The sequence below is a fragment of the Tachypleus tridentatus genome, chromosome 7 (assembly GCF_004210375.1).
Source record: "Tachypleus tridentatus isolate NWPU-2018 chromosome 7, ASM421037v1, whole genome shotgun sequence".
NCBI lineage: Eukaryota > Metazoa > Arthropoda > Merostomata > Xiphosura > Limulidae > Tachypleus > Tachypleus tridentatus.
In genome coordinates this window covers 146,736,600-146,791,674 of record NC_134831.1, presented here as the reverse complement: position 1 = coordinate 146,791,674, position 55,075 = coordinate 146,736,600, and the positions used below count along the sequence as shown (strand labels likewise).

General features: G+C 32.8%; 1 protein-coding gene across 4 annotated transcripts; it reads right to left on the bottom strand.

Moving 5' to 3' along the window:
• Window positions 1-5,326: 5,326 nt before the first annotated feature.
• LOC143256851 (spliceosome associated factor 3, U4/U6 recycling protein-like) lies at window positions 5,327-23,575 on the bottom strand. Of its 4 annotated transcripts, XM_076514610.1 has the most exons (6): window positions 23,291-23,575; window positions 22,843-23,017; window positions 20,918-20,981; window positions 16,086-17,933; window positions 12,393-12,626; window positions 5,327-11,236 (listed from the first exon to the last, which is right to left on the bottom strand). In XM_076514610.1, exons 1-3 carry the CDS (start codon window positions 23,341-23,343, stop codon window positions 20,973-20,975), a joined length of 237 nt encoding a protein of 78 aa, XP_076370725.1. In that variant the 5' UTR covers window positions 23,344-23,575; the 3' UTR covers window positions 5,327-11,236; window positions 12,393-12,626; window positions 16,086-17,933; window positions 20,918-20,972. The 4 variants fall into 4 exon arrangements, with proteins under 4 accessions (XP_076370725.1, XP_076370723.1, XP_076370726.1 ...); XM_076514608.1 differs by lacking the exon at window positions 16,086-17,933 and having other exon boundaries at window positions 23,291-23,573; XM_076514611.1 differs by lacking the exons at window positions 5,327-11,236; window positions 12,393-12,626; window positions 16,086-17,933 and adding an exon at window positions 15,580-15,882 and having other exon boundaries at window positions 23,291-23,574.
• Between the last annotated feature and the right edge of the window lie 31,500 nt (window positions 23,576-55,075).

The following is a 55,075-nucleotide window of genomic DNA, read 5'->3' as shown; positions in this document are numbered from 1 at the left end:
TGTTTGCAAGAATCGATCCTAAAGATAATCTCACTACCATTACGATGCTTCCGGATAATTGCTTTGTCTTCAACTACCGACTAAATAGCCAAATAAATAGCGTGGCAAAGCGTCACCTTTATGTTAGATCTCCATATTTATGTGCCGCTACAAGTGTTCCCCGTTAATCATTTGTACTGGAATTTTAGTAATAAATGTGAAATGGTATTTTAAGAATGATTTATTTGCTGTGTGTCAATGAGTTCATGAAATTGATTATGTCAAAAGATAAAAAGTATTTTCTTTCAGTTATTATGGATCTTTCATAAAGGAAGGCATTAAAAATGTCTGAGTTTTTATACTTACAATAATATTATTAGTAAAATCTAGTGTTTGTCTCTGTGCACAATAAATGATTAACAAGTGTAAGTAAGTTGTTTTCCATAAATTTGCATACTCTATGTATTGACATTTATCATACAACCTCTTTAAAATATAAGCAGCAGTTAAATACAGTATGAAATTTTAACATCAAAATACTTTAATTTTGTGATTTTTTGCAGATTAAAAGAGTTTTCATTAAGCCATAACCATTTTCTTTTTTTAGATTAAACATTACAAAATTGTTTGGAATGCTTAAATATCCTGTTTCAGTCTTCAATTGTGTTAAAATTTGCTAACCTTGTGCTTTATACTTTAATAGCTATGACATAACTTTACTATTCATTAATACGATGAGTGTATAATAATACCAAGATCTTGCTTAAAGAAACAATGTCCTCTGTTTCAATGTATAAATTGTGGTAAATTCCCTATTAGAAAATTAGAATAATGATTATAACTGTTTAGCAATTAATAAAATTGATAAGTATTACATCATTTCCAATGAAAAATGTATTTCTCATTTGAACGCCAGGAGGTTTTGAGAACAACCAGTTAACTGGTACCCATCTGCGCAGTACACCATCAAAGTGTAATCAGTCTTATTAGTTTACTCGCGAGTCAGAAACCCAATTATTTACTTGATAAAAAATGAAGTATTATCTATTGAAGTATACGTTTTCACCACACACAAAAACCAACACAACTTCAGAAAGAGTTAACCAGTTTGTCCAAATCATGTTATTTATTGTTCAGTCAACACATCAGCGACAGACCCAGCAAAGCCAGATGGTGAGAACGCTCGACTCGCAACCTGAAATTCGAATCCGCGTCACACCAACCATGCTTGCCCTTTCAGCCGTGGAATGTTATAATGTGACGGTCAATCCAACTATTCGTACGTAAAAAAGTAACTCAAGTGTTGGCGGTGGGTAGTGATGATTAGCTGCCTTCCCTTCAGTCTTACACTGCTAAATTAGGGACGGCTAGCACAAATCTTTCTCTGGGAAGTGTATGTGATACAATACCTGCGCTAACTCTTAAAATCTTCATATTATCGCATTTATGAAATTCACTTCCTCGCAAACATGATAATATATAGCACTCTCTGGTGATCTACAGTGTTTTAACATAAAAAGCCAAAAGTATATTCTACTTCAAAGCTCTGGAGACCACTAGCTGGTTCACACGTTAGCTAATGCATCTTAATGGTTCGTTGTAATAGAACGACACACCATCCTGCACTCGTATCTAACGATACAAGTGTCAGATATTGTGTGCCCATCATGGATTTGTAACAGTGGCGCTCTACCATGTTATATGAAAAATAACACACAAGCCATGTATATATATATATATATATATATATAATATATAATTATTTATTTATATGCCTAGATCCTTCATTTGCTAACACGGCCTGGTGGTTAAGACGCTCAACTGGCAATCTGAAGGTCTCAGGTTTTAATCTCATTCCCGAATGTGTTTGTCATATAAGTCATGTGAGCGAAATCACGTGACATTCAATTTTGCTTTGGCTAAATTAAAAAAAAGCATATCTGTTTTTTTTTTTCCTCAAAGGCCTAGCATTTGCTTCGTAATCTAGGTCTTCGAGTCGATGCTCGCCAATAATGTGACGGTCAATCCACTTCGTTGCATTGGCGGTGGTGTGGTGATGACTGCTAAATTAGGGACGGCTAGCACAGATTCGAGTAGTTTGTTTCTTCTTTCCAAAGTTTCTGATTCGTCATGTGTAGCGTTCATTCACAAGTAGAAATGTCACTCCTCAGGTAGTTCAAACTATTGTAAGACTACCTATCTACGTTTTTGTGATGCTGACCCAGAAGATGATGTACAGAAAAGTTGTATTCATGCAGTAATTTTGTTCAACAAACAGTAATTCCTTCTATACTCTGAAATTCGTTAAACATTTCAATAATGCATAGTTCACTCAAATTGTCAATTTTTTTGTCTGTTGTTAAGCACAAAGCTACATAATAGGTTGTTTATTTTGTACCCACCACGAGTATTGAAAACCGATTTTTGCTTTCAAATTAACTCTTAAGTCACTGGGAGGCTATGAACTTTTTATCATACAATAACGTTTTACAAATGTTAAAACACTGGTGACATTCAATAAACGTTAAAGCAAAACTCACAGTCGTAATTATATATAGCATGTCATCCTATACCTGTGTTAAAATTACTAAATTTACTATCTTTGTTAGAAGTATCTAGAATGAAGGGAAAAGTTTAAAAGGGTAAGCTGACATTAGTGCTTTGACCGTAGCATGTTTTACCATGTAGAATGCTTGCTTGCACCGAAAGTACATATCCACCTTAGTCAATGCAATCAGTGCAATGGTATCTTGACGAAACTGATTACAACTATATGGTGCAAAATATATAAGTTGTAGTCCTTTAATTTATTCTTAAGCTTCGACCAGTTCTTGAACATCGTCATCTTTGCAGGAGGAAAGCAACTAGTCATCGCCACCCACCACCAACTCTTGAACTACTATTTTACCAATGAACAGTGGGATTGAGTGTCACATTATAACACTCCTATAACTGAAAAGTAGAGCGTATTTGGTGTGACAGTGATTCGAACTCACGACCCTCAGATTACGAGTGGAGCGCCCGAATTACCTGGCCAGTGCCACTGTACGTTTGTTTGAATGCCTCTCTTTAATTTATCAACGAGTACTTTATTATGATCAGTAGATGACGTATTTAAGAATTTTTTTCACATGCAATCATTTTACATTGTCATGTAAGCAGTCACGTTTTTGTGGTATCCACATTTTCTAGTCTCGAACTCTGTATTGTGGATTTTCTATTTCTCTTACAGGGTCAAGTCTGTGACACAGTTTAGTGATGACATGTCCTAGTAAATGAGATGCTTCTCACTAAAGAATATTTAGCATCAAATCACTGTCTGTTTCCAAGCTTAACACTCACAAAAACCTACTTAAAACATTTTAAAAAATGGCCCAGCCTTTTCTTCACCATCCATTTAAATACTGCTGATTGCACATGCTTCTCTTCACTGCTGCTATGAAATAGTAGTACAGACAGGTACTTGCTGGCAGTATCTCTAACATTGTGGTTCTCAAGATAGATCTTACTATCTTTTTAGTCTGGAGACAGGTATTTCTTGATATACACAGTGTCCTCCTGGAGAATAAGCAGTATAATGCTAAGATAAATATGAATATTCATCATCACTGTATTCCACATCAGCTTCAACCACAATCTAAGAGCACCATCAACATTACTTCCTGACCTCGAAGGCACATGACTCTCCTAGTGGTCTGTGAGATTATACTGAGATTCCTGCTACTTTACCTAGCAGTGTTAAGACTTCTGCTGTCAGGTGTTGTTCACAAAACTATCCTTATTTCTCTACCTAGTAACTTTTTCCCCTGCCCAACACATGTATTGGTTAAAAAAAGTATAAAAGACCCAAAGAAATTGTTACACTTAGTCTTAAGACATCCAGAATTTTCATTGCCACTATGACCCATAGCTCACATTCTGTGGTTTCTGTAAAATAAAGGTAACCAGTAGAGTTTGAGTCATAGAAGTTAGAGTTTCTCTAGTTTATCTTCAGTTACTCGATTTCAATGTCATATCAAGAACACGGGTATATTTCTATGGTTTGGTTTGTTTAGAATTTCACTCATAGTTACGCATGAAATTGAAAACAGCAGATAAATAGTAATATATATGTAAAACGACTGGTTTGGGTTGAGAAAATGTTTTATGTAGAGGAGCGTGAACCTGGCGATGACCGAAGAAGGTCAAAACGTTGTTTGCTCCTCTACATAAAACAATTTCTCAACCCAAACCAACCATTTTTACAAATATATTTTTCTCTACAAGTGGGTTTTCTGGTCATCACTGATTAGATAAATATTAAGTTCTACAAAACAGATTTAAAAGAAACGTACTGCAAAGAATAAAACACCATAGTAGAGGAAATACTCAAACATCAAACGCACAAGTTAAATTATTCAATGAATATACTGAATGTTCTGAACTTTCGCTGTGCTGGCTGACTGGTTCATCGTAATTATCAAGAACCAGTCGTCAGAGCAGTTATAAATTACACTTCTGCATTAAAAAATATCGTATGATTGCCCCATACTCTTATATCAAACATACTACCTCCTATAGTATTCCACAATCCTAAAATATCAACATTTGTGATAATTTCTATTATTCGCATTCAAGGGAGAATTAACCATTTCCAGCTTATACTAACTTCACAAAATGCAAATATCATCTCTTCACTTGTTTATGCAAATTATTCCCGCTTAGCAATGACCCATAAAAATGGCCATACAAGAATAAAATCCATGAAATGAATGTGTAGTATTGTTAGACTGAAGCTAATAAAAACGCAAATTTACTATTTATCACCTCATATTTATAAAACTATTACGAATAAGCACAGTCAGCCTTAGTCATTCTGGAACCACAGATATAATTCAATAAAGAGGCTCCATAATGATAAGATAACTAAGCCAGCTCGAATATGTGTAAGTGGCTTTAGGAACAAAAGAAGTGAATCCCAAAAAACAAACTAAAAGATACGTTAATCGTATACATATTGGAAGAAATCATAAATAAAACACAAAAGTAGATTTAAAAGCATAGCAATGGGAGCCCTTCCGTGTGTGGAGCAAATTACCTTTGCATAATAGATAAGACCGCCTATGAGAATAAGTAGAGCAAAAATATGTTTTCTTTCACTACTTGAATACATTTGAACAAACATTTTCAATTTTTGTCGTTATGAAAATGTCAGATATCATTTTTGTATTTATTACATTTGTTTCTTCCTTGATAATTAATTGTTGGCATAGTGTCGGTAAGCTGAAATCATCCATTGTTATAAAATTATTATTGTATTTATATATATATATTAATCACACTTACAATTTAATAACACAAAGTCATGTAATTATAAATGACTATTTATTAATTTCTTATTGTCTGCTCTACATAACTCTTTTTTAAAGATACTAAATTATATATTTACATGTTTTAAACTTATTTTCCGTATAACATTCTGACAAAGGTAAATCATATCATATATACCATCAGGAAGGGAAGGACCGGCATGGCCAGGTGGGTTAAAGCATGCAACTCGTAATCTGAGGGTCGTGGGTTCGCATCCCCGTTGCACCAAACATGCTTGCTCTTTCAGCCATGAGGGCATTATAATGTGATGGTCAATCACACTGTTCATTGGTAAAAGAGTAGCCCAAGAGTTGGCAGTGGGTGATGATGACAAACTGCCTTCAATCTGGTATTACACTGCTAAATTAGGGGTGGGTAGCACGGATAGCTCTGGTGTAGCTTTGCACAAAATTCAAATCAAACCAACTTTCCCACACAATATGTCCTCTCATAAATACAGATACGAGAAAGCATTTTAATGTTCAGCCTTCTAATAATTTTCAAGTGTCCATTAAGTGCCCAAAATAATTCTAACATTTTACTTAACATTCTTATCAAGTTTTTCCAGTTTATTTTAACAATGTTAGATATCAATTTCTCTTAAATACTATTGGATTTCCAAGTTTTTTTGTTTTTTTTTACTAAATTCATTTTATTCCTATAATTATGTAACATATCTAACCTATTTGTTAATTTCAACCTCTTATTTTGCATGTGGTATTTACCTCTGATTTTCTCTTTTATGTCTTTAGTAAGCTAAATGGCTTGGTCTTACTCTGTTAGCAATTTCTTATTATGCATATCTTGAACTAAAAGCAATATATTAAAACAAAATTTCCATGTCTGTATCACATCACCTTTCAACTCACTGTTTGCTTATGATAAATCTCATCTAAAGTCCTCAAAAGTGATTTTCTGAAATTTCATTTCTATCAACATGAAGCAGAACACTCTCCTCTTAGGGATCCCCTTAAACTTTTGCAATTATATTTTCATTATAACTTAACAGTAGGTCTAAAATGGCATCTTTCTTGGTTGGCTTTTTAAATATTTGGTGTGGAAAACCACTTGGCATAAAATAAATTTCCCAAAATTACTTCATCTGACACTCGTTTTTATTAATAGCAACTCTGACCTTATACAATGTCTCATTTACCTTTTCTGTTTTATGAGATGGCTTATATAACAATTTCTAATAACTTCCTATCCTTGTGAACCCTAATTTTAACCCATGATTTAACCTCTTAAATCAGTGGTTCTTAAACCTTAGTATCTCAGAAGACTCCTATTAATTAACTTGTGTTTGACCCCCAAATGTAATGATGATGTTATTTTTTTTGTTTTTAGTTTTGACAAAAAGATTGTGTATAAGTAAAAAGCTGTATTCCAAAATTAAATGTTTTAACACATATGGATTTCATTTGACAAGTAGTTTTTACTCTAATAATCCATATATTTAAAAGTATTTTTTATAACACTTCAAACATAACTCTTGAGTTCCAGTTTGAGCAAAGTTAAAAGCAGGTTATCATTTTTTTGTATTGTCTATCCTAACAGAGTTCATGCTTTATATAAGAAATCACTTCAACCACTCAAAACATGTCTAACATAATAATATAGCTAGTAATTCGGAATTTCAAAATATTTTATAAAATCAAATTTGTCAAATCTAACCAAGTTTCGTTTCTTCTCCATTGTATCATACATTCCCATTTATGCTAAAGCCTGTATTCTTAATAGTAGGTCAGAAGCAACTAAGTATATTCTTGACCCTACTATATTTATCTTTAAACCTGTTGTTTAACTTGTGCTGTGAACTTCATACTTTTGTTTCTCTAGTTATCCTATTAATTTGTTTATTTCCAATTTCCTTCGTCACTAAGCATGTTTAAACAGTTTTAATGAACTAATTTAAATTTTCTTTACATAATGCTATCTAATGTAACACATCTCTAGCAAATAATTCACTCTTACTATGAAGAATATCCCACAGCTCCATTCAACCTCTTGTAGCTATAAACAAGTCCTCAATAATCTTTCATTTAACCTCTAAATCCTGTCAAGTAATTTATAATTTATGTTTGTTTTTAAAATATGTAGTAATTCAGTACTAAACTTCTGTAAATTTAATAACTTTGTAACTAAATAATGAAGTCATGTTTACTATCACCAATAAAATTAATGTTTAAAATGTCATGTTTGCAGTACAAAAGGATTAATTAGTTAGTAAACCAAATTATTTAAAAATATTATATGTATAAAACAAAATCCTAGTTGATGACATTGTTAGAGGCCTTAAATATTATGTTAGTAACTACAGTTACTCAAAAGCTTTGTAAGCAATTAAGAAAAATTATTACTCATTTTGTTTATTTGGCAAATGAGTACTTAGCAAAAGGAAACATCTAGTATTCTTTGCTATTTTTCAAGTAGACTAAAATTAAAATTAGATGACAAAAATTAGAATAACATCAATTTATTCTGTGGAATGAAACTTTGACAGTTATTATAATTATCTTAAAAAGTATTATTTTGTTTTGCTGATACTAATTATCTTGTTAAATGAGATATCTCTAATGCACTGCTACATGGTGCACACACTCAAGCCTTGAACTAACCTCCCACACCAACATATGTAAATATAAACTGTGCTAGTACAGTAAATCCTGTTAGCATAACATTTTAACAAAGACTTATTTTCTCAGCACTGCTGGTGCTCACACATTTTTCTAGTGCCTTCCTTTTTTGCTTTTAATAGGATGCATATAACATTTTCATATTTTCCTTTGAGTTGTTCTTTGCTCCTTTTATTTATTTTCAACCAAAATATTTTTTTTTTTTTTTTCAGGAATAGCAAGTTTTTTGTTGTTGTTGTTTTTACCAGGAACCCTCAGATACATTATCCTGATTTGACAATTGTCCCATTGTTTCCTTCAGTTTGTCTACAACAATCAGTTTTTCTATTGTGATCCCTTGCCTCTGTGTAAGGCACAGCCCCATCTACTTTCAATAGGGTTATGCAAGAATTTGTTAGAATAATGTTGTAGTTGAGTGACTGGTTCTTTCTGGCTCTGTCTGAAAGAGCTCTTACAGAAGCAACTTCAATATTCACTTCAGAAGACATTTTCTCTAGTTACATGCTCAGTCTGTCTTGAAGCTCCACTCATTATCTGGTCAACCTGGGTGTGTTTCCAGACTACTGGATCTATGCTTGTGTTTATACTTGCTGTCTTTAGTCACAGTAACCCATTGCTGGACTTAATTCCAGATATTTTTCAAGCATCTCTCAGAAGTTCTTCCTCATTCAAATTTATTCCCACCCCTCTCTTCTTATGGAGTACAGGAGAACTCTTGTTTCCCCAATATCAAGTCACTGAGGAAATTGAGTTGGAGAGTTCCCCATTGTGTTGTGTAATCTCACCAATGAGACAAAATGAGCAAACCCCTTCTCTGGGAAGTATGGGTGGGGTGTTTATATTATTGTAGTACTGGGTATCCTGCTATATTATTGAACCAACCTATTTCCAATGGTTTGGTCCAGCCAGATAGGTTTTGGGTTCACCTTGGGCCATAAGTCTGGAGTGATAACTATCTGCACTTGATTGTAATGGTTGTCTCACATTAGTATTCCTCCAGTACTGAAGGCCTGATTTCTAATCACAGCCACTGTATATTCATATGACACTTTCTTAATTAAACTGCTTGAAATGGATGTGGTTTCACAGAAATTGCTCCTAAATCCTCCTAAACCTTGTGAGTACCACACTGCATGGTCTTCCCTTTGAGATACAATTTTCAGAAATTACCTTATCTTTGTGACTTCTTATTGTGCATCAGCCTCTCCAGTGTAAGGTTCTAGCTTTTTATATTGTAGAGAGCTAACATTTATGAAGTTAACATTTTAAGGTAAGGAAAGTATTTCTGAGAGAGACTGGCCATTCTGCACCATTTCTCACTTCTGGTGAATTTTGTTTACTTTGCCAAGAATGATTTTTTGGGCAAATGCTAGTGCTTAAGAATTATTGCAAGTGAAGATATGTTGAAGGGCATAGTCTAATGATGATTACAATCACAGACTAGCATATGTTTACACATGTGGGGTTGGAAACTTTGTTTATTTCTTGTAGAGTGCACAGGAAATTATATGGCAATGTCAGAGATAATAGCTCTGTAAATATTATAGTACTGTCTATTGTTTGTCCATGTAACTGTGTTGCAGGGTATGGATGGATCTTCACCAAAATTGTTATGGAGATTTATTAGGTCCATGCAGGGGTACATATCCATAAAAGAAATTTATATCTTTGTTTTGTTACTACTACTTCAAACCCTGCAGATGGATCTTAATCAACTTTGGCATGAAGGTTTGTTAGATCCATGCAGATACCTGCAAATTTTTAGTTTCACATTTTATGTTTTGTAATTTCTCTGGGCATTTTTATATTTTTTCACAATTACATATAGGATAGCAATTTTTCATGTCCTGAGGTAACCTTTCATTAAGAGTAAGGGTAAATTAGCTAGTCTGAAATAAATGTACAGTTGAGAAAAATATTAAACTGTATTGATGATATGTTCATGGAATGTGAGGTTATAACAGATTTATAGCATACTTGTTTGATATAAAACACTTGATTGTTCCATCCTTTGTTCATTTTATTAGAGTACATAATGCAATATTCCCAACTCTGAACAGTCAACAGAATTAAAACTTTTGATGTTATAACAAACTAGTTGTTTATCAGAATTAGTTTAAATAACTTGAAGGTTACATAATGTATAACTGAGTTTCTCCATTATCTTTTGTAAAGTTTATAAGGAAAAACTGATTTGTTTGTATTATTTCCAGAGAGCACTAACCCTCAGTGAGTGGAATATGACAACACCTGGAAGTACAGTTATTTGATTACAGTGTTTGTTATTTACCTTTAATATGTCTTGTGCAATAGCATACACAAGCCTGAATGGCTTTTAAGCCTGGTTGACCATAGTTAAGGGCCTACAAGGTTCTTTTCTATCATCAGCCAGGCTTAAAAGTCCTCTGGGCCTGTGAATCTGTGTATGTAAGAAATTAAGGAGAAGAATAAATAAAAAAATGATTTTTAACTAAAAAAAGATGTGTTCAATACAGTTAGTTCATTTTACATATTTTCTTTCAAGCTTCCTATTGCATTACTAGAAGAACTACCTGAAATCAACAAGTTATCAGTTTATGAAATGTACACTATAAAATAAAAAATACACAACTGGATAAATGCTTTGTATAGCACAAACATTAAATACTTAAACCACAGTTGTAAAGTGTATGATAACTTCTATGATATTGATAATTTGAACTGTCATTAAAGTTTCTCAGCCAGAGTATTCTGTGAATGTAACTTCACAAAACCACAACCATGGAGTACAATATATAACAACTGTGCTCACATCTTTTAAATATTGGTACATTACTTATAAGTAAAGACTTGATCTTAGTAATTCAGGTACAAGTATCTAACACATTTCATCTGAAATTTTTAATTATAGGTTACTGATAATGTTAGGGTATAGATTTCAAAAATTGTTACTATACAATTAAAGGAACATAAAATGTCTTACAAAGTGCAGTTTATAATACCTTATGTTTTAAACATGACTGACTTTTAACATTGGTAAAGAGAGAGAAGGGATTAAAGCTGCCCTAGTATATTTGATAAATAGAGGATATAAATTTGTGTTACTACATGAAGTTTAATGGATATTTTGAAAATTAAACACTGTTAAGGGGGTCAGGACATGTACACTTTAACTTTCCATACAGAAAAGGTGAAACATGGGTGTACATGATAGTGTTGATAGTAAATAAAACTATATTGCCACTTACCAAATATATGGTTCACAAAACAATTAAAGATGCTCCACTTGCTCACTAAAAAGATAAAATAGTGTGTACACATACAATATCTAAATTTTGAAAAATTACACAAGTCCAACTTACCTGAACAGAAACATCTTCTTGATCCGCATAGTTAATAAATTAACATTTTGTGTAACAATACACATTGTATTATTTTCACACATGCTTTTGATGTAGATGAACTTATGATAATTTAGTACATTGAGACTATTTACTGCCCCTATACATTAATGGTTTGATATGTTTCTTCAAGTGTCTATTTATACCTTCAAATAATTAAGTAATCTGAGTTTAAATTGTCTTTTATGTATAATTCCAATTTATTACACAGAATCAGACATGCTGACAGAACAGATAAATCATTCCTATACATTTATGATAGTCATACTCACAGAAGCTACAATAACTGTTGTAGACACAACTGCTACTGTAGTGTCAAGTTCTTTTATTCTTGCCTAATTTTACTTGATACATTAAATAAAAATTGCCACAAGTAAAAATCTTATTTTATGGCTCTCACATTTAAATATTATGAAAAATACTAACCTGTCAACCATTATAACATTACACAATAGTTAACATCTTGAGAAAACTGAAGTGTGAAAGCACATAGTTTCAAAACTGTCAAGCTGGTCATTCAGATCTTTACCTACAATCTCTATTCCACCTTGTCTGTTGCTTTACAAACACCACAAGTTCTTAATATATTGCTGAAATATTTATTACCTCCTGCATACAGGATAATGCCATTACTTAATCCTTTGTGATGTAGTTTGAAGCTAATGTACAAATCTAATGCATTAAAGTATTGACCATTAAGTAAACAAAATATATTCACCAGCACAAGTTCAACTGTGTCTACAAATAGCACCATATTATTTTCTACTGACAATGAAAATTTCTTTTTAAGTAATTCTACTGATCTGAAGCAAACTGTGGATAGCAATGTATGTTTTCCTTACCTGTTAATGATGGTTTTGTACCAGTATCTTGAAGATATCATTTATCAATGACCCCTATCAAAGCTGTACTTGTACATTATGACTAATAATATATATTTTGTTTTATAACAAACTAATTACTAATGTGTTATTTTATAATAATGTATTCTAGTAATTTTTAATGATTAACTAAATAAATATAATTACAGATATCAAATAAAACTCACCAAAACTGCATAGAATTGTCTAACTTCTAACTACTAGGTTCTCCCAAAGTAATCAAACTCTTCGATTTTGTCTTGACATCTTTTACTTAAATATGCTCAGGATGCTATGCATGAGTTGCATCATCAACACTGGAGCACACTTCTATGTCACCCAAGATGTCATCCAAATCAGGCAACAAAGCAAAAAATACAAATGCACATGCATAACAGCATTGTAGAACTGCCATAATTTGCCTGAAAAACACAGTATTACATTTTTATTTTATTCAAAACTTAACTAAAACTGAATACAGTAATAATAAAGAATTACTTAGCACATTATTTTTACTGTAAGTATACTGTTTAGTTATTTATCTGTGTTTGTTATTTTCTACACTTCCATGTTTAGGAAAGAATAAACCAAACATTTCTGATATTTGTATTTAGAGGATATGTTTAATTTACCTGCTCAAAGTCAGTGAAGAGACACTGAGTTACATAAGTTTTGTTTACCTGTATCAGTTCATATACTGTAGAATGTAGAACACTACATTAGGACATCATTCGTTCTTTTTACACATATCTTAAGTCAGGTTATACTCAATTTTTCTCTTCAAGAAAACAAATAATAATTTTCAATAAATATTTCTATACTGATTCAATACAGATTTCCAGCAAGAAGACTATAACAGTATCCTTATTACATACTTTGTAACATGCAAATCTAAATTAATAATATAAATCAACAGTCAAGACCTTCACAGCAATTTTTCATTTATCTGAGATACCACCAAAAGCCATCATGTCACAAAGACTTCTTTCTGGTCAGGCTAATATGTTTTGTAGGAACTACCATTGAGGCAGATTGGGTGGTGTGTGTATATGAAGACATCCTGATACCAAGAATACCATACTGTATTTAAATCAATTTACATTAAAAGACAATATGTGACCTAAAGAAAAAGAAATGAAGGACTCGACTTTCTATTAACTTTAGACTATCTCTTAAGGTCACTCTCCATAAGTAATATATGAATAAAACACTAATGTTGAAAATATGTATAATTCAACTGAAATGTACCAGAGTAGAAAGGATAGCTTTTGTGTGTGCGAGAACCTTTTATTAAGAGAAGGGTTTGTGTAAGACTTCAAAAAATTTTATGCTTTCAGTTATGTTCATTTGGAGTGAGAATGGCTAATATGGTTTTGGTAGGATTTTTCAGTATAAATATTTCATTTAAGAGTATTATAATCTTATATAAGACTGAAGTGTGACTCTGAAGAACCATGGATAAATTGAACCCACAGTAGTAGAAAAATACCAACACCTTGAAAATACTAAAAAGATAGCCTATTGCAAATATGTTTTAAGTTATTTAAACTGTGATGAGAGAATTAATTTTAAAATAGTTTTCTTTATAGTATGCATGTAGAATGGTTAGAGGCACAATTTAGAATTTCAGAATTGTTAAGGGCTTTTGATAGTTCACTCAAGAGTGGTCAGGTTTGATAGTGGAATGATAAGTTTAGAAATATTAATTCTTAGAACATTGGTAAAATTATTGTGTTTTGGAAGTCTACATGCAGATTTTTTCTTCAGAGATTTAGTTTCCTTAATGTTTGCTTAATGATTTATTTAAAACAAGTCCTTGGCAGTCTTAAACAGTTTCTTGTTCTTAAATTTAAAATATCTCTAAACAAAATCTGGATCTTTCATTACAGTTGAATACTCAGCAGACAAGTTTTTAGTTAAGTAGTCTGTCAAGTAACACCATGTGACTGGCTTGTAATTAACTTGTAGATCAGGTACTTAGCCTTTATATAAGTACTATATCATTATGTAACGTGTGTTTAATATTAAATTGAGTAATATATCATCATGTGACATGTGCTTAGGTTTAATTTAGTACAACATCAAATAATGTGCCATGTCTGGAGCTAAATACAAGTCTCTCTCTGGGCTGAAAGTAATTGCTATTTTAGCAGTGAAAGTTCTCCGGAACCAAAAAAATGTTTTCTTGTTAGATTTTCTCCAAGTTCAAAATCTTGACATAGTTCAACTTACACCAAGGACAGAACACTTCCTCAACTCTGATGTAAGGTAAGTTGATGTTTCTCTCAGTTAACTAATGTAGTTAAGGAATTAGAATGAACTGTATGAAAGAAACTAGCAATTATAATATGTCTGAGTTTTACTTATATGGTATGTTGATTGAGAATTTACTGAGAATAATAGGTAATTTAATGAGTATTATGGAAGAATTCTTGAAGGTAATAATAAAACATATGAGATGTTATATTTGTTTAAGTAAAGAATAAACAAAATTGACATGTTTTTCTGGAATCTCAGTCTTGGAGTCATTATTTAGCATAACCGTAAATTTCTTGGAGTTAGTGACTCGTGTTCCATTCGCAAATCGATATTACCATCTGATATAAAGTTGGTGATGCTTCTGTATTGTTAGCCAGGCATGACTGAAAGGTTTATACAATAAAAATAACTATATGTAATTATATAATGTTATGAGATTTAAGCTACTTACTATAAACATGTTTGTTTTCACATTATAACCAGCAGTCATTGTAGAATAAAAATTAAGTATAATTTATATTTATTTCCTAATTTTTTGTGGTGGTTATGAAGTTGATTAAATTGATAGAACACAAGAAATTAGAGTAGAGAAAATAACAGACAAAATATATAAATTTATTTAAAACCAGTGTTTGGAATGTATTTTGGTGGTTTTAAGGATCACACAAATATGTCAGATTTTTAATCAAAGAATAGTTTTTAATCATGACAAGAAAATAGCTTTGCACTCGGACTATTAACAAAACAGACTTGACATTTTTATAAACAAATCTTTAGTAATATTACTTCATTAAAAATCTGAATTTTTGTGTACTAAACGTTGGAATCATTAGTAAATATCTACTAATGTTTGTTAAGATACACATGTGGCAATAAAAGCTCTAGTATAAATATGTAATGTTTGCAACGTGTATCCAAACTTGTGTATTTTATAGTTAGCCCATCATGAAAGGGTTAATAAACTCCTAATTATAGTGTTCAGAAATATGAAGTGTTTGTTAAACTTAAAATGCTAAACTGACTGTAGTTGCTAGTGTTTTTATTGTATTTTATAAGTTATTAATTATTCAAATAACATCACAATTTATAGTGAGTATAAATACACACTGGCAATACTTGTTTACAAAAGTTATGATTTAATAACTTTACAGATCCATGTATAGTACAGAGATGTTCGGATGTTTCAATACTTTACAGATCCATGTATAGTACAGAGATGTTCAGATGTTTCAATACTTTACAGATCTATGTATAGTACAGAGATGTTCAGATGTTTCAATACTTTACAGATCCATGTATAGTACAGAGATGTTCGGATGTTTCAATACTTTACAGATCCATGTATAGTACAGAGATGTTCAGATGTTTCAATACTTTACAGATCCATGTATAGTACAGAGATGTTCAGATGTTTCAATACTTTACAGATCCATGTATAGTACAGAGATGTTCGGATGTTTCAATACTTTACAGATCCATGTATAGTACAGAGATGTTCAGATATTTCAATACTAGTTTAAAAAATTGTTAATGTTACATCATATAATAAATCACTTTTCATTCTGTAATCTTAATGAAGACTATACACACATATTGGCTCACTGCATAAAAATATAGCTTACCTAATAATAACAATCATAATGAATAGCTTGAAATACGAAGGAGAATAAAAATGATGAAACATAATGTGAATGTATATGAACATTTATCAAAACATACTTATAACTACAGAAATTAACACTATCAGAAGTCATCATATATTATTAAATTGTGTAAAGACTCCAGAAGCAATTATTACACATCTCTACAGACAACACACTATATCAATGTTAACTCGATGTGATCATGTTTTTTTACCATCTTGGAGAATTTTTCTGGCATTTAAATAAGAAACAATGGATCTATAATCTCTCTGTAATACTATATCTCTCAAGAACTATATTTTGCCCACTTAGTTTATACACTTGAACAGTACCAAGAAGGTTATTATCAAACTGTGACAGGTCTCAAGAAGCAGGATAAAATAAAGTACATAATGAACAAAACAGAATCCAAAGGACTTTGTTAACTACTAGAAGTTATATTAAGATATATTTTAATGCTCGTGTTTAAAGTTCAGTTTAATAATAAGTAGACAGTACTGACTAACTACTTTCCTGTGAAATGGAAATTTTGAATGTCTCAAAGTGAACAAAAGGAAGTGATTGGGTTTAAGATATACAAGTATTTTTTTGTAAATATAGCAAGGAAGTGGTTGCAATTTATATGGATATGAAGAAATTTTCCATGAATTTAGTACATTTTTAACCACACTGATTCTCCCATGTTTTCTTTCCCTACACATTTGTTAGGATAAAGGTAAATGATTTTCTGAAATTAGATGGTAATGTTCAACTTCATGAATGGATATATTGTTTCTTCAGTTTTACCACTAATCTATATTTGGATATAAACATTAAAATACTTTGATTTTACATTGTTTATTATTTACAAACAACTCATTGTCATATGATCTTGATCATAATAAATCTTTTTCATGCCATTGGTACTTTAAGGTCTGAGAATTCTCAGTGACAAAATAAAAGTTTTTATATTCATAAAACAACAAACTGATGGTGTTGTATTTAGAAGTTAAATTGGACAGTGACCCTCAAATGAATGTTAAAGATTGTTTTAAATTTCCTTAAAAATTCTGGGCATGTTAATAAAGCTAAAAAAAACTCCAAAACATGGCATTTGTTTCATTTAAAATTAGTTATAGAATTCAAATAAATATTACAACCAGTAAAATTATGTGTGATTAACTTATTATATAAACTTTACCAGGTTTTATACCTTTCCCTGGTATTTTAAGATATCATTCATTTGCAGATAACTTCTCAGTTTATAACACTTATCTAAATCTCAAATACACTACATGGCCAAAAGTATGTGAACACCCCTTCTAATTAGTGAGTGTGGCTATTTCAGCCACACACATTGCTAACAGGTGCATAAAATCAAGCATACAGCCATGCAATCTCCACAGACAAACACTGGTAGTGGAATGGGTCATACTGAAGAGCTCACTGACTTTCAACATGGCACTGTCATAGGATGCCACATTTACAACAAGTCAGTTCATCAAATTTCTGCCCTGCAAGAGCTGCTCCTATCAGCTCTAACTGCTGTTATTGTGAAGTGGAAACATCTATGAGGTGGTAGGCTACACAAGCTCACATAACAGGACTGCCGAGTGCTGAAGCTCATAAAAATCATCTGTCCACAGTTGCATCACTCACTATCAAGTTCCACACTGTCTCAGGAAGCAACATAAGCACAAGAACTGTTCATCAGGAGCTTCATGAAATGGGTTTCCATGGCCGAGCAGCCACACACAAGCCTAAGATCACTATGCACAATGCCAAGTATTGGCTGGATTGATGTAATGTATACTGCCATTGGACTCTGGTGCAGTGGAAATGCATTCTCTGAAATGATGAATCATACTTCACTATTTGGCAGTCTGATGGACAACTCTGGGTTTGATGAATGCCAAGAGAACACTAAGTGCCTGAATGCAGTGCCAACAAAAAGTTTTGTGGAGGAGGAATAATGGTCTGGAGCTGTTTCTCATGATTTTGGGCTAGGGTCTTTAGTTTCAGTAAAGGGAAATCTTAATGCTACAGCATACAATGACATTTTAGAACATCGTGTGCCTCCAACTTTGTGGCAAACATTTGGGAAAGGCCCTGTTTTGTTTCAGCATGAAAATGCCTCCATGCACAAAGAGAGGTCCATAAAGACATCATTTGCTGAGATTGGTGTGGAAGAACTTGACTGACTTGCACAGAACCCTAACCTCAACCCCATCAAACATCTTTGGGAGGAATTGGAACATTGTCTGCGAGCCAGGTCTTCTTGTCTGACCTCACTGTTGTTCCACACTCTAGTGAAAAGCCTTCCCAGAAGAATGGAGGCTGTTATAGTGACAAAGGGGTACCAACTCTATATTAATGTCCATGTTTTTGGAATGAGATATTCAAGAAGCACACATGGTTGTGATGGTCAGGTGTCCACATATTTATTTTATCAGTTCTGTAATGATTTATTTGCTTTTTGTTTTTCTTTTGACATTTTGTACTTCAAATGACTATTCTTTGAAAAATTAATTTTAAACTTTACTCAGACTATTTTCTTCAGTATTCATCTGCTTTTAATGTTTTTGCCATTTAAGAGTAAAACTTGTACAGCTAAACAGAATGATACATTAGTTTCTCTTTTACTCCCACCATCACTTTTACAATAAAGTACAGATTCTGTACTGAGTTAGGATCACAAATTATCACAAATGAGTCACTCTATATTGACAACACAAATATCCCTTCATACATAGGAAGGGTGGTATCCTTATATCAGATAGATATGCCACTTGCTACTATTACTATACTGTGGAACAAGAATTAAAGTTTATGACAAATTTATGTTGAGTCATTGTGTTATCACATTACCAATAATTCATAACTTGTATGTATCACTGAATGACAATGTGTAAGTTGGTATAAATATCTCTTTCATGTAGATCCATATCATTTTGCTTGTTCAGTGTTACAGTTTGTTTAGTACCTGGGTCTGTGGTGATCTTACAGGACCTGAAGTGTTATATATAAACAAATCCAATAACTGTATATGTATTATTACATAGTTTATGTATTATGTTTTAGTATGTTATCCACTGCATTATTACAGTACTCCAGTTAATGTAGTGGTTAGTATAGTTAGGGATATTCTCCTGTACATCATATTGTTAGAGGATATTACTAGTTTTGAAGTGTATCTAGGTCTGTTCTAAAACACAACTATTACATTTAGTTCCTTTTTTTTTACTACATACAGCATCCCACAATTTATTTAGGACAAGTATTATGTCCAGCATGGCAAAGGTCCTCTAAAGGCTAATATTTCCTTTCCTAGCTAAAGAAGAATGCTCTTTCTTCATTTATTTAATATGGGAATCTTAGCTATCTGTTAATCTAGAGGTAACATACTAAACTCAAATTAATATTTCTAATATAAAAGATGGAACTAAAATCAGTACTCATCTCCAGATGAACACATTTATATTCTTCCTCTCATTGTATAGATAGCTCAGTCTCTATAAACACTTATTTATATAAAAGAGGTTGACAGTAGTGTTAACTGATGGAGGAAGTCTTTTGTGATGTATGACATAAATAGTAAACTAGTAACATCACTAGATTCTTCAGCTCTGTTATATTGTCATTACCATATGGTTTGTTTATTGCATTTCTGTCTGTTACATTCTGTTCTTATGTACTTCAGAATATCCTACAGTAGTTTATCATTAACCAACAACTTGAAACAACAGCTTGAAACTGACATGACTATCATGAAACCTAGATCAGTCTAGACATGTGGTATCTGAAGATGTAATTTCAACACTTTATTGTTTTAAACTCCTTTCTAACTACTGTTTTATCAAACAATATTTAAATCAACACAAGTCATTGACATTTACAAAACAAATTATATGTCAATGTGACAAACCTCATTACCCAATTATTGCAAGGATATACAGTCTAAATAAAACAAGGACAAACCAAGAATGAACAATAAAAAGCAATCAGCCTTTTTACAAAAAATATAAAAACAATATGTATACTAAATAATTGCTTTTTTAAATTATTAATTGATAGTTGACTCTCAAGTTAATTTATAACCATATGTTTGTTTATATACATTTTGAAAAATGTTCCAGAGCTTGTTCATTCTAGCAGGCAATGTTGTAGTCATTTATTTGTTCAAACAAGTTTCTGTATACCTCACAACACTAAAAATATTTATACCAAAGGATATCATATCACCTCAAACAAACTGGAAAGTATAAACAGAAGTAGCAAATATAAAAAATTTTTATTCCTTATACACTTACCATTATTCTAGTCTATTCTTCTCCATAAATAATCCAGAGTAAGACACAGCTATCTGAATTACTCATCTTAAATGAAACAAGTCTGAAGGGCTCAATTACTTTCTGACATATTTTGTGTTATGAATCTTTTACATTAACAAATGATGTATCATATAAGTGTTTCATAAATAAAGTTGAAAGTTTACTATTTGAAGCACTATAGCAACTCAGTTTATTTTAATTAATACCAGCAATATTTAACTCTGTCATACAATTAAAGGTAAACAACAATAAATAAAGATCACCAGAACATTAAGTAGTCAGATATGAAGACAAAATATGAGTGATGTGTTTCCAGGGTGAATGATAAATGAAAAACATCCCAAGATACACTGTATTCTAACACACATAAAACATATGATGTTATTATCTATACAAAATTATATAAGGCACATTTTTTTTCTTTTTTGTTGCATTTTACAACATTTATCCTACTGTTTATATAAAAGTTATTAGCTTATAACTTTTATATATATTACTGACCTTTGACCTTACGATAAGGTTGTTTCCACTGTTCTAAGGCTTGAATATAGTTGATCTACAAGATCTGGGTGTCATACAGACAAACAAGAAAGAAATGGAGATGTCAATATGGTTAAGTACTATCCTTTTACAAAAAGCTATAGTAAACTTAATCATCCATGGATAGATTATCCAGTTTATCTTTTAAAAGAATCCTGAGAATCCCACAAGCTGTTTACAAAACTTCAGAACTAGTTTTACATTTTTTGTTCTACAATTCAAAAACTCATATAAAACAAAAGTAGAATTTAAATGAATATTGTGAAATCTGTCAGGTTGAATATTAGGTCAAATTACATTTCTAATATTTTCATCTTTCTAAGAAGTACACAGAAATACAAGTTTTCTTTGTTTTGCATTATCCAGGCTCTATTTTCCCCTCCATTACCACAGATAAGATATATATATGTATACATATATTTTTTTTTGTAAACAGAGAATTTTAATTACAAAATTTTAAATTTTTATCATTAACTGTTATTTTTTATATAAATCACCTTACTAGTAATAAGGACAGTCTTTGAAATCACTTGATCATAACTCATATGAACTACTCAAAATAATTCTATAGCCTATTTAATTTATTTTTTTATTAAAGTTACTAGCAGTGTAGTTACAGGTAAATTAAACAATGAAAGTAATATAATACAAAGTGTTGAGTAGTTTAACTGATTATAATTGTAAGTTTCCAACTAAGTTAAACATCCAAAGTGTTGACAATGTTACAGTACAACAATTTTTAATACACAAATCAGTGAGTATTGTACAACCACAACTGATATAAAATAGTATACAACTGATCTTTAATAAGTGCAACTGTTTTTTCTCTGTTCTAGAGGACCAGTATTTTGTATAATACAATCACATTCAATTCTAATACATTACACATGTATACATATTATTACTATTTACAAATAAATCTTTACATTTTAGATACTTTTCTTAAAACACAGAACAGTTACAGTGATTGATGATAATATTATGTTATAGTTTTACTGTAATTACTTATACCATCTATTTTTTTTATTTTTCCTTTATACAAAATTATGTAATCAGTGTTAGCTGAAGATAAATAATAAGTGTGTTGAATTGATAAATATAAAATGTATTGTTGAATGAATTTAATAAAGTTATTTTAAATATATTTTTATGATGTATTCAGTGTATTTTACACAAGTTTCTGATAACAAGCATATTAGACTGCAACAATGGAATAAAACCTACTCAACTTAAAACCTCTGATTGCAGTTATCATAAAGTATTAGTTAAACCTAAATGGTAAAATGACTCTGGTTCTGAGTCGTGTTTTTGGATCTTATTGATTGTTCATATCATATTACAATTAGTAGTGAGTATAAATATCCACTGACAATACTGTTCACAAAAAGTTAACATCTGACAACCCTACAGATACAACTATAGTATAGAGATGTTGTGATGTTTTAATACTAGTTTAAATAATTGTTAATGTTACAGAATAAATTACTTTTATTTTCTAATGTAAATAAAGACTATACAAACACGTGGGCTCATTGCAAAACTATAAAGCTTACTCAAAAATAAAAATTAGAATGAATAATTTCAAATATGAAAGAAACCAAAGAATGATACAACTGTAATTATACAAACATAAAACTGTTTATAAGAACGTTTACAACTCAGAAATTAACACTGTCAGAAGTCAACATATACTGCAAAGTTGTGTATAGAATTCATAATTAATTATTACACATCTCTACTGGCAAGAAGTCATGGCAATGTTAACCCAATGTGAACTTGTTTTTCTTACCATCATGGACAGCTTTATAGCATTTAAGCAAGCAAAAATGGATGTAATAAACTCTTTATAATACTAGATCTTTTGTGTACAAAGTTTATACACTTACTTGTAGAATATCAAGAAAGATATCATCAAACTCCCTGTACACTTCCCAGATGATATCACCTTGTGTAACATGGAGTCCTACAGCACTGACTGCCCATTGAAAAGCATGCCAAACATTCTCTATGCCATCTTTCACTTCCACGACTTCAAAAGAACACATTCTAACCAGCTGATGCCTAAAAAATAAAAAAAAAACATTAACGTATACAGTCACAAATACAACAACTTATTTTGAAGACTCCCTCATTAATATTTAATCTACTTAAAATGTATCCTCCATTATGGCTAACATAATAACCATATCTGCGTCTAAATCTTGAATGAAATAAAATATGACGTCATATGAGTGTGTGACGTCACATAGCTTATTGGTACCAAGTTTATCTTATTAAACTACAACAAATCTATCCTAACCTAACAATTACCAATTGTTACGAATATAATTATACTTCATATAAACATGCATTGAAATTGAAACAATTGATACTGCATCTAATTGCATCACAAAGTTTCAAATTTGGACCATTTTCAGCTATGACATCAAGCTTCATTTTGTTTCATTTTCTTCGAGATTTAGCCGCTTTTAAGAGACAGTTGGCATCACTACCCAAGGTTGTCCGATGGTTCATACGAAAATTACTAGACTATCTTGCATCTCCAATGACGCATACGATCTTAAGAAGGTACCATATCTTCAAGCAACAAGTGACGCCGCTGTTGATGTTAATTGAGATTGTATTAACACTTTCACCGCGAGAACTTCCCCTGAGCTAAACAAAATAGTCTGTCGTTAGGCCCAATACGCGATAAACATATTACATTAAAGATATATTTCAATTTTTGTACAGCTTAACCTGATTCAATTTTATAGTTTTAGGAAAAAAATATCAACACTGTAACAATTCCTCGCGGAACCACTGGTCTAGAGTATCACACGCTTTTAATGTGTTTTTATCACTGTGTTAGTTAACTGTGTATGCCTTTCAACTTTAAATGTTTGTTTCTTAGAAGCATCTATTTGTGTATTTTAATCGAATCATAAAACATTTGTGATTCTTTCTATTTTTATATTTCATATAACACATACATACAGCATACATGTAAAAGGTTAAAGTTGTATGTATAGAATAAATCTACAGACGACAAATAAGTTGTCACATCAAAACACTTGTTGGTCTGAGATCTACACTAACAAATTGTCATTCCTGTGATCGCGAGTAACAAACCTTTATTTATATTCTATATACAATTTGTTAACTAGATTTAAAGGATAAATTTTCGTTTTTATACCTCAACTACGAATATCTTCTGCCTTTTCGCGCTGTTATCCCTCACTTATCAGTTTTATTTTTCTGTCACTTTCCTTCTCTTTTTTTACGTCATTTAATTACAACAATTTACTCAAGAGTACTGTCACACTTCCAACCAATGTGAAGAAAGACAACAATACAATGGAACCACAATATTATTGAATATTTGTACATAGTAACCACAGAGACGAGACATTAAATTAAGCGGTCGAACTTGAGAAACAAAAGTCAGACAACTAGAAAGAAATATTCACTTTACTCTGCAACCTGTGAGAGGCAAAGCAGTTACAGTTAGCTAACACTGTGCTGTTTTAAAAAGCGAGGGCCTGTCATGGCCTAGCGCGTTAAGGCGTGCGCTTCGTAATCTGAGGGTCGCGGGTTCGCGCCAAACATGCTCGCCCTCTCAGCCGTGGGGGCGTTATAATGTGCGGTCAATCCCACTTTTCGTTGGTAAAAGAGTAGCCCAAGAGTTGGCGGTGGGTGGTGATGACTAGCTGCCTTCCCTCTAGTCTTACGCTGCTAAATTAGGGACGGCTAGCACAGATAGCCCTCGAGTAGCTTTGTGCGAAATTCTAAAACAAACAAATTTAAAAAGCGTCGTACTAAAAAAAAAAAGGAAAATGGACTATTTTCTAAGAGAAAAATATTCTTTTTTACGATAGTTAATACAGGGGAAAAACTGTTCTGATTGTGATAACACATATATTATTTTTGATCTATTGAGTACGATACCGTTTATTTAAAAATCAACAATTTTTAACTGCATTCCTTAAAAGTATATTTATAAATTACATCAATAAAGATACAATCAAACCTTCAGACTTAGACCTAGTAGAAGTCGGGTTCTTGTTACGAGGACAATACTTTAAAATTCTGTTCTTTGATAAACAAAGGCTTGTCGTACGTGTCGTAGTTATTTTTATAATTGAATTTAGAATACAAAAGTGGAAATTTCTTTCATAGATTTTTGTTTGTGGTGCCACAAAATAGGTAGTGACAAAATGCATTTATTATTTCGGACACATATATACAGATATGCACTCCATGTCTTTAAAATAATTGTAAAATTAGAAAATATCTCCAAATTAATACTTAATATTGAATTTACCAGAAATATATATCTTCAACATTATACTGCTGGCCAAAATCTTAAGGTCAATGAACATAAAAACAAAATATGCATTTTGCGTCGTAAGACTCAACCACTTATTTGAGTACAGATTCGAAAGATGAAAATAAGAAAAGGGAAAATAAAATTAAAAACTTTTTAGCATTTAATAGAGAAAATGTGAACACTATGAAATTATCCTAAATACTAGCTGGTCAAAAGTTTAAGACCATACCAAAAATAAGTCCTAAATTGGGTAGGAAATGCTTAACAAGAAGTCTCAGTAGTGAGTTGTACGGCCGTCATTGCGAATAACTTCAAACATTCGCTATGGCATGGTCGATACAAGCGTTTGAAGAAGGCTGGCTGGGATGTTATTTCAAGTGCTGAAGATGGCTTCACGAAGATCATGCACTGTTTAGACTTGACGTCCATTTCTATAGACCTCCCCTACCATCCACCCCCAAACATTTTCAATGGGGTTCAGTTCGGGCGAACACGCTGGATGGTCAAAAAGAATCATGTTATTTGCCATGAAAAAGTCCTTTGTCTTGAAGCCATTGTGGATTGCAGAGTTGTCCTGCTGAAAGATACAGTCATTTCCACACAAGCGAGGGCAATCAGTCAAAAAAGATACTCTCTCCAACATGCCAATGTAGCCAGCTGCTCTTTGACGTCCCTCTATAACCTGAAGCTCTATTGTTCCATGGAAGGAGAAAGCACCCCAGATCATGATGGAACCTTCTCCACTGTGTCGTGTAGAAATGTCTTTGGTGGGATATCCTTATCGTGCCAGTAAAGTTGGAAGCCATCTGGACCATCCAGGCTATAGTTTTTCTCATCAGAGAACAAAATGTTCATCCACTTTTCTACGTCCCATATTTGGTGCTTCTCAGCAAAGTTAAACTGAGCTGTTTCGTGGTGTGGAAGGAGGCGTGGCCTTTGAAGATGTTTACGGATTTTAAAGCCTTTCTCTCGTAGATGCCGTATTATTGTTTTTGAGCTGCATACTGCGTTCGTAAGGGTCTTATTCTCGTTCGATGATCGACTGGTGTCTTACCAGACAACCCGTCGAATCCTCCTACTTAACTCAGCGAAATTTTCTTAAACCGACCATTTGAAATTCTCGTTCCGTGTCCCTCAGGGTCTTTTAAGAAATTTGCAACACCAGTTTTACTATCATTAATCTCACCAGCGATGCGATGGCAGTTTGAGAGACATTGTTTTTGCAGCTCGATTATTCTGCCACGTTCAAATTATGTCAACTTTTCAGCTATTGCCATATTTTTACCCAATGTAACACAGGATATGTCAGTGGGAGATGTTGACAACGCTAATGCTTGACACAAATGATTAAACTTCGTTATGTGTTTACCGAATAACGCTTAGTTTCAGTATGGTCTTAAAATATTGACCAGCTAGTGCTCAGACTAATTTCAAGGTGCTCACATTTTACTATTAAATGCTAAAAATGTTTTTTTTTTTTTTTTTCATCTTTCAAAGCTGTACTCAAGTAAGTGGTTGAGTCTAACAACGCAAAATGCATATTTTTTTTTCTTTATGTTCATTGGCTTTAAGATTTTGGCCAGCAGTGTATATAATGCTGCAATTGGTAATACATCGCTTATACTATGTTTCTTTCCCTATTTTGAATTTCGCGCATAGCTACTCTAGAGCTATCTGCGCTAGCTGTCACTAATTTAGCAGTGTAAGACCATAGGAGAAGCAGGTAGTTATAACCACCTTCCGACAAATCTTGGGCTACTCTTTTACCAACGAAAAGTGGGATTGAACGTCACATTATATTGCCCCCACTGGGCTTTGCATATAACATTTGTTATCACAGAAATGAAGACAACAGGTACTAGAGAATGCTCATCTTCCTTTGTTGAATTTAACTGTCAGCAGAAATACCTATAATATGTACTGAGAGTTTGCAAAATGTCACAGACACACACAAGGCCTATCGATACCGTCCATTCGATCACTTCATGGTAAGTACTCTAATGTCAATTTTTTATCGACACTCTTTTAATATGTGGTGGTTGAATTAATCAAATACACAAATAGTCACTAAAAGTTATTCAATGATTGGTAAAATGAAAGATCATTATTTTACAATATAAACAAGGGAAAACTGGTGTCTCTAGTACCGTGTATGGAAGCGTCAAAATTCACGAGAAGGTCTTACTCCCAATTTTAGCTGGCCTATACCAAATAGAAAGACCGAACTTACACCCTGAACTGCCCTCGAGGCAGAATGTAATTTTGACTTTTGGCACTTAATTGTACGATTAGGCATCTGGAATGTTTTGCTTGTGTTTTCTAGACAATGCTGGACAAGTCATAGCTGAAAGGAGCTTGATCGATGTTCACAGGTGTTCTAGACGCACGTTTCCAAAACCATAGCCGTAATACATTTGTCTATCTATTTTATCATTGTTCATTTGTTTTGTTCCTCAATTGCATTAGATGCAAAAGAAAAGTTGCCTTGCATGTAACATTTGTTACAACAGAAATGAAGACAACAGGTTCTGGAGAATGCTAATTTTCCTTTGTTGAATTAAACTGTCAGCAGAAATACTTATAATATGTACTGAGAGTCTGCAAAATATATACATACACAAGGCCTATCGATACAGTCCTTTCGATGACTTCATGGTAAGTATTCTTATGTCAAAATCTTATTGACACTCTTTTAATATGTAGTGGTTAAATTAATTAAATACAGAAATAGTCACGAAAGGTTATTTAATGATTGATAAAATGAAAGATCATTATTTTACAATATAAACAAGGGAAAACTGGTGTCTGCAGTACCGTGTATTGAAGCGTCAAAAATCACGAGAAAGTATTCCTCCCAATTTTAGTTAACCTATACCAAATAGAAAGGCCGAACTTACTCCCTGAACTGCCCTCGAAGCACAATGTAATTTTGACTTTGGGCACTTAATGTACGATTAGGCATCTGAAATGTTTTGCTTGTGTTTTCTAGACAATTCTGGACAGGTCATAGCTGAAAGGAGCTTCATCGATGTTCACAGGTGTTCTAGACGCAGGCTTCCAAAACCATAGCCGTAATAACTTTGTCTATTTATTTTATCATTGTTAATTTGTTTTCTTACTCAATTGCATTACATGCAAAAGAAAATTTGCTTTGCATGTAACATTTGTTATCACAGAAATGAAGACAACAGGTTCTGGAGAATGCTCATCTTCCTTCTGCAATAGAAGTAAAGAAATGTTTACTTTGCATGTAACATTTTGTATCACATATATGAATACAACAGGTACTTCACAATGCTTGTCTTTTTTTGTTAAATTTAATTGTCGTCAGAAATACTTATAATGTGTACTGAGAGTTTGCAAAATGTCACAGACATACACAAGACATATCGACACAGTCCTCTCGATGAATTCATGGTAAGTACTCTTATGTCAATCTTTTGTCAACTCTCTATTAATATGTCGTGCTTGAATTAATTAAATACAGAAATAGTCACGAAAAGTTATTTAATGATTGATAAAATAAAAAATGATTATTTTACTGTATAAACAAGGGAAAACTGCTGTCTGCAGTTTCGTGTATGGAAGCGTGAAAAATCATGAGAAGGTCTTCCTTCCAATTTTAGCTAAACTATACAAAATAGAATGGCCGAACTTATATCATGAACTGCCCTCGAAGCAGACTGTCATTTTGACTTTGGGAACTTATCTATGAGATTATGTATCGGAAATGCATTTCTTGTATTTTCTAGACAATGCTGGACAGGTTATAGTTGAAAGGAGCTTGATCGATGTTCACAGGTGTTCTGGATGCACGCTTCCAAAGCCATAGCCGTAATATATTCTTCTATCTATTTTATCATTGTTTACGTGCAAAGTAAACGTTGCTTTGCATGTAACATTTTCTATCACATATGTGAAAACAACAGGTACTATACAATGCTCATCTTTTTTTGTTGAATTTAACTGTCAGTAGAAATACTTATGACGTATACTGAGAGATTGCAAAATGTCATAAACATACACAAGACCTATCGATACAGTCCTCTCAACGACTTCATGGTAGACATTCTCAGGAACCAATTAGCAACCTTCATAGAATTTTTCACGATGAAGGCAAACTTCGTGTTCAACAAACACAACTATATAGAAACAAATGGCCTAAGCGTGGCAATCCAGTGTCACCAGTTCTAGCCAAAGTTTTTATGACACAATTTGAAACACAAGCAATTAACACAGTGTTATATCAACCACTATACTGGTACAGATATGTAGACGACACGGTTGCGGGATTCACATCTACAGAACACACACTTAATTTTTTTCAATGACATTAATGCTATACATCCCAACATCAACTTCACATGTGAACAAGAATAAAGCAATCAAATATCATTTCTTAACCTCAAAATTACAAGAACCGATACACAATTTAAAACAGAAATCCACCGAAAAATCACCCATACTGGACTATACATTCCTTGGGACTCAGCATATGAAACAAAACAAAAACTCAACATACTAAGAAACCAAATAAACACAGCCATAAAACTATGCTCACCAGATAAAATTAACGATGAATTAGACAAAATAAAACAACACTTCATCAACATCAATAAGTTTCCTCCATAAACCGTAGAAAACATTATACACACACATCTAGACAGAAAGCAAAATCAACCAACAAAAGTAAATATATTTCATGAATCAAAAAATCACGAAACCATAAACTGCTGCATACCATATATTCCTGACATCAGCAGAAAAATAACCAACATTTGACAAAAACTATTCACAAAATATGACATTCCAGTTAATACCAAATTTATTTAAAAATCAGGCACAAAACTGAGGTCTATACTATGTAAAAACTACACTGACAAACACCACACCAACATTATTTATAAAATACAATGTGATAACTGCCACGACTTCTATATTGGAGAAACAAGTAGAGAAATGGAAACCAGTATCAAAGAACACAAAAAAGTCACCTTCAGACGTTTTCGAACACTGCAAATCAAATAAACTCAGCATAACCATAGAAAACACCCAAATACTAAATAAAGAAACAAATATAAACAAACGCAAAATTAAAAAAAGCCTTACTTATACAACAACTCATGCCCAAAATAAACCAACAGAAAGAAACACCTTTTTATCTATATTATTAAATATATCCAACACCTAAGCACGCCCTTAACATTCCTATACTCAATTACACATCCGCCTTCAAACATGTGGTCAGCTACCGGTCAGTAGCCATTTTTGTTCTTTGTAAACCTGACGATGACCGAAGAAGGTCGAAACATTGTTCGCTCCTCTATTCATGCCTTCTCTAACCATTCCAGCCATTTTTAAATATATAATTTTCTTTACAAGTGGGTTTTCTCGTCAGCACGGATTATTATTTCTACCATGAATACATCATGTGTTATTAACAAGTTGTTTGTTTACTGAATTTCTTACAAAGCTGTCTCCTGTAATCTATTTATGAAGAGATAGACTAAAGGGAAGGCAATCAGTCAACATTCGCTAACCGCCAATTCTTGGATTGCTCTTATCCTACGATAAAAAGGATTGGCCGTCACCTTATATAGTGCACAGTAGAAATGGTAAACATGTATGACGATGGGTGTCGATCCAGTGACATGCCAACTTCGAGAAAAGCACCATAATCACTGGGTCATGTCAAGCGTCAGTAACAAATAAACATTTCCAGTAGAAAACGTAGAAGACTTTCGATTAGAAGAAAAACGTTTGGCTGAGCATTTGATGTCTTAAGATTTGTTTGATAAAAAAACGGACACAAATAGAGACTTGTATAAATAAAATAAATATTATAATCAAATCATACAATTAAACTAATTAGTCCTAACAAAGAAAATCAAAAATATTTTATTATATTTTATGATTTTTTTGTGTTTTACTGGATGTAGAATCTGTAGCAAATAACTACAGTAAAATATGTCTCTACAAAACATGTTAAATCACTCAAAGTAAGAGATGTCCGATTGCTTAGATGATATACAATTTAAACAGGTACAATCTGACTATCAAATTGATTTATCTTGTCAGTGGATGAGAGTTTGAAGCATGATGCAACATGAAACACATGAATAACATTAAATGTTGAAAATTTTTTGATGAGTGAGTAAAAGTTAGTTGTCAACTTTAAGAAATTAATATACATAAAAATAGCTGTTATACAGGGTGTTCGGAAAGTCACTGTGCAGTTTTGTCTGTTAATAAATATATAAGTGCATAGTGACTTTCCGAACACCCTGTAGAAGATAGAGATTCTTAATAAATTTTCTTATGAATACAGTGGATGATAAAACCAGTCAAACTACTGATCAAAACTGGGTTAAAAATTTCCATGTCAGCTGATATAAACAATTTACTGGATAAGCACGCTAGATAGGGTTATGCATGTTTTATTTTCACTGAGGCATAAGAATGCCATGGATGATTGGTTACTTCTAAAATACTTGTGACAAAAATATTTAACTCTATTTATTTATTTGTCAAGTATTTTAATTATGTTTCAAATATGATTTTTAGAAGTGGCATCATAATCAAATCCTTAAAGAATTTTCTAAGCCAAATCCGTTAGTTTCTACGTGATAGTACTGAGCAACTTTCACATGGATTATTGTAAATATTAGAACAGTTTATAATACTTTCCAAGGAAATCATCACCAGTTCAGTACATGTTACAATGTTCATCAAACCAGCCCGTATCAACATTCATGTGAAAATCTATAATATTTTGGGAATAATAAATACAAGCTTTATCACATGAACTGAATAACGTTTTTAGAACTAAATTTGAGTTTATCATCTACCATGTTCCTAATTACTTTTTAGTTGTTTTCAGATCTCATAATATTTTATACTTTATGTCTTAACTTTCACTCAATCTTATGCTTCTCTTCTTTAATATCAAATATCATTACATATAAAAATAGTTTTATTATATAGAACATTGCTTGAGATTATACTTAACCTTGAAGTGAGGTTTTGGACGGTATTTCTTCAGATAAGTCAGTTGTTTGGGATTAATCGTCTGTTTGTATAAAGAAAAAAATTAATGAACGATAATTAAATTTTGTTGAGAAGATCCTTTTGTTTAAAATGTGGTTCCTCCACTGACACAAATAATTTACAGATCTTAATCAAATGTCCAACCTCACTTAAACCAACCCACTTTTTCTGTCGTTAACTATAAACACATTTTCCTTCCATTGCATATCACCTATTAAACATATCAATAACTCATATATTACTTGACAGCTTTTATTTTATAGAAAATACAATCATGTCAGTCAATTTTATTATAAACCCATTAAGCATACAAGTCACTTATATATTACATGACAACTTTCACATTGTGAAAAGGACAATAATATAATTCACGTTTCATACTAAACCCCTTAAACATATCTATCACTCATATATTACTTAACAGTAAAATATCGTTATACTTCTTAAATCTAAGGTCAAAGATAGATCTAAACATTTCTTTAAAATGATGGACTTTTACACAAACTTTTATAAACAAGGAGAAAGTGGAAACATGAATATACATAATTCATTTTTCCTTCGATAACGCTTGAGTACCTTGATAATGGAATATTAGCTACTCCTTTGTGCAACAACATTTGCAAACAGATAACTAAAGATTAAGTGTGAATTTTAAAAATCTCAACAAAAAAAGACTGTTTTTTTGTTACGAAAGGTGTGACTGTTTGTTCTAGAAGTATACATACAATTATGGAAAATTTTACTCCAAACTATTCAATTATTGATTATCAAAATATGTAAGAAAGTTTAAAAAGAAATTTTCCATTGAAGAAACTCCAAATTACGAAACAGAAGGTTAACGTTTTAGGTATAGAATAGAAGTGTGTAACGAAATACAGAATTTTGATAGCAAAAATGAAGTAAAATATAACAAAATACTAACTTTGATTGAAAAAAGATATATGAAGGTAACAACAGACATACTTTTAATTGACAAAACACTTAATACAGTCCAAATATGATCAATAAAGATGCAACCATACTATAACTAAAAAGTTACTTTCCCAAATGCCCTCTCCCCAATCATCCCAATAGATTTTGGTTTGTTTGGAATTGCGCATATAGCTACTCGAGGGTTATCTGCGCTAGCCATCTCTAATTTTACAGTGTAAGACTAGAGGGAAGGCAACTAGTCATTACCACCCACCGCCAACTCTTGGGTTACTCTTTTACCAATGAATAGGAGAGTGACCATCACATTATAACGCCTCCACGGCTGAAAGGGCGAGCACGTTTTGTGTGACAGAGATTCGAACCCGCGACCCTCAGATTACGACTGGAGTGCTTTATTCACCTGGCCATGCCGGCCCCTCCCAAATAGAAAACAGGATAATAATAATTTCACCAAATATCCAATAAAATAAATCGCCACATAAAAATTCTGCGGTATCAATTTTACCAATTTAAATAAATTCCAGTCATAACCCACGTTTTAAAATAGAATTTAAAAGTAAAAATCAAGGTTGAGAAACTCAACACAAATAATACCAAACAATCATTTTCACTCTCCAAAACTCAGGATCTAAAGAATTTACACGTTTTGATTTAAAAAAGTCTGAAAAAATAATTTCGCACGAAAGTGATATGGTCAAGATCAATATAGTTCTAAACTCCTTGATACTTTCACTATCAATATGTATTATAGATTTTTGAAACAATCTTGAAAATTCTAGAAATAATTTTATAAATGAAGTACCAAAATATTGTACAAAAAAACGTTATTAAATTTCATGCAGATGGTTGTAATTCCAATTAATTTTTTATTAAAATTACTAATATTTTGTACAAAAATGTTTCAAAATAGTTTTGTCGAGTCTTTATTAAACTTACGTTTTTAATGAACCACTGGAAGTTTTCTCAAACCAAGGGGAATTTCTTCTCTTTGTCTCCACTCACAAATAACTCTCTTTTTGAGATGTCATCTGTTTTTAATAGGACAAATAGCTAAGTTCTTAGCATGTAGCTTAAGTTTATAGCCTTTAAATTCATCTGATTGTCATGAATGCTGGTTGGTTTCGAATCTGTCATCACAATATTAATAATTGGAAATGTAGTTTACTGTCTTCTATACGTCAACATGTACATCTGCCACTATTACACTTCATTAAAGAGTTGGATAGCTTGCAGATCATCATGGTATTGTAACTCGAACAGCAATAATATTTATTATCTGAATCTACATGATTCACATTGGAACCGAAGTAAGTTTCAGGCACAAGAAACCTAGAATCACGGGTTTAATTCCCCTTAGTGTACACACGAAAAACCTAGTGTGGCTTTCTATGCAACAACACACTCACTCACGTTTAAAATACACTTGGTATCTCTGGTGATACTATTTAGGTATCATCAAACTCAACTGGTGTTTAGTTAGAGGTTCACCAAATAAGTAATATCTGATAAAAAATTAAATAAGCCTATACCATTGAGTTACGAGTTAGTTTGCCAACACAGAGAGAATGCTACATTCCATTGTCAACACTTGGTTTGGCATCTTTATTAATTATAAACTATATTATTTATTAAACTTTATTATAACTACACCTCATTAGTTTCTTTTTCAGATCACTTGTCTAGTCACTTTAGACAAACTTTACTGACATGCTCTACACAGTTTACACATATCATATTCACTGTATCTCATATATTAGAAGATCAACTTGTCGGGTCCGTGCTTATATGCTCCTGGCAAATGCCACAACCACACTACTCACCATGTTGGAATATTCACTGTTTTACTATTTAGCCATTCTATATCTTTTTGTTGTGCGTTTTTACATGAAAACTGTTAAAAAACTCATGTACATTTGACAGTATAGACCTCAGACATTTTATATAGTTTGAAGGTAAATTCTCCTTTTGTAGCATATCATAAATGATGTCCATGGAAAGTGATCTTTCCAATTAATATAAGAAGTAACTGTAAACAATCTACTTTTTGTTGTTTCTGCTGTTATTGATTACAGTAAAGGTTTTATTTCATTTTTAAAATAAGTTTTAACATATTCTTGATAGTATTACGTGTGCTGCCTAACTATCAAAACGTGAATGATAAGATGTAGTATGAATTCGCTGTCGACCAAGAGGATTTCTCTTTTATCATTCAAGTAATAGCAAAATGCTTCATAAATACCATCAAAACAACTGAGCCTTTATTTCGCGCGGTAACTACATTCAGGAGTTGTTATGCAAAGCACTCGAACTTGCTACTCTGACAATAAAACTCGATTTATAGTATCAACGGCATTAGAAGAATGTAAGTGAACATTGTAGCTTCTTCTAAAGCTAATTTTTGGGACTGGGAAGTTTTGTCACACTCTTTGCTTGTATTAAAGTGCTCTTCCTATTTTTTGAGCGAAGACAGAGGTGCTGTTATCATTGATAATTTCTCCTTATGTTGTCGATATTGAAATAAAATCTCATGATAAGCTTAATAAGAAAAGTATATCCTAATATTATTGTTAGTCTATCTACTGAAACTATAAAATGTATAGACAAAAATCTGGAAAATTATTTATTAATTTAGAGTTTCCGTTGATTAAAAAAGTTTATTTTGTATCGAACATGGTGATATAACAGAAAATTAGTTAACTGAGAAATTGTTAATTTTTTTAGTTTGACGATACCTTTATAATAAACTTCATATTTTGGCTTCTCTTACTCTTCTCAGTTGGGAAAATGAAGCGTAATATGACGTCACACACCGGCCTTTCTATAGATAGCTCCAGTTAACGAGAATTTTATTTGGCTATCATGTTAACAAAATTAAACGCAAAGAAAAATTATACCAGCATCTGGTTTTACCAAGGTATTGTAACTTACAAGATTCTACTAATTTCTACATTTTTACAAATTTATATGGCGATAGATTTGAGTAACATGAAACAATAAGATGCGTAATTATTCAAGACTGTATATTAATAATCATTTCGTGTGGGTCAAGTTTCTAATAATTCTATCAATATGAATCCATAAGATGCTAAACGCTTCTAGAATGTATGGTAAAATCATCTCATACAAAAAGATATTCGACGATCGTTCTATGAAAATAATTTCCTTACATTTAAAGTATTTTTCTCTTGTTTTTGTAAAATTTTAAAACGATCTCTATCACTTCTGTAAACAGCATTCATGGTAACTTTGAAAACGTTGTGCACATTACGAGATCTGGTAGCAGAGAAGGCAAGGCTTTGAGCTTATTTTATCAAGACTTGCAACACGAATAAGGTTTCAAGGCCCCCTTGCATCCCGTAACTAAAATATTATTGGGCAGATAATAATAAACCTGTTCTATCTAGTTAAATGCATTTTGATTCTTTTCACTCTTCCTTATTTGAAACAGCAATTGTGAAGTGATATATATTCGATTTTATATAGATTAGATCACTTCAAACGTTTCTTGGTTATTATATTTAGTATTGATATATCTAATATAATTGCTGAAACCGACCATATAAGAATATAAAGTTTACTTTTAAAGATATTTTCTTTCTTTATTTGAAATTAAAAAAGATAGCTCTATATTACAATAGAATATATATATAAATATCGATCGCTCATCCTGACTATTAAAAAGACTTAAAACATTAAAATAATTATAAAATACACAACTTTTCAACAAATATAAACAGCTCTAAATATATAGTTCATGTTTCGATTTATTTATTCTGCTATCTTAACGAATAAAACCTGAAGTTTGATCAATATTTGTATAGAGGTTGGACCAACTGGTAAGCTTTGGGTACTTACATGTAGATGGCGCGAAATATTTTTGTTTCCAATTTCGTGCAAAGCTACACGAGGGTTATCTGCGCTAGCCGTCACTAATTTAGCAGTGTAAGACCAGATAGAAGGCATCTAGTCATCACCACCCACCGCCAACTGTTGGGTTACTCTTTTGTCAACCAATGGTAGGGATTGACCATCAGTTTACAGGCCCGGCATGGCCAGGTGGATTAAGGCGTTCGACTCGTAATCTGAAGGTTGAAGGTTTGAGTACCCATCACACCAAACATGATCACCCTTTCAGCCGTTGGGGCGTTATAATGTTACTGTCAATCCCACTATTGACAGGGACGGCTAGCACAGATAGCCCTCGAGCAGCTTTGCGCAAAATTCAAAACATCAGTTTATAACGCTCCAACGTCTGGAAAGGTAATTCTGGTTTGTGCAACTGGGATTTGAACCCGCCACTCTGCACAGTAACCATCTGGCCATGCGGGGTCGTAAAAATAAAGATATTATGTTGTATTCTTGATCAAACTTTAAATGTTACTAACAAAGAAAATGGCATAAGATCAATGTGATATTTTTATGGTGCGTCCCGTTTTGAATAAAAGATTTGTTGTGCAATTATTTTAACATTTTTCTTTTGTCACCGTGTGTGACAGTCTATGTGTACTCATAGACAAGAAACTACATAGGTTTTCTATTTATCTAACGATTAGAGTTCTTACTTATTCATGCCATTTTAATTCTAAACCAGTGGAGGGATTCAGCGGTTTCTTGATAATATGTTCTTAAAATTTTATGAGTTCGCCATACCGGTTCTTGCGGACTCTTAGCCGTCTAATGTTAGATGTACAAAGTATCGACTGTCAATACGGGAATTCATGCTGTGCATCATTGCTACGTAAAGTCACGCGCAATAACACAATTGTAAATTAGTACGATAACTTGTGAAACCGGATTTCCACGTGCCTCTAGAAGTGACAACTCAGCCACCTTAGACAAAGGAAGAAGAGCATTGCCGTAGACAAATGTAGGTCTACATTTTCCCGAGTGAACATTTTTGTATCAGTCATATTTAGTAAATAATTCTATAATTTTAGCCCTTGTGGTGAAAGGTTATAAGAAGTTATATTAATACTTTTTTTTTGAACAAAGGAATTTTGACATTTCAGTCTTCAACCCATAAAGTAAAGCGGCAACATGATATACTGTAGTTTGTTGAAAAAAAACCAAGAACTGAAACTTCAAAATAAGATCCAATTGAGCATCTAACACCAGGAACTTCAAGAAGCAATGAAACTTTCGCTTCTAATACTACGCAACTTAAAGTTGATGAAGATCCAGCAACTGCTCTTCCAGATTGCTGGAATATGAAGTAGGCCGAGGAGTTGAAGAAAAAAATATGGTGGTTTGGTTGTTCGTAGCAAGAAATTTGGTTCTGATCACTGCGTCAAATTTGATTCCATAAACATAAAGGTAATTCACGTATAGATGGAACGGAGAAGCATCAAGAAGGAATAAAACCGTCTCAAAAAAAAATGAATGAACATTTTTCATCGAAGACAAACAATATATGTGCAACACAACTGAAATATCGTACAGATGATGCAGTTACCAAATACCTAGATAAAATAAACCAAAAATACATCAGCTCTACATGTAAAGTTTTTAATGCAATCTACAGTGTATCAAAACGAAGCGGGCCATTTTCTGACGTTGAAGATGAGACTGAGTTAGAAATAAAAATTGGGTTGGACAAGAGACTGGGACTCCATTCTCGGAAAGCTGGTGTTAAAATAGTTGATCACATTACAAAGGAAATTAGAAATGAAATATTTACTAAAACAATTGAACAAAATTTAAAACTTTATGTTATCATTGATAAAACTCCAACCATATCGAGTGAACCAGTGATCATAATTTTTGTAAAGGTTGAAGATTGTGATCTGTCACCAAGAATTGTTTTTATTTGGTTGAGTTGAAAGGAGAGAATGCTGAAATTATATAGACATTTCAATTAAAATGTTCGCATGATGCAGGATTTCATAGTGGATATTTGAAACATAATTTCGTCACATTCTGCTCAGATGGTACAAGAGTAATGCTTGGCCGTAAGTCAGGAGTGAGCACTAAACTTAAAAATTATTTTCCTGACATCATATTTTGGCATTGCTTAAATCACCGCTTACAACTGGTATTAAATGATTCTATAACTGATATAAACAAGTGAATCACTTTAAGGTGTTCATAAATAAAATCTACACGATTTTTCACAAATCAAACGAAAACCAAGTGGAACTTTTTAACATTTCAGAAGAAATTGGACAAGAAATTCTAAAGATTAGTAGACTTTTGGAACCAAGATAGACTGCTTGCAGACTAATATCAACACTTGCTGTACGGCGTGCTTTTCCAGCATTATACAAGTATTTTTTCAATTATAAAATTATTAAGGAATGGCTAGCCGTCTTTGCAACAAATTCTTCTGGAGGATTTAGCTATAATGATAAATATACTACAAGAAATGTCTTTACTTTTTACTTCCCTTCATGCCAGAAATTTAAATTTAGCAAGAGCTGAAAAACTGATAAAAAGGGTCATTAAGGCATTTGAAATGCTTAAAGAAAGTAGGGAAGCCTTTGAAAAAAAAAAAACCATTGCTTCTGACGTCCTTAGGAATATTGAGTTTGTTGAAATCCAAACATATGTAGACCTTCCTCTCAAAAACTACTAGAAGCAGTAATAAGAAATATGATGGATTGTGTTCACTTAAAATCAACAAATAATGCACAAAAAATGACAACAAAATTCATGAACTGGTAAACATACTTAAACCAGAGTCTTAGAGCATTGATAAAGTTGTTGTCCCTTGGAAAGACGCTGAAGAAAAATTGTAGAGATTCAGTAAGTTCTTTCATCACGAAATCAGCATTAATGATTTCCGTGACTGTGTGAAAAATGTCCTACGAAACCGTCATAATCATGAGATTTCAAGAACTGCACAAAAGGCGAGAAATATTATCAATAGTGGTGTTCTATGTTCCATAGAAGCAGAAATAGGGTTTTCAATAATGAATATTATATATTCAGATGAAAGAAGTCACCTTACAGTTGAAAATGTGGCAAACCTGATGACAATTAATTTGATTGGCCTCCCACTGGTTTCACAAGATTCTCACTCCTCCAGTTCAAAATTGGCTCAGAAAAAAACACACAGCTGATGACAAGGAAGGAATAAAGATTCTGATGATAACCAAATGGCGATTTGGAAATATTTAAAATATGCTAAGCAAATTATTTGAGTAAGATATTTTTTGTATAATTTTTCATTACAAAAAGTGGGGTGTGTAAAGCGACATATAACCGGTTGTTAAAATATTTGAATCCCATCACTGTTCTAAACATTACTGAATCTAACCAAACTTGGTCGTTTAATCAATATGAAATAATAATAAAAAATATTTTTTCAACCAAATAGACACTCATGAACTGACATTAAAGGGAGTAAAAGCTGGAGATATACATGAAGCTTCCTTTGTAATTGTAGATTAAAGTAAATATCAATTTTAAACTCCTGGAAAAAAATAAATTGACAAATTCATAAATTAACGAAGTTTTTCTAAAGCTAGACTGCATATCGTTTTAAGGATCGTAAAATTTGATAATATATTTATACGCTGCAAATGTAAAAATGTTTTCATATTTGATTCTGCGGTTCAGCAAAAGTAAAGTACCAGGAAACAACTTAAGCTACACTATATGTTGAGAAGTGTTTACAAACCAATTGATGTTTAAAACTGAAATATTAGTTTTAAATTCAAAAACATTTAATTTTAAAATAAACAAATACAGAAATTACTTTTTTTGAGGAACGTTAATGGCATATCTAAAGATTTTTATTACGTTGAGCTTTGAAAAACACGTGTATCAATGCTCTATTTACGAATAAGAGTGTTCCAGATCAGATTTAACTAGATCAGTGAACTTGGACATCAATAGCTCCTGAAGAAGCTGTAATAGCGAAATATTGGTATGATAAATTTACATTTACGATATTTAAGACGTGAGTTTATTTATATTTTTATAAATTTCTCACGCTGTGAGTATCCATGCTCTCATGATTTTTTCCAAAACTTTTCTAGTTGATTTAGTTTGTATCTCTCTTCAGTTGTTTCTTACTGCACATGTTTTAAGATGACATTGATATAGCCTTTACACAAACCCTTACATGGAATATGATCATTATTTGACACAAGATTTTCTTCACAAAATATGCATTTAGCATTTTCCATATTCACATACAAATTTTTAAAACCATATACCACTTCATTGTTGTTAATTAAATTACATCCCCTAAACTATTTCTGAGACACGTAAATTCAGTATTGTTAACGGTCACTGGTTAAGTACCAGAAGGTTACAATTTGAGGGTCTATGATATTTCGTGATTTGAACGTTTCCTTAACCTCAGAAATAAATGTCTACTTATTTTAGTAAATTAAAGATATTTTCATTATTATTATATTGAAAGTTTCAAATATTTTGGTAGCATCTTACGCTTGTTCTAAACTAGAATAACACAGTTTGTGCCATTCAATTTCATATATCACACGAATTTGTCCAATGTGTAATTATCCCCTCGGTTGAGTAAGTAAATTTCTGGACTTACAACACTTATGTCCGGTATTATATTTTTCTAGAACAAAAAATACAGCTCTAAATAATATAAGCTTGCGTTTTATGTGCTGTAAATTATGTTTAAAATACTTAACACACAAAATAATGTACTTAGTATGTAACCTAAACAAGTACACAAAGTCACAAAACACAAAAGCTAGGTAGAACTAGCTAATAAACTTGAAAAATGGAACCAAACTAGACAGAGATATAAGGGGACATATCACTTCACCGACTACTGAACACTTCAGAAGGAAAATAAATCCTTTATTTCAGGTTATCCCATTAGTAATGTCCAAAAATTTAATACAGAAAATGCATCACCATTTCTGTCTTTTTAGAAGGTTGTAATGACTAAAATATGTATTAGGATGGACGTGTATAAAATTGTTCAGACAAATAAAAGAAACTAAACCAACTCCACTTTTTCAAATCATTAATTAAATAAACCCTTAAGAAGACGGATGTGTCTACAGCTTAAGTGATGCGCCACGTTCAGGTCGTCCTGTTGAGTTTATTTCCTGACTTGCTGCAGGTACAGTTGATGAAGATTGTGCTGTAACAGTTGAAGAACTAGCACAGAAGCTTAACTCAACCTATTCAACAGTTCACCGTCATCTGTTACAGCTTGGAAAGGTGTCAACTCTTGGAACATGTGTCCCCCACGATTTGATAGAAGCCAATCTTAGAGCAAGAGTGGACATTTGTACTTCTGTGTATTCTCGTGAACGGACTCACCGTTTTTGGACATGTTAGTGACTGGAGACGAAAAAATGGATATATTATAAAAATGTTAAGCGCCGCAGACAATAGCTCAGTGTAGGTAACCTGGTTAAAGCACAGTCCAAAATGGACCTCCACCTTAGAAAAGTATTGTTGAGCGTTTGGTGAGATATTGTTGGTGTGATCCATTTTGAGTTGCTGCCACTCAATGTAAGGATTACATCAGACCTCTATTGTCAACATTTAGAGCGCTTGAATGTTGTACTAAAAGAAAAGAGGCCTGCTTTGATCAATCATAAAGGTGTTACACCAGAATAATGCACGACCCCATACAGAAAGGATCACATCTGTAAATACTGAAGATCAATACTGGGAAAAACTTCCACATCCTCCTTATTCTTTAAACCTTGCTCCATCTGATTATCACATATTCCAAAGTTTGCAGAACGATATTGATGAGCAAAGAGCTTGGAATATATGAAAACGTCAAAACTACCCTCTCTACATTCTGGCCCGGTATGGCCAAGCGTGTTAAGGCATGCGACTCGTAATCTGAGGGTCGCAGGTTCGCATTCCTGTCGCGTCAAACATGCTCGCCCTTTCAGCCGTGGGGGCGTTATATGTGACGGTCAATCCCACTATTCGTTGGTAAAAGAGTAGCCCAAGAGTTGGCTGCGGGTGGTGTTGGCTAGCTGCCTTCCCTCTAGTCTTACACTGCTAAATTAGGGACGGCTAGCGCAGATAGCACTGGAGTAGCTTTGTGTGAAATTCAAAAACAAAAAACCTCAACATTCTTTTCCTCCAAACCTCAAGAATTTTATGGAAGTGGCATTCAGAAGCTTGTGGATCGTTAGCAGAAAGTAATTAATAATAATGGAACACACATTATTGATTAAATAACAATAAAAGCGTTTAAAATCCTTTCTCTTTACTGAAATCAGACATTATTTAAGGGATGACGTGATATTAAGAACTCACCTACTTTGTGTATAACAATCTTGGAATTGTTATAGTCTTCAATCAGGTAACTTTAAAATATTTATTTTATGAATAATTTAAAATATTTATGAATATAAAATCTGGGTCCCTATGTTTTGCCAGTTTCATTCCTCTTTGGGTTTGTTTTTTTTCAGTAGCCAGCCTTACGTGGCGATTGATCGATGTTTTGTTTTTTCCTTGTATGTGTTTGTTTACTATTTTTATAAGATAGTATACGAGGGTTAGTTGAACGTAAAACATACTTTAAAGATTCAAAGGTTTACACAGTATTATAATAAAAATAATAGTCAAAGTTCATATACACGATTTCGCTCTATAAGTTAATAGAAAGCATATCTTTATTATAAAAGAACGATTATGGTAGGTAAAACTTTATATCTACCTTTTGATGACATGTGGAGAAGAAAATGTTGATGAGCTTTGTATTACATTAAAACTAGTGTCATCCGTACCTAGCGCAATCAACAATAATTAAAATACTGTTTAGAGAATATTCCCGATATTCGTATAGTAAAGATCCTACGTGTAGTGAGAGACGCCGGCAATCAACTTTACCTCCCTTTATCATACAATGCACAACGGACTGTTCTTTTAACGGCATACTTATGAGCATACGCAATTTCAGAGCTGCCAGAATTCATCAAAGACTAGTTGTATAAATACCAGCAGATGAGAGTAAGGAGATGTTTATAGTTGTAGTTATAATTTAAATGTGTCATTTGTGTTTTTTGAAGAAATAAAGGTGATGGAGCGCAAGATTGTATTAGGAATATTGTTGTTACATTTTAACTTCGCATTTATGTATTTGTATGCAACAGACCAATCTCCATCCAGAATATTCGTTACAGAAGATAATCAAATAACGACGTATGTAGAACGTCGGCAGCGGGAGGCTGGCAAAGTGTTACCACGGCCTCTCCAACAACAGACCATTAACTGGAACTATAAACTCCTTTAATGAAATGTCGTGGTGTCATTAGTTCGTATTAAACTTCTGTGTTATGTAAATAAATTTTAACGTTATTTATCGTTGTTTAAGAACTCAGATATATTTCTGAAATTTCTATATTTCATGACACTGTTACGTACTTTGATTTATTCTTCTTCCGATATGTACAGAACAACTCCTTACATTTCCGTAGTTTTAGCACAACGGAAATGTAATAAACCTTTTACTTCATTCAATAGCACAACGTAAAGACCTATTCCATTATAGTAAAGAAAAGATGCATCTTCAACACACGAAATTAAGTGTCGATACCCGTGATGTATACAAAGATAACCGAATGTGCATCTGTGTTTAATTCTAAATAATGAAGTGACAACTAACAAATCAAAGAATACAGGTGTATAAACATAAACTTAAAGCTACCCTGTATTGAAGACTGTTTATAAACTGATATGTTCAAGTATTTCTTTGAGTGATATTAAATCGTAACTGAAAAAGACTTTTCGTTGTCTTCAGCTATCTGTGCATATCAACACGTTGTTAGAGTACAACTTTACCCACGTGAGATTATCTTCGATTATACTTTCATTCAACACATTATGATATTATAGGTTAATAGAAATTCGTTATTAAGAACAGGATCTTGTAAAAAAAACTATTTAAATGTCAAAAACCTTGCGTTTCTCGTGTTTGAACTAGAACTACAATACATTACAAGATCAATACATAGAAATGATATAATTGTCGGCGTTTCTATTCCTTCTAAAGGGAACTGTCAAAAGTTGAAACTAACGAACCAACAGTGACGTTCTTTCTTCACACACTTTAATACTAATATTAACAGTGTTCCCCTTATTGCACTTCCCAGACGTTTTCATTTGAGTATCTTTATTGTCCTAACAATATTTAGTATAATTTATTGTAATAAAAGGTACGTACATATGTAACTTGAAAATAATACATATTTGAAATTGAATTTTTGAAAATCCTTTATCAGTCAGACAACAATTCGTGAGTTACTATATAGAATGTATAGATTAAAAAGTCATTATACAGGTAAATTCAATGCCAGTGCGACACAATATACTAACTACCTGAAAGTACACTTATGCAAACTTAGCAAGCCTCTACTTGTTGTAACAAACTAATTTATACATTTAATTATTTAAAATAACTTTAAACTATCTGTGAATGATTTCATATTAATTTAATATCTGTTTGTTTCAGATTAATATATATTTAGAATTGTTTCTAGCTTATATTGTTAAATATGTATTGTATAAGTCCCGACTATTCTCTAATTTGATAGAAGATTCTCGAGAAAGGAAGCAGCAATAGATGTTTTACTAAAGAATTAGGGTATCTTCGAATATTTTTGCCAAGTGAATTTTCGAGAATCTCGACTAATGATGATAAAATGTAGCTATCCCAAGTCAGTATAACTTTGTTGGTCAGCTATAGTCAATATACTATAAGCTTCGGAAACTTATAATTGTGCGTAATCGGTATATATTGCAAACCTAGATAGATTTGACCAGAAACGTCTATATATTTCGAAATTTACAAGGTTCAGTGAATTCACTTAGGGCATTAGTATTTATACGAGACATTAAATATAATTTGTATGGAAAAAACTCGCGTGTGAAGTTCAGAGCTATTTAGCACTCCAATCAAGTGACGTGTTTCTGTGTATCAACATAAAAGTACTTTGCGCCTCGTGAACCCTCGATAAAGTACTCACTTTTAGACCAGATAAAAAACTTAGTATTATTTGTAAATTGATAAATCTTTTGTGTATAAATCATTTTTATAATAATCGGTATTATAAATAGTTTTGTTGTTTTATATTAAAATATTTGTGTTAAGAAAGAAAATTGTGTGTATCAATCTTGTTGGTAAATATCATAAAATGTTACACATATCGACATTCAATTAACTTCGAAATCCAACTTCACATTTCCGGCTCTTTGAAATCGTATTACGTAACGTATGTTACAAAGTAAATCGGAGACACGTCCGAAATAAATTATAATACGTGACTCACTATACTAACTAAAGAAGTTGTAGGTTCGTTTTAGGACATTTTACCGATTAAACATTGCAGTTTGAAAGAATTAGTTTTTGTTTAGTTTTGAATTTCGCGTAAAGTTACACAAGAATTATCTGCGCAAGCCGTTCCTAATTTAGTAGTGTAAGATAAGACGGAATGCAATTGGTCATCACCAGCCACCGCCGACGTTTGGACTACTGTTTTCCTAACGAACAGGAGGATTAATTGTCACATTATAACACCCGCCTTGGCTGAAAGGGCGAACATGTTTGGTGTGACGAAGGTTTGAAACCACGGCTCTCGGATAACGTAAGGAGCGCCCTATCAACCTAGCCACACCGGACACAAAACAATTAGAAGCAGTTGTTTGGATATATTTACCATTGTTACTATATAGATTATATGAAAATATAATTATCTTGTTTAATGAATACATAATAACTACAAATTTATCATTGAACTTCTCTGCTATATCATCACTAAGTCAAGATAATAACTACAATTTTCACAGGAAGTTAGGATTTTTGTTTATTCGTACATTTTCTCTAAGAAATATTGAAAAATAAATAAATTCTACAATGAAAAGAACACAAACAAGTAAAGTGATACCAGTCGGATATATGTTAGAAAGATGTTAAATCCCTACTTTGGTTGACATGGTGATATGTATAGCTAACCGAAACAGTGAAAGATATCAAGAAAAGTAGAGTTTGTTTACGTTATATTAAAGTATTTATTTTTTCTAACGTTTAAGGAATTTTTATGAATAACTAACAATCCATGTTTACTGTCAAATTTTAATTTTTCTCCTGTAGATGTTTCAGGTTAAACATTTGAAATATGGTAAATTGAAACTTGCATTTCTGTGGGGCCGTCATTATGCAACGGCTAATCCCACTATTCGCTGGTAAAAAATAACCCAAAAGTTGGCGGTTGGTGGTGATGAGTAGCTGTCTTCCCTCTTACATTACACTACTAAATTAGGGACGGTTAGCGCAAATAGCCTTCATGTAGCTATGTGTCAAATTCAAATAATAAACGAACAAACCTTCCAACGAAGTAATAGTTTCTGTTTACACTTTAGTATCTAAATCTGCAATTTGCAAGAATACGTTTCAAACATACATGTAAAATTATTAATTTCCTATGTCAAATTATAAAGTGTTCTATTCACAGCTCTGTTAAGGTGATTCTTCGTACACTTCATTTTTAAATATGTGTTGCATGTTGAACGCTTTCAGTAATTAATAAATGATTCTATCAATAAGTTGTTCAGCAACATCATCGCCCACACGATCCTGTTTCATAATGCATCTAAGTTCTTTCATAATGCATTCTTTCCAGTTCGAATGCGTTGCTCAATATTTGAAACGTATCAAAGTAATCGACGAATAAACGTACCCTCTTTGCCCAAATGAACAAACCGTCACATGTATTTCCTTTAAATTCACATTGAATATTGTCAGCCATGTTTTAAAAACTTGTGGTCAAGCTTTTTGTCCAAACGACTTACTATCAGTTAAGAAACATACATCAATATTGAATCTCATTTCCAAAGCTGGATCTATCTTCGAACAAATATTTTGTGCGAGTTTAGAAGTTTCAACAAGAGTATGTCTATTTCAGACATACACGAAACTGTTATCTTATAACATATATAAGTATATATTGATTTTCCTTCTCTCTTTTTTTTTTTTTATTTAGCAAATTTGCTTTGAAAATCTAGGTAGGAAAAATTTTATTACGTACAGAATTGTTTTATGACACAAAAAGTTTGTGCGTTCTCTTCTTCTGTATGGCCCGACATGGCCAAGCGTGTTGAGGCGTGCGACTCGTAATCTGAGGGTCGCGGGTTCGCATCCCCGTCGCGCTAAACATGCTCGCCCTTTCAGCCGTTGGGGCGTTATAATGTGACAGTCAATCCCAATATTCGTTAGTAAAAGAGTAGCCCAAGAGTTGGCGGTGGGTGGTGCTAACTAGCTGCATTCCCTCTAGTCTTACACTGCTAAATTAGGGACGGCTAGCACAAATAGCCCTCGAGTACCTTTGTGCGAAATTCAAAAAACAAACGAACATTGTTCTGTATTGGTTGTATGAAATATTTTAAGTTAATAAATATCACAAAGGTACTTAAAGAGATGGTCACAGCTAATAACATCCTCCATCGCGAGAACATTTGAACCAAAGTTGCACCCAATCATAGATAAAGAAAGAGATCGCAGAGAGCCTGTCAATATAGTAATTAGTACTAAGAGAGTTGCAAACTTTCATCTGTCTGACACCAATCCTAAGGCTGGGTGGAAAGCACTGTTACCACTGGAATGTTTCAGAATAGCATTCGTTGTAGCGTCAAGTACCTGAATAGAATTAGCTCCTTATTCTCCGCAAGCTAGTTTTCACCTCATTCCAGTAGTAGACAACTTGAAGAGAAAGCTTCGATACGCCGGATAAGCCCCTAAGGGGCTACAAATCATAGGTAAAACACCGTTATATATATTTCTCAAATATGAGGTCAAGGACAAAACCAAATACGTCTTTAAAATGATGGTCTTATCTCACAGCTATAAATAAGTAAGGAGAATGTAAAAACAGGAAATTACATAATTCCTTTGTTCATTTCATAACTCTTGAGTTTGTTGATAATGGAAAATAAAAGCTGGAAAACGCAAAATAAAGTGGATCTTTAGGAATAACATGTGCAAACAAGGAAAAACAAAATCGCAAAGTAAAAAATTTGTGTGTATTTTCCCATTAACCTAATGAATTTCCATACTAATTCTGATGAAGATATATCCACAATCTGCGAAGTATTTACATGGACATACAACAGTGAGTACTATTATAGTCATATAGATGGCGCCAGTGAATTAGATCCTCATGTGACATATTCACGATGGTCATATTTGCTTGTTTGTTTGTCTTGAATTTCACGCAAAGCTACTCGAGGGCTATCTGTGCTAGCCGACCCTAATTTAGCAGTGTAAGACTAGAGAGAAGGCAGCTAGTCATCACCACCCACCGCCAACTCTTGGGCTACTCTTTTACCGATGAATAGTGGGATTGACCGTCACGTAACGCCCCCACGGCTGATAGGGCGAGCATGTTTGGTGCGACCGGGATTCAAACCCACGATTCTCGGATTAGTAGTCGAACGCGTTAACCCACCTGGCTATGTCAGGCCTATCTTATTTGCACTCTGAGAATGTAGAAAAATAAAGTTCTCCGTGACGAGAAACCGAAGCGAAACGGGAAAAAAGTGACCTCCAGGACAAAATTTCACGAAGCTGGGGATTGCACATCCAGTAATGAAAATGTTGTTCCAGTATTATATAAGTAAGACTTCCATTACAGTATGATATATATATATGTGTATGTGTGTATGTATCATCAATTTTCATTAACATCTGTTATGGAGCTACACAATGGGCTGCACCCACTGCTAGATTCCAAACCCTGATTTTAGCGTTATAAGCTGAATCTTACCGCTTAGCCAACGGAACATCATAACGCTTACCTTGACTATGTGGACTCCACAATACCTTTTCTGGGCTCGCGAATTAAAGAGCCTTCGCAAAGTACAGCATATAATCAGTCGTCCATCCTTCACCACTACTTACAGGACTGTGATACAAATGTCATCTCAAAATAGTCTGACATCATGGAAAGTACGGATAGTAAATAAATGCTCCGCACAAAAGGAAATTTCTAGATATAAGATATGTTCTGGATTAAATGTTAATCAAACAGCGTCACCTTTGCTTCTGAAACTATGAAATGGAGAACGTTTACCTTGTTAACTTGCCAAGGGCTTCTGGCGACGTGTGTTTAAATATTTTCTGAATTAAGTACGTTATTACTTTGGTTTTAGCCCCCCCCCCCCAGCTAGTACAGCGGTATGTCTACGGATTTACAACGCTAAATCAGGGGTTCGATTCCTCTCGGTGGGCTCAGCAGATAGCCCCATGTAGTTTTGCTATAAGATAAACACACACTTTAATTTTTAAAAGGCAGTATGTGTCTTTAATAATCTAAACTATTGTGTGACAAATGTTTATAGGTAAGAGAGAGTGTGTATCTATTGATAATTGGCGAAAAGCCCCCCGGGTAGTGACAGAAGAGTGTTGACGTTCGAATCAAATCAACTACGTCACTCCCGTGGTGTCCTATGTTTTCACTCTATGTTGAACTTGAGCATCAGCTATTATTGATCAAACTGATAAAAGTGTGACGTGGAAATAGTAACCTAATCGTGATATCGTTTTTTAAGTATTCACAATCATATGAAAACATCTTCATATTTTACGTACAACTTTATACATTGCTCATATTAAAACAACTTAATCTAGAGAATGTATTGGGCATAAATATCTGTACATTGTTCTAAAATTATGTACTAGCTAAACTCATGTCGCTCAAGTATGTCATTAATATGTGTACGCATTATTTGTTTGTTTGTTTGTTTGTTTTGGAATTTCGCACAAAGCTACTCGAGGGCTATCTGTGCTAGCCGTCCCTAATTTAGCAGTGTAAGACTAGAGGGAAGGCAGCTAGTCATCACCACCCACCGCCAACTCTTGGGCTACTCTTTTACCAACGAAAAGTGGGATTGACCGTCACATTATAACGCCCCCACGGCTGGGAGGGCGAGCATGTTTGGCGCGACTCGGGCGCGAACCCGCGACCCTCAGATTACGAAGTACACGCCTTAACGCGCTAGGCCATGCCGGGCCCGTGTACGCATTAAACAGATCTGTTTCACAGACACAAATTACAGTACTTGAATGACTAAGCAGGCCCAGCATGCCCAGGTGGTTAGGGCGCTCAACTCATAATTTGAGGGTTAGGGATTCGATTCTCCATCACACCGAACATTCTCGCCGTTTTAGTCGTGGGGGCATTATAATGTCACGGTCAATCCCACTATTCGGTAGAAAATAGAGTTGACGGTTGGTGGTAATGGCTAGCTGCTTTCCCTTTAGCCTTACACTGTAAGTTAGAATCGGTCAGCGCAGATAACTCTCGTGTATCTTTACTCGAAATTAAAAAAAACAAGCAGACAAACTAATTGTGCATATATAGTATGCAGAAATGTGCAAACGAAATATTATATATCACGAAATATATCATTATATTAACTTTTTTCTTATATTGGTACATGAATGTGAAACGAAAACTCAGACTTTGAGAAGTTGCAATACATTATTTTGTCCATCTCTCACCTCCCTTCTTTCAGGGATAATATCGCTAAAAGTCAGGTTTCGACTGGCAGTCAGAAGAGTACAGACAGTCCATTGTGTAGTATTGTGCTGAACAACAAACAAACAATATCTCAATACAGGGGAAGTGACATCATTATACGTCTCCAACTTTAATGTAATGACATTATAATAACTTTCAAGGAGATGAAAATTAAAGCAAATCTATATACTTTGAAAACGTAAATCTCTGAGGTGTGAAAACAAATGAAATGTGTACGTAGTGCGGATAAAGATAAAACAATTCTGTTCCGTTGCCTTATGTAGGGCCGATAGTACGTTGTGTTTAAATAATTGCTTTGGCGACAGTGACTGATCTCTTTCAAGGGGTCGGTCATTATAATCCATTATAAAGACTCGGGTATACTACTTCTGTGAAGTGGACCACAATAAATCAAGACAAGTGAAGGTAACTTTAATTCTTGTCGTGTCAGTACAACGTAAAATGCTATCACCATTAAAACACCTGCTTTCTTCAGAGGCATCGTTTCCTGTTCCTGTACTTTCCCTGTTCAAAACGTTACACATAACTGCCACACAGTTAAGATTTGTTAGCGCTATCTCAAATAATTATGGTTGGTAGAACGCTATAGTTCAAAATGAAGTCACCTACACTCTATGGAAAGTAACAATAATATTTTCATCTTTGTGACAGCACGTATATTTGTCGACTATAAAAGAAATTTATCGTGACATGAGCATCACCGCAAAGACTTCCTTTTAAAATAATCTTCCACGTTCTATGAAGAGCAGACGAATCAGTTTCAAAATAACCAATCTAAACGTAAGGAGCCTGAGTTTATTTTGCTCTGAAGTTGAAGAAGGCAAGTGGGAACCTATCTTCACTACTTCTCACTAATATGATACATATCAAGAATAATGATTTTGAAATCAATTACGTAAATGGAACCTCGCTATTTGATCATGGGGGAGAGGCATCAGGTGGGAGGAAGTAAGGCTTTCCGAGTTGTCAGCAAACGAAGTTTTTTACAAAAACAAAGCGAAAAGAATCGCTTGGTTGAAAAAACTAAGTATGTGTTCTGCAGATGTGAATCCACCAGTTATATCGTCAACATATCTGTTCCAAATATTTAATACTGATTAAGTAATACATTTTTTAACAAATATTGGGGTGAAAATTGATTGATATTAGGTCTTCAAATATAAAATTATGTTTACTTTTAATTTTTTTTTCGTTTCTTTCGAACATTCATAGAAAAATAAATATAATGGGAGAGATACTACCTGCAATGCATATCCTCCACATATAGTGAATGTTATTTCGTTAGATCTATTGACACACCTTGATTCCTGTTAAATCAGTATATTAGAAAATAGGTTCTTTGCAACTGTAAGTAAACGACCCCAAACATTTATCTCATTTGACATACACTTACTTAGACATCTGATTGAATGATAACTGTGGCCATTATACTAACGAAATGTGATACAAGAATACTTTTAATGGACCCCACCTGGACTCACTCCCAATGGGCAGTCATGAGGTTGGGGCGTAAAGAAACGTTTCACAATATATGAATACCATCAACTAGGTATCGATAGCCTTCAGTTGCTCGTATTAAGATCTGTGAAGGAAAGCTTTTTATCAACAATCGAATTTCATTTTTATCTGCTGTGTGTGTATCGCTTTCTGAACATGAATTGTTGCAAGGACAAAATAAACACGCGACAGAATATCCATAGAACGTAAGGTGAGAAAAATTAGGGATTCATAATATGAAGAGTTCGGAATATACTTCAAAACATGGATTAATAAGTAATAATATACATTAAAAACACAAGATCAGTATCATATATACCGAAGTCTTTCAAATTTAGTTCTTTTCAATACATAAGAAATACTGGAGAATTAAAATTCTGGCTAATGTCATCTTACTATATTTTTAATCGTAATTTCCAAAATTTAATATAAGTAATCACATTTCAAACTGAACTATTAATTTGTACATTTAATGACAACAGATAATTTGATGAATAGGACCTCGAGTGCACTAACTGCGAATAGTACCCATAATTGTACGTTCATCTAACCTATATTCAACTTTTATACGTTTTAAATAATGCTATATATATAAATGTATATGTGGTACAACTTAGATAAATGTATAACGAAGTCTTATTATTAATTAACATTACTGTATACAAGCATGTGTTCATGTTTTATGTACACGTAACATATTTGATATCTAGTTACCCATTTCTTTGAATTTTAGTACCACTTCTCAGCTTTGATATTTATATTACTTCATTTCCAGACATCAATTTCTTTGATATTAGTGTCGTCTCTTAGCCTTTATATCTGTATTAGTTAATTTTTAGTTATCCATCTCTTTGAATTTCAATACTAGCTGTCAGGTCTAGTATTTATTTCATTATTATTATTTGCTTTTATAATGCTGTTTTATTAACTTTAACAACAAGCAAAGGCCATAGTAACCAGATGATAAAACATTAATAATAGACGCGTCTGTGCTTCACAGCGAGATGTTTTATGATAACAGCATGAAGTGGTTGTATTATCTTTTTAAGTCTGACATACTTATTTTCGAAAGAGGTACCACCGATTAATACAAATAATTCTGGTCCAGTAATTTTGAGAATGAGTAAAGTAATAGCGAGTGTCGTACATATTATTTATTGGTGTCAAAATATTTGGATAATAACTGTATATGAATTTAAATAAACTGTTTGCAACGTAACTGTTTGTGCTGGCTAATCAACTAATACGTGTATTGACTTACAAGTAATCTCCCTTAGAACGATCTGTATATTTCCTGGTTTAGTACAGCTTCTATAATAAGTGAAAGTGTGTTTCATATAAAAAACTCTGTTTCCTTTGTATGTATGTTTTTATTAAATCTAAAATGTCACCAGTATGATTAATGATAGCGCTAGCAAAGACATTGTGCAGTATACACATGAATACGCAAGTTTTCATACGGAATTTTTTTTTCTGTCGCTACAATAATGAAGTCTAGCATACAAATTGATAAGTTTGTATTTTATAATGATATTCTGAGTGTCTTTCGAGCACTGATATTTAGTGCAACTTAAGATTATTCACCTAGTCTGATGGAAAAAACACACAATATAAATGAAATATAAACACTAATGAAATACATCATTAAAACGTACATTATAATGTACTTATCTATTGTATAACACAGACATAAAACCACTTGCTTGGAAAGTTAACTAAGCTAGAACACTTGGATACCTTTGAAATATATCTATGTCCCCTGATGGCTCAACAGTAAGACTAAGGGTTTATAAGGCTAATCATCGAGTTTCGATACCATCGATAGATATAACATAAATA

Coding starts and splice junctions, on each gene's coding strand:
- LOC143256851 (XM_076514610.1), bottom strand. CDS start 23,343: ATGCAATTAGATGCAGTATCAATTGTTTCAATTTCAATGCATGTTTAT. Junction 23,018..23,290: donor TCAATGCATGTTTATATGAA/GTATAATTATAT, acceptor TTTATTTTTTAG/GCATCAGCTGGTTAGAATGT.